The sequence below is a fragment of the Ruditapes philippinarum genome, unplaced genomic scaffold, assembly GCF_026571515.1.
Source record: "Ruditapes philippinarum isolate M1 unplaced genomic scaffold, ASM2657151v2 ctg3645_1_1_1_1, whole genome shotgun sequence".
NCBI lineage: Eukaryota > Metazoa > Mollusca > Bivalvia > Venerida > Veneridae > Ruditapes > Ruditapes philippinarum.
The window spans coordinates 29,098-101,186 of NW_026866970.1; the positions used below are offsets into that span (position 1 = coordinate 29,098).

At 34.4% G+C, this 72,089-nt stretch overlaps 3 protein-coding genes and 1 long non-coding RNA gene across 10 annotated transcripts in view; 3 read left to right on the top strand and 1 right to left on the bottom strand.

Annotated features, from left to right (window-relative positions):
- Positions 1-6,091: 6,091 nt before the first annotated feature.
- LOC132734368 (uncharacterized) lies at positions 6,092-34,191 on the top strand. Of its 3 annotated transcripts, XM_060721106.1 has the most exons (6): positions 6,092-6,417; positions 28,005-28,113; positions 28,836-29,233; positions 30,575-30,786; positions 31,544-31,703; positions 32,415-34,191. In XM_060721106.1, exons 4-6 carry the CDS (start codon positions 30,640-30,642, stop codon positions 32,558-32,560), a joined length of 453 nt encoding a protein of 150 aa, XP_060577089.1. In that variant the 5' UTR covers positions 6,092-6,417; positions 28,005-28,113; positions 28,836-29,233; positions 30,575-30,639; the 3' UTR covers positions 32,561-34,191. The 3 variants fall into 3 exon arrangements, 2 of the variants coding, with proteins under 2 accessions (XP_060577089.1, XP_060577090.1); XR_009626305.1 differs by lacking the exons at positions 6,092-6,417; positions 32,415-34,191 and adding an exon at positions 23,218-26,443 and having other exon boundaries at positions 31,544-32,408; XM_060721107.1 differs by lacking the exons at positions 6,092-6,417; positions 28,005-28,113 and having other exon boundaries at positions 28,157-29,233.
- LOC132734366 (CLK4-associating serine/arginine rich protein-like) lies at positions 6,815-22,339 on the top strand. 5 transcript variants are annotated; one of them, XM_060721103.1, is made up of 9 exons: positions 6,815-7,289; positions 14,503-14,699; positions 15,240-15,356; positions 15,930-16,007; positions 16,999-18,291; positions 18,639-18,820; positions 19,398-19,462; positions 20,304-20,398; positions 22,151-22,339. In XM_060721103.1, exons 2-9 carry the CDS (start codon positions 14,513-14,515, stop codon positions 22,309-22,311), a joined length of 2,178 nt encoding a protein of 725 aa, XP_060577086.1. In that variant the 5' UTR covers positions 6,815-7,289; positions 14,503-14,512; the 3' UTR covers positions 22,312-22,339. The 5 variants fall into 5 exon arrangements, with proteins under 5 accessions (XP_060577086.1, XP_060577088.1, XP_060577087.1 ...); XM_060721101.1 differs by lacking the exon at positions 6,815-7,289 and adding an exon at positions 8,772-8,877; XM_060721102.1 differs by lacking the exon at positions 6,815-7,289 and adding an exon at positions 14,101-14,235.
- A 5,783-nt stretch (positions 34,192-39,974) lies between the features above and the next one.
- On the bottom strand, positions 39,975-41,478 carry LOC132734374 (uncharacterized). The gene is made up of 2 exons (XR_009626309.1): positions 41,437-41,478; positions 39,975-40,104 (listed from the first exon to the last, which is right to left on the bottom strand). It is a non-coding gene; the product is annotated as an uncharacterized LOC132734374 (long non-coding RNA).
- A 28,979-nt stretch (positions 41,479-70,457) lies between these two features.
- Positions 70,458-72,089, top strand: part of LOC132734371 (uncharacterized) — a 4,565-nt gene continuing 2,933 nt past the window's right edge. The window contains exons 1-2 of the mRNA XM_060721110.1: positions 70,458-70,809; positions 70,898-72,089. The exon at positions 70,898-72,089 is cut by the window's right edge and continues 2,933 nt beyond it. Coding sequence (XP_060577093.1) covers positions 70,458-70,809; positions 70,898-71,721 — 1,176 coding nt within the window. The 3' untranslated portion in view covers positions 71,722-72,089. The remainder of the gene's footprint in view (positions 70,810-70,897) is intronic.

Consider the following 72,089-nt stretch of genomic DNA (forward strand, 5'->3'; position numbering starts at 1 on the left):
GGGAAACAAACTATGTGTATATTGATCTAGAAGTTTATATTACGGAACCTTGCAACAGTTTAACATTATCTCGGACATGAAAATCAAATTATTTGCCGAAATTGAAAAACCGTGGTAACGTTGATTACATCTCGTAGATTACATCTTTATTGTCACGAGCATGAATTTTTTTTCAAACAATTAACTTTTACAAAATATAAAGTATTGAATGTTTAACAAGTCTACTCTAATTGATAATAGTCTGTAAAGAGCACCCTATGCTACAATATTTGAGTTATAGCAGTAACGTAGATTACAGTCTTAACTTTACTTTACAAATATTAAGTTTGTGTTTCTGGTGTAAATTTTTTTTATGAAATAAGTTAATAATTGTATTGCATTTCGTTTATACTATGTTTTGTTAGTATTACCATCTGTTTAAACACCTTTTAATGTGTTTATTGCCTGTGCTTTTTTGTTCGCAAACTAAGTAACGTAGATTACATTGGGTTTGGAGACAAGAAAGTTTTGTTTAAAAATGAAAAATGCAAAGAGCTTTACTCAGAATTTATTTTAAATGTCAAACTTCAATATATCATCAAACAAAAAATTTAAAAAAATATGTTCAGTTTTAACAAATTGATGCATCAATTTTGTGTTGAATCATGTAACCCTTTACGGAGACAGCGTATTTTTCTTTTAAATTGATATTATTTGTTTGTTTCTTTTTCTAAATACCAGTTTCTTACATCTATTGTGTATATGAGTTAAAGGTAGGAACCGTGTAATGTTGAAAAAATAACAAAACTCAACTGTATAAGTGTATATGTTTTTACTTTCGTTAAGAGACACTCAAATTTCAAACTTGGGCCTATCTTGTGAGAATAGGTGATCTAATGATATGGTTTCCAGTAAAGTTTCACATCAATCTAGATTAAATACTACAAAAATCACTTCTACTGACCCATTTTTCTGGCCATATGTTACAAGAAACAGCTGGACATACTTTTTCTTTGGCCCTACTGTGCATTAAGTATAGTTTAGTGTCTAACCATATTGTAGGTAATTATTTCATAAAATGACCTTGTTTATCACTTTACCCATAAAACATAGCTTTTGTTTGTTGTTAATAGTAGTGACAAATGTGTATCTGTTAACCACTATTAAATATTTTCCTTTCTTGTTCAGTAACGGAACAAATTAATTGTTATCGCAATTGACAAATAAGATTGTAAAAAGACTGATAAAACAAGTGTTTCAACTTTTTTCCCTACAAAACATATTGCTTACACATTGGTGCAGACAGGTCTGGTAGTTGGGTTGGCGTGTGGCAGCGTGGTATAACATTTAATGTTCAAGACTTGTGGTTGCCTTATGTTTTCAACATTTACTATTCTGACTTCATGAAACTTTAAATAAGGATAGGTTTTATAAGTGTGGAAGTACAGGACACATTACTTTGCTGAATGTTTGCTATATTTCCACTTTCTTTGTTTGCACCTTGTTTAGTTATTACAATTTCATAGGCTTGATAGGAGACATTGAAAGTTTTATGTTCAAAGCTTGATGTTAAAAGTTTTGTCTGCAGCTATATTTAGCTACTACTTGAAATAAATTATTAGAATTTCATAGGCTTGATAGGAGACATTGAAAGTGCCATGTGCAAGAACCATGAGTGTTGTTATTTGCTATTTGAGCATTGCATTTTGTGTAACTAAGGTTAAGAGTTTGATGTTAAAAGTTTGCTTTTAATCATATTTTTAACATTTATTGAATTCATGCAATGATAGAAGACCTTAAAATATTGCATGATATTTTAAAAACCCTTTTTTGTACAGTTTTTTTTTAATTATTGTCCTTTTTTAACACAATATACTGCCTATGAGTTCATTTTAGATTCAGCTGATTATGGTTTATATTGAGTGGGAGTGATGATTATTTCTTGCTTATTTTTTTTTATTAAATTGCCTTGGTTTAATTGTGTATTTGCCTGATATTCTTCAATAGCTATCATCCAAAATTTAAGAAACTTCAAATAAAGATAGTAGTTTATATAAGACTCATTATTCATTCTTGTGCAACTTTTGAAATATTTCCCTTAAATTTTAAATGAATATATGTAGCGATGATAACCAGTTGTTAACATTATGTATGACCCGTTAATAACAACAGTTGTAAATATAAACTTGGTTTTCCAGTTTGTGTTAAAAATCTGTATACAACGGGTATACAATGGTAGAAGACATTGAGTAGAAATGTATTTTGTAAGACCAAAAAATAATCTATTTTGCCTTTTTTACATATGAAACTGTCACTTTAAAAGAAAACTCACATGTATTAAAATCGTCATAGCAAATAAAGTCACCAATATGTTCTCCTTGGTGTCAGTGAAGACATTTAAACTTGTGGTTTATGCAAGATTAAATAAATATGTTGATTATGTATTTCATTATTTTATTATTCTTCTGATCTATCAGTGTAGATTGAATATTTTGCCAAGAAATAAATTTACCAATATTTGACTGATATATAGGACCAACGAATACTAAATTAAACGACATCCGACTGTTATTATCCGATGAACAAAACGATAACGGCCCAAGATCGGGCCGATATAGAATGCATGTCGGATAGATATCGGACCAATATATGAATGCAAAATACCAATATCGTGCCGATATTGGACCGATCTTATACGTAAAACGATATCGGACCGTTATCATCCGATGGGCAAAACGACAACGGTCCGAGATCGTTTACGATATCGGACCGATATAAAAGGCATGTCGGATAGATATCGGATCGATATTAAAATGCTGGCTGGGATATTACTATTGATAGAGCTTCAGCTACTATCAAACTTTACTGTTACAAAAACAAGGAAATCTGACAAACCTGTCACTATCTTTCTTCAAACTAAAAAACCCCATTGTCCTGTACGAGCTCTCGCTTTGTATCTTGCATACAGAGGCCGTGCAAAAGGCCATCTATTCATCTCGTTTACAAACAAACCAATCACACTCGGACACTTTCGAACAGTGTTGAAAGATTTACCTTCTTTCTCCAACCTTTCACCTAAACTATACACACTGCACAGCTTTCAAACGGTAAATTACACTTCCAAATGTTAATATGCATCCATAAATATATCTAACTCCAAGTTACTTTCAGTATAACATTGGGGTGTGTTTTACTGAAATGTAACTGATATGCATACACCATGATACAGTAGCATCTACTTAGTGTTAAGTAATTATGCTGACATTATACCTTACATTGGTTTTCTATTACTTTTTGCACGTACAACTATGACTGTTAATTATTCTGTGCATAGGTTAAAACTTACTATTATTACGTGCCTTAGTTAACATGTCTTAGAGTAAGGGTCTCTCTTTTATGCCTTTATATATAGGAATGTATGTAATTATGCTTATACTTAAATGTTTTGTCACGAACAATTGATCTCTTTTTGTAACAAATTCAATTATCATCAGTTTGTGCTAGACATAGGGGTGTGTCTACTTTGTCTTTCTTTGTAAATTTATTGCTGTGTTTTGTACTTTCATAATATAACATAATTATATCGTCATTAGACCTTCTTAGCTTACTTTATCTTATTCATCAGACATTGGTGTGTGTCTGATTTTTTGCCATTCATTACCTTTCAGCAAACCATTATATACTTCAGTGTCTCCATTTATTCATAATTACTTGTATTGTCCAATCCAGTCAAGTATTTCCATTATCCTTAATTATCCCTACTATTAAATACATTGGAATAGGTCTACTAGTATTTGATAATATTTTTGTCAAGTTACCATATCAGCTACTTATGATAACATATTATAACATTATTATGAACCTTACATGTTGTATAGTATATTAAAAAATGCTATTATCTATTGTTTTAGTCAAATACATCCAATTAGCATAAAAGACATTGGGGTGTGTCTTGTGATTTGTGTAATTATGTGTGCATGTCATTGTCTACCTGTTTAAGGTGTCTCTCATTATTTCGCTAATATTCTCGGATGGTTATCTCTGATATCCCTTTTTACAATTTTAATTTTCTTATAAACAGTTATATTGTTCCTCTGTACAGTTTGTAACGGTTTTATTTCTTCGCTTCCCTGGCTGCTTGGTTGGACTGGTGATGAGCTCTGCTTTGTCCTACTTTATGCCACTGATTTTTATGTATATTACCTACTTGCTAATCAATAAACTTTTTGTTAATAAAACGTCAATAAATGCCAGACATTTTCAATCCACTTGCTCTTGTGTTTTCTGTGGCATAAATAAACTACTCAGCCAGGGAGCGCAATTATAAATCAATGATTAATTGAGTATAACGAGATAAAGGAGTTTATATTTACCAGGTATATAACTGTTGTATTGATGTATTTCAGTAGATAATGCGGGTGTTTTCCACTTTCCGGTACTTAATCAGCGTTGAGACGATTTTCTATCACGCACCCTCTCTTTGTTTCGGAACAGGAGCCATAAGCTTTTCAGATAAGTTTCTCGCTTTTACCTCTGTCCTCCCCTCCACCCACCTTGCCTGCTGATTTATTATCATACTTGGATTGCTGTTATATTATCACACTTATTTACTGTTATATTAACACTATTGTCCTGCTGGACGTTGCTTGATTATTATTATCATACTTGATTGCTGTTGCTGATTATTATCATATTTTGTTTCATTATTATTGTGAACTTTGCTTTGTCCTACTTTATGCCACTGATTTTTATGTATATTACCTACTTTCTAGTCAGTTAACATTTTGCTAATAAAACGTCTGGCATTGGTTAAATGCCAGACATTTTCAATCCCTTTGCTTTGTCCTACTTTATGCCACTGATTTTCATGTATATTACCTACTTTCTAGTGTTTATAAAACGTCTGGCATTGGTTAAATGCCAGACATTTTCAATCCACTTGCTCTTGTGTTTCATGTGGCATAGCCAGGGAGCGCAAATATAAATATTTTTATTTAACTGTCTTTTTTCAAACGAAACAGAAACGATGTATTAATCAAGAATAATATATTTTTAAAACAAGAATTATATTTTAATTTACAAGAATAACGATATAATTTTATTGATATTTAAACTCTCAATAAACAGGACAGTATTAATTAACACGCGTGAGATATATGTAACTTATCATGTTTACAACAGTGATTAATTTATACATTTATATGACAGACATTTATCATAATTTTTTTAATTGGATACAGTATGGATTTTATAATCACGATGAACAAATTCCATTGCAAGCAAGAGAAGAAAGAGAAAGACGCTATCCGTCAAGGGAAAGAAAATAAACAAACAGACTGACATATACCCACTAGTGGGTTTACCTTATAATGCCACATGTCATGTATGTTTAGTTTCACTAAAAAACGAAATTACAATAGGGTTCTAGTGAAAGCTTCTTCAAAATTTGGAAAGAATAAAGAAATATGTATGACCCCTTTTAATGGGAATACATGTATCCACATATCCGACGTCAAGGGTTGTTTTAACAACCCTAGCGGTAAATTGGACTTTACAAAAGCCAAATCTATTTCTTTCAACAAGGAGGAAATTGATGAACTGAAAAAGTTGCTAGGTAGAGTGGATTATTATCATGATAAATTAACCAACACGCAGGTTTGTCATTTTTTTATTTTATTTTATTATTTTATAGCATTTAGATATCACCTCGCTTGTTGTTAGAAATTATTGGTCATAGACAAAATAGCATTTACTCATTTAAAGGTATATACTTAAGATGTATGTATCTAAGTATAAGTGCTAACATTTTTAGTAAGATGCATGTATAATGTTATAGTATATTTTTTATATGTTTGATGTTATAAATTGAGATTGCATGTTTTAGACATCATCATCACTAACAACATCGCGACAACCACTACAGCAACAACCACTTCGACAGCAGCAACAGCTACCGGAACAAACACCACCACCTCAGCAACAACAAATTGTTGCTGCTGCTGAGGTCACTGGAGTATCACCCCCTTAAATAAGTTGATTAAGTCATTACTGACATGATTAAAAATTTATTAATTAATACTTTAACATTCGTATCATAAATGCTAATTCCCAGTCAGCATAGCCAAATCGGATAGATATCGGTAACTGAACGGAATATCGGCATAACGGTCCGATGTCTATCCGATATTCACCACTGATCCATATTTTTAAAATAATATAATTTAGCAGTTGTGGAAAATTGAAAAAGTGTAGATAAAACTTTGAATTTAATTACCTTTAAGAGTTTATAACTATTTTATTATTGAATATATATCCGTCGTCGGCACGATCCTGGACCGTCATCGGTTTTTTTTCTTTCCGTTCATTAGGTTCAATAATTTTCGTTGGATTGTTTCCTTAAACTGGCGCAAAAATCAGACAACGAATCAAAACGAAAACGTAAGCATTGTGTGTTAAATTTACATCAAATAAAATCTTGTAATCAACTTTTAAAACCAAACGGAAGGCATTTGTTTATTTAAGCTGCATAAAGTTACCGCTATTGCAGGCACAGCATGTGTTTTTGTTTGCATTACATCTTTGTAATTAGTTTTCGCGAATTTTGATATTAGTGAAGACTTTTTTTTGCCCTTTTTATTTATTTTGAAGTATTCTCATTCATAGAAAAATATTGAAAATGAGTTCTTATTGGTCTAAACGCAGAAGAGTTGTTTCATCAGTCAATTTGCATGTACAAGCTTTAAATAATTTAGATGAAGATGTAGGTCTGGCTAATCAAGAGGCCGATGAGCAGTCTCTTACTGAATCTAGCCCAAATTTAGAAAATCCACAGCAGACATATCCCAGCAAACACCTGACGTCGATCCAACGTTGGATATATATTGGATTTATGTCACGACGTCGGAAGCCCTAATTCCAACGTCTGTACAACGTCGGAATTGCGACGTCGGATAGAAACATAAATAGACGTCAATGCGACGTCGGATTTAGGTTAGATTAAGGTCGGTGTTTTGGAATAGTTTCGCTGCAGTAATCGCCCTTTGTTCTAAATTATGACCGCGCCAGGTGTCGTTTGAAATATTATTTTTAGTTGCATTTCAAAATTAATTCCTACTTTACTTTTTATTTGAGTCAATTACAAGTGCAATTGTTTTTTGAAAAAAATACATTTAAGGGTGTAATCGATAATATACAAACTTAAAAAAAAAAAAATACAGATATTATCCGAGATTCAAAACGAGGCTACCAAAACCGCGTGTACGAATTTAAAAGAGAAAGAATTGGTTCACGAAAATAAATATTAAAAGCAAGTGAGTTCCCATTTAACTGTTGTTTTTTGTGAATTTATTAAGGGCCTTTGGTGCCTAGCATTACAAATTCTACAAATCTGAACATGGTATCCGTCAATATGCATATGTGTATGATACAAATTAGTAACGATTCGCCCCTTTCTCGATTCGCTCCTCTCCCTCATAGAATCTGGATTTGCCACTGTTTTAATCTCACTACACCCTTGTTGATAACGATTTCGCCATTGATTTAGATACTCGATCTATATTTAACGGTTTTGAACTATAAAACTGATAAATTTTAGGAAAAAGACTGGGAAATTATAATGATTTTGTTTCACCTTAAAAATCAAAAAGGAAATTTTAGTGAAGAAATTTAATTGATAAAAACAAAGAACTATTAAGTGTACCTGATATGTCTCTGATAAAAAAGATATCGGTCATTTTCAGTACCAGTTTTTTTCTTATTTTATTTTCAACAATGGCAATAAATATGTTTGTATACAGTGATTTTTTTACCCAAAATTTACAGCCTGTATAAGGTAGTCCTAAATATTATAAGACCTGACGTAACACTTTTCAGGTTTTTTATTCATTTATATTGATATTTACGATTTTTTATTTTCACGTAACGTCAGGTCTTAACCACGAACTGCATGCGGCCATAGTGTAAAAAAGCATTTTTCCGGGGGGAAATGATATTTTCGGCGAAAAACAAGATACTGCCTTATAAGATAAATACTTTTTATGTAAGTTAACACAAAAATATGCAAGAAAACTCACAGTCATAAGTTGCTATATCCATTTATTCCGACAGATACATAAATCCACTTCGTGTTGACCTCATTTTGTGGAAATCCCCAATATGCAATATACGGTCACGTGGGTGATTCCCCAAACACGTGGGACGAAGTTTTTATGGACGAAATTTTTCCCGATAAGAAACCCAACCAGTATTAGGAAAAATAAATCATTGTCATTGATATTATATGTTTTTTATTCATTAAAACAGACGACAGAGACTTTTTGCAAAAAAACTGTTCCCGCGTAAAATTTTTAAAAAATTGCGCGGGCGAAAATAAAATTTCGTCTACAACATGTACAAATATTTCGGCAAGTTTATCTTACACCACAGGAACCTGGTATCCTATCCATATAACACCAAAAATCGCCCTACACACTCAATGACCCGATGTACTGACCAGCATCCATATACGTTTTCCTTCTCCGACAAGCCATTGCGTGACGTCAGTCCAAAGTGAAAGTAAATTGGTGTAAACTCCGTACAACCGGTATCGGGCCGTAAGAACTCTGAATGTAAGCAGATGTCGCAACCAAATTTCTTGGCTTTAAAAGGCCATAGTTTTGTATTGACATGATCTCATGGAACAGGAAAACACATTACATTACAAAATTATGGCCTTTTAAAGCCAAGAAATTGGTTGCGCCATCTGCTTACATTCAGAGTTCTTATGGTCCGATACCGGTTGTACGGAGTTTACACCAATTTACTTTCGCTTTGGACTGACGTCACGCAATGGCTTGTCGGAGTAGGAAAACGTATGTAAAATTGCGAATAAGCGACCGTGTAGCCGATAGAAATTAAATGGTAAGCATAGACTGTGTTTGATTTTCATCCCCTTTGACTGTCTGGGCCAAAGTTTTCAGTTGTACCTTCGTTGCAGTGAAGTTTCTTGTATCGGGAAAGTGGGTGGGGTGTGGACGGCATTGCATTCCTGTCTTTTTTTATATGGATGCTGGTCAGTACATCGGGTCATTGACAGTGTGTAGGGCGATTTTTGGTGTTATATGGATAGAATACCAGGTTCCTGTGCTTACACATATGCTGTACACACAACATGAGCGGAGTGGAGGAGGAATTTGTGTAAACTTTTTAACATTGGAAATAGGTATTATTGAGCGGTAGTTTATATAATTTTAGTTGAAATAGCGACTTATTATATATTTTTTCATACTGTTCAAAGCAATTCCATGCGTTTTTATATATTTCAAATATGCGATAGTGTTATCCATATATCCGTTTAGATGTTAAAATGCACAATAGAAAATAAATGTAAAATAACAAAATGATAAATGTGAAAGGTAAAATGGGCATGTAGACGTCTAATATTTTGGACTATGTATAAGGCTGCTTCCCAATTGCAAAAACCCTCCATTTTTCCCAAAAATTGGTCAATTTTTCCCAAAACAGAGGTCATTTTTCACAATTGAAATGAGCTAGAAAAATTTAAAAGGCTACTGCAGAATTTCTGATGAAAATTGGCTGCTAATTTGCTTAATTGATGAAATCTTAATTAAATGGAATGAATTTCAACACTACATTTTGTTTTCATAAGCTAAAACTTAAAAGAATTGAAGATTTAATAAATCCTTTTAAAAGTTCATTTTTCCCAATTTAAGGTCTTATAACGCTTATTTTTCCCAATGCAAATGCCACAGGCTTTAAAAAAAGAAAGTAAAAAAATCACTGGTATACCAAACTATAGGGAAGAAATGGCTTATTAATTAACGTGTGAAGTCCTTTCAATAATACAATGTACATCATTACCAATTTACTTTATTTATAATTAGCCAGTTCTTAGAAAATAATAAATTCATACAGTAATCTATACCAATATTTTTTCTTATAAGTGGAAGAAAGCTTTAAAGATAAGAAATGCCACCTGCAAAAAAGGTGTGAAAACAATAAATAAGATAAAATTAACACATGCTCAAATCATTATCCAGTCTTGCTTATAAAAACTTCAGCGTACCCGATTTTATATACTGATAAGGCAGGTACGCTGAAGTCCCCAACATAGGGAAAGCCAGGTTTTTTTTCTACAGTAATTTGGGAACATGACCCATACCCTTGAGATTGGGAATTTTAGCTGCATTTTGCTCAAAATTTGGGGAAAAAAACGCAACATTTTCAAATTTCCTGAAGCAATATATTTCTTTTCTAAAAGGATTTAGTTCACAAAATCAATTTTTCTGTCTTTATCAGTGCATTATTGAATATAATATTTTGAATTGTGCGACATTTTGATCTACTTTCGCTTTCGAAGGTCGTCGCTACCGCTAAGGCTAAAGCGCTCGATAAACTGATACTGAGAAATCAAGCGTCTACTTAACAAGTTGCTTGTTAGATGCCAGCTATTCGCTCAATTTTACATTCCCGAAAGATCGATTTAAATTTATTTTTTTTAGATTTCGATTTGGAATTTTTGTATCAAAATTGGGGAAAAACATACTATTTTCAATTGGGAATATGACCGAATAAAGGCTATAAAATCGGCCCAAAAAACACCCTGAAAGCTAACAGATAATCATGTCGGGAATCTGCCACGCTCGCATTCAAACTTTACGGTGAATCGAGATCAAAAATTTAAATTGGGGCAAATTGTTATATTACCATTTCGTCCCACATACTATGTCCATTTTCATGACTTAAGAGCATTGTTTCTTTTCACAAGTTGAGCAGACCGGCCTGTGGAAAGTAAATATCTCGTGGGACGGGATTTCAGGGATTTTTAATTGCTGCCTCTTGTTTAGAAGTTGATACCGATATATATATAAATTAGGCTTTCGACTAGAACAAAAGCGAAACAAAAGTACGGCTAAACAAATAATGTGCGTACTTTCCTTTAAGAGTAAATATCGTTTCCAAAATCCTGTTTGAAATTCTATGTTTCTTTGTATTTATATTAGAGAATAACTACCGGTATAACACTCCTGAATTTCACGAAAAAATGTTGCATGTTTTACATGAATATTAACACTGAAATAGCGGATTATCTGTCACTCGATACATTTATAACAATTATTTCGAGCGAATGCATTCTTTAGAAATAAATTACCACAGTACAATGCGTTATTTATGTAGTAAATATTGAGTTATTTTTTTACATGTAGCATGTAAGTGCATAGTCAGGCCTTTTGCAACCAAAATTGGGAAAAACCGGGTCCTGTGACAATGGGAATTTTTTGTGTCGTGAAATCAGCCAAATTGGGAATTCCGCGTCGTATATTCAGATAATGATAGTCTAAGACTACATAAGTGATGGTTTTGGCTGTCATATCTCACATCACAGGCACTATTTCAGTTGATTTGGTTCAGAATAAATTTATCCGAAATACTCTTCCTATCCGAAATATGCATTATTTTTATTGGACAAATTTGTTATTGGATATATGTCTTAAAGCAATAACTGCTTACATTCATCTTAAAACACAGCAAGTTTCATCATGGCATTTAACCTCGGAAATGGAATCATCAACTTTTGACAATTTTTCATACTGATTCAATTTTTGACTTGGACATCAACAGTCCGAAAAACGGTAAAATTAAACATTGCAGCTGTTTACATTTTTCGTTTTTTTTCTGCCAACAAGATAGGATGGTCTCTTGTCCGTCACTTTTGCTTCATTTTGTAAACTTTTTTGTAAGTTTTCGGCGCCAGTGCGACATCTTGGTTAATGGGCGCTTGGTCAGCAAGCTTCTGGATGTTGATAAATTCCATATCAAAAACGGCTTTTGGACACGGCGGCTTAATAAAACAGAAAAGAAAATGCGATAGCCGTTGTTTTTCAGGTATTTCTCGATTAAATTTGTACAAAATATTAATAATACTACAACGCATGGAACTTTTCACAGCTATTTATTTTTATTTCAGAATTATTTCAATAGGGAAAAAATTGACCCAATTGGGAAAAAAATCGCTAGAATTGGGAAAAAATCTGGGTCCGATGAACGGACCCAAAATCGGTGTTGCAAAAGGCCTGATAGTTTTATTGGTTAGACAAACTTCAGTTTTTCTTTTCTTTTAGTTCTTAGTTGACTAGTGATCATAATTAATTGGCCTACGAATTATTTTGATTTCCTTTGGCCCTTTGATTTATTTCCCGGTGGGGGTGGGGGGCGGGGGGCTGTCACTTTACAATGACAGCTCTTGCTTTTAGTGGAATGAATTCTAGCATGTTCCCTTTCAATTTCTTTCCAGAACTTCAGTGCATGTGTGCATGCATAAACAATGTCATATCTAAGAAGGTGGCGCAAATTTCATGCTGAAGCAACAGCTATAGCACTTGAAAGCAGTAGCAGCGAAGATGAAATATCTGCACTAGATGAAAGAAACAGTAGTTGGAATGAGTCTGAAAATGCATCAGGATCATCCGTAGAGGAATCCGACAACTCGGTTGATTCTGTAAATGACTATGGGTTTGTACAAAACATAGAGTCTTCAGATACAGAGACATGTCAGTCTGACCCCGATTTCTCTGAAAATGAAGAACTTCCATCCTTCCGTGAGAAACTGTCTGCTTGGGCATCTACAAATAAACTTACTAAAGGTACAGTTGATGAGCTGTTGCAAATACTTAAAAAGGAAGGCCATGCAGAGTTGCCAAAAGATAGTAGAACTTTGCTTCAGACACCAAGGACTGTTGACTGCGAAGACAAATGCGGTGGAAAATATATATACTATGGGCTACGAAATGGGTTCCTTAAAATCTTAACCCATTCCGCTTTCACAGGAAATTCTGATCATACTGATCATATCAATTTTAATGTGAATATTGATGGTATACCATTATTCAAGTCTTCAGGGTCTCAGTTTTGGCCAATTTTATGCAGCATACAAGGGTTTGGTCCATTTTTAGTAGCACTGTATTTTGGAAATGCAAAACCAAACTCTTTGAATGACTATTTGTCAGATTTTTTACAAGAACTTGAAGATATCCAGCAGAACGGAATTACACATAACTCCCAACATTATCAGATGAAACTTAGAGCTTTTGTATGTGATGCTCCAGCAAGGGCTTTTTTAAAGGGAATCAAAGGCCATACAGGCTACTACGCATGTGAAAGATGCACTGTTAAAGGATTTTGGAAAGGAAATCGTATTGTTTTTATTTCAACAAATGATCATCCTTCCAGAACTGACACAGAATTTGAAAATCGTAGTTACCCTGATCACCAAACTTCTGAAACCCCACTTGTACAATTTGGAATTAGATGTGTTACATCTTTTTGTTTAGATTATATGCATCTTGTCTGCTTAGGTGTAGTAAAAAGAATTCTTTGGTTTTTAAAGCAAGGTCCAAATGAATGTAAACTCTCACAGAGGCAGTTATATGAAATATCTGACAAATTGCTATCATTTTCTGGGAAAATGCCTTCTGAATTTGCAAGACAGCCAAGAACTTTGACCGAATTAGAAAGATGGAAAGCAACAGAATTCAGACAGTTTTTACTTTATACAGGGCCTGTTGTTTTGCGGAAAATTATTTCAAAACAAATGTACGAACACTTTCTCAGCTTGACTGTAGCCATTTCAATTCTACTCAATTCAGAAGATGAAAAAAGAGCAGCGTATTTAAATTATGCTGATAATTTGTTAAAGTACTTTGTTGACAAAAGTAAGGACATTTACAGTGAAAACTTTGTTGTATATAACATTCATGGTCTAAAGCATTTGTGTGATGATGCACGGAATTTGAACTGTTCTTTAAATGAGATATCTGCATTTCCATATGAAAACTACTTACAGTCGATCAAACACATGGTCAAAAATTCAAAAAATCCAATTGTGCAAGTAACAAAACGTATTGCAGAAAGAGAGTTTTCGAAATGTGAAGACCTAAAAGTAGCATCAACATACACAACAGTATCAACCAAACCAAGAAATAGATGCTTCATGTTACTTAATGAAACATTTGTATTTATAAGGGAGAAAAGGGACAATGGCAGATTCGTGTGTGATTTACTTCGACAGAGAGATTGTGAGAATTTTTTTACCACTCCCTGTGAATCGAAATTGATCAATGTAGTATTTGTGAAAAAGAGAACAAGAATGACAAGACGACTTGTAGAGAAGGAAGAATTAGGTAGAAAAGCTGTGTGCCTGCCTTTTGATGATGGGTATGTTCTTGTGCCCATGTTACATGGTGTGGAGAAGTAGTACAGGTAAAGAAATTTGAATGCATTAGAAAGAATTATTAACACTGCATGCATATATAAAAACTAATACCAAAGTTATTTATAGGTCACTTTCAGGTTCTAAAAAATTCAAAATTTAATGGGATGGGAAAACCTCCATATTGATTGGTTTTTGTTTTGTTTTGTTTATTTTGTTATTTTATCATGGTTTTTGTTTTGTTTTGTTTATTTTTTTATTGATAAAATATTTTGCCTACTTTCTTCCCGTTACTAATATTTTATTTTACCTTTTAGGTTTAACAGAATGTGGATCCGAGCCGTCTGGATAGAAAAGGGGGAAGAAGTCGAGGGTGTTATTCCAGACGTGTGGGCAACAAAAGACCATGTGTATTGGCCCCCTGTTGCCAATGCCGAAAAAATGATGAAGTCAAAGCAAACACCGACACAGAGTTGGAGAAAGTTCAGCTTGGTTAAGGTCAAGTGTAAATCCGGTAAGTGTGATAAAGTAATAAGTGCTTTTTGAATAATTTAACTTTGCTGTCATCAAACAGCCTGTTAATTCATTACAGTAATTTTATCACCTCGTACCAGATATAAGAATGATTTTATGATTTTTGTTTTATGTACTTTGTATATAAAAATGCCATATTGTAAACCAAAAGTAATAGTAAGCAGCTAAGGTATTAACACAACTGTCTTCCAACCAGTTGACCTCCTCAGTTGGAAGTTCCTGTCGAGACAGGAACAGATTAGTTTAATAATCAGTAAGAAATTGTACACTGGTGCCACCTGGCTGAAAATAGGGTAGGGCATCTGGGAGTCTTCCTGTATCCTTTATATTGTAAATAGTGTTGGTTAAAGAACAATTTGATTTCCCCTGAAATATGTTCTTTAATTCTTAAGAGTTGCTTTGACAATAGTCTAAATAATTCGACGTTGAGATGGCCCATTTTTGAATTTTGACTTATGCGGTCTTTCACGTACAATAAATTGGACTACTTTGACAATATTTGATGTATATATTTATTTAGAATCACGCAAAGATTGTGAAGACTACGACAACACTACCACAATAGAGAGTTCAGAAGATGAATCCGAGGAATTGAAAAGAAGGCCAAAGAAAAAGAAGTACACTGATTTTGTAACAGGTAAATAAGAGATACTAACTTTTTAGTGACTTAGGGATGTTTTAGGTTGATTGGTAAAGTGTTTGATAAATCTATCTAAGGTGCCTCTTCATTAACGCATTCCTCGGTCAATGTGAAAGAACTCCAGTCCAAGCAGGATGCGAAGACAAGCTTCTACTGTTCCTATGTGTTTTGCAATATTTTTTTGTGTCACCTGCTTCAAAGTAGCTGCAACATACAGGGATCAATTCTCTGTCTTTACTGTTTGTATTGAGCTATTCTTGTCCAGAACATTTAATACTCAAAAGTAAGGAAGTCATCAATATGAAACTTCATACATCAATAGAGTGTATCAAGACGAAGTGCACTGACAGGGAACAAAAACTCTGTGAATTGGTTCCTGGCAGGAGATGTTTGACCACTGATCACTCTTGTACCACACACACTTGCCATTATCATAGAAAAATTCATAGTATTAAATAGATATGTAAGTGGTAGCATAATTCAGCATGTAGCACTTCTCTTATGGTTTACCTGTCAGTTATGAGGCTAAAAGAAAGAAAGTTTAGCTTTCATTAAAGTAATATATTACAGCTGATACAAGTGATGTGACCACAGATGTCAATCAGGATGTGCCGACAGTCACAGAATCTCAAGAAACAACACAGTCCAGTATGCATTGCTTTCTCAATTTATTGTTATTTTTGATAGATATTAAGACAAGTGATTTCTGTTCTGTCCAGAATTCGAAACGTGTTCTATATGTATCATTTTCAATCGAAAGTTGTATTTTTTTCATATAAAAAGTGCGTAACTGAAAAACAGAAAACAAATTTATCTTTCTGTGCAGAGATATTTAGTACTTTTTTGACTGAAATAAAATTTTGTGGAAAACCAGAATATAAAATTATTGAAAGAGCTCTGAATATTTATATGCAAAATCACCAGAAATATTAGACAATACATGATATATATTATGATATGAAATTTTGAATACTGTATTCCTAGAAAAGATTTTGCGTGTTTTAAGTCAGCGGCTTTCGCGGTAAGCATGTCTCCATTAACTTAATAGCTGCGAAAAGCTCACAAGTAACAAATCCACGAACATTTCTGTAATCCATATTTACATCGAGGTACAAAAGGGCACAACGATACAAATTAGAGATGATTGACAGTTGAGCTGTAGGTGATATCACAGTTTTGGGTTACACAGGGGTATACATATGCAATGAAACTAACAACTACGAATAATGCTGAGAACGTGTCGTTTTTTTTACACATATTTACAAGTATGTATCCATGGCCAACATTATCATTTAGTTGCTTAATCTACTATTTGGAAAGTATCCTAGAACGGTACTAGCCACATTTAATCACGTCTTTTTTCTGTTTGATTTTTTCGAAAGCATTAATCAATGAAATAAATGTGGGATTCACAGTTAAGGATGCGCGAGTTTGTCTCTGCCAAAATGCAGGTGTTCTGAAAAGTGCAAAATATTGTATTCGCAAAATACTGTGAAAGTTTCTAGGAATACAGTAATACTGATAAGACAACCATTCGGATTATTTGAATATTTTGGTGGAAAGCCATTATTGCATATGAAGATTTTATAACTTGAAGGTTATAATGCAATAGAAGCTTAGCTGCTTATTTAACTTGCAGATGAAGCAACTCAGCCTGGAATAGCATTGCCAATACCTCCAGTGAAATTAACTGTACAAGAAAGTCAAAGTAAAAGAGGAGCAGACTGTTCTAGAAGGGAAGAACCTTTGCCTGTGGACTTAGATAGACAAAAGTCAAGATCCCCATTGTCCCGACCAGGGCCTACCTTACAGTCATCTGTGGAAGAGCATGGAAGTAAATCTGGGTCAAAAGGACATGGTCAAAGGTCTTCCACAGGGCATAAACAGAAATCAGGGTCTGAACTGTCTTGGGACATTCAGTCAAGTAGATCACTTACAAAAGGGCCCAGGGATAGTCGAAGAGTTCAGTCTGCCTCACAGGTTAATTCTTGTAGGGAAGAACCTTTGCCTGTGGACTTAGATAGACAAAGGTCAAGATCCCCATTGTCCCGACCAGGGCCTACCTTACAGTCAACTGTGGAAGAGCATGGAAGTAAATCTGGGTCAAAAGGACAGAGTCAAAGGTTTTCCACAGGGCATAAACAGAAATCAGGGTCTGAACTGTCTCGGGACATTCAGTCAAGTAAATCACTTACAAAAGGGCCCAGGGATAGTCACAGAGTTCAGTCTGCCTCACAGGTTAATTCTTGTAGGTCAGAATCTAAGCGTCCTAGTCCATATAGTAAGGCAAGGTCAGAGGGGTCAAAAGGTTACCCTGGAACTCCAACAGGGTCCAACAGAGATACTGATAGGTCATTAGATGATTCTAGTTATATACCAAGGTCACGTTCTCTCAGTGTTGGGTCTGAGGTTTCGAGCGGTAGTTCCTCCCAGAGATCTAGGTCAAATCATTCTAGATCTCCATCAGATTCACTCAGTGATAGATCTCGGTCAGGTGATAGAACTTCTTACCGGTCAGGCTGGCAACAGTCTAGAGATAATTGTAGGTCAGAGTCCTATAGGTCACATGATAGGCGCTCTGGGTCACAAAAGTCTAGGAGCAGTCAAATGTCAGAATCCCATAAATCATATGATAGCCATACTGGGTCAAAAAGGTCTAGGGACAGTCAAAAGTCGGGGACCCATAAATCATATAACAAACATAGGTCACTTCTGACTTCAGAAAATCCTGGAGTGTCATTGGATAGGGCCTATAATAGAGTAGATTTTGTGGTAAACAGTTCATCTGGCAGCTCAGCATTAGGGTCCCACAGGCAAAGATCACTGCAGCCTAGAGACAAGCAGCCTAGTAGCACAAACAAATCAAGCAGGCCAGCTGAATCTTCTACATCTTCAAGGGAGAGAAAAGATGCTTTTCCAATGTCAGAAGCAAGTATGTGTTAAAATATCAGTGATTGTTTCAAGGAAAAACAAATGTAAATTTTATTCACAAGTCTTTGCTTATTGCTTATGCTCTTCAGATTCACATATATTTTGGCCTTTTATTTTTATTTGTAAAATTACAAAAAAGTGGTTTAAGATGTAATACCAAGATTAAAGATTTTGGTTGTTTCATTTAAAACATGTATTTAGTTTTTCTATGGGGAAAACTGTTACTTTTGCACTTTTAAAAGGTTGTTTCAGAACAAATGACTGATATAAAAAGGAACAGGAAAATATTGTGGTCTTGAGATGATTAATTTGAAACTTATTATGATGGTTTCATATTTTCAATTTCAGAATTCCAAAAAAAAGTTATGTATATGTTGGTAGAAATTAGAAATGAGGTGGTAGCATTAAAAGGCCGTCGTCAGGCACCACCGGATGAAGAGACTGACAGCGGTATTGGACAGGCCAAGACCTTGGATGACTTCTATGAAACTGAAGAGTTGATAAAAAATGCAGAGGAAAGAAGGCGTTTAGTAAGTGTGTTTTCAAGTTAGTTGTTATTTTTCGTGAAAATCACATATTTTTTGGAAAAAAAGATAGTCCTGTTGCTTTGACAAGTATAGGAACACTAAAATTTAACAGATTTCCATGAAAATTAGTGTTATGAGTAAGAATTAAATGCAACATGCAAAACCAAAGAGAAAAAATTATTCTTATGATATAGTGTTGAATTATCTGCCCTTGAAATTGTCCAAAATAGGCATATTAATCATATTCAAGGGCAGATAACTCAAAAACAAGCACGGTGACCCCCAAATTTTTTCCCCTCAAAATGTTTGTAATATTATCTTACATCATGCAAAGTTTAAAGAACTTCTGGGCATAATTTTTCCCTATATGTCTATATGAAAATATTTTTTATACAGTTGTTCTACCTTAACAAGTGTATTATATGACTGAAAATGGAGCTTATGTTTAGATGCATCTTAAAATTGTTGATTTGATGTACTGGTTTAGTTTCAACTTAAAAGGAATATGATCTTCACGAACCATTTTTCTAAGATTTATGGTAAAGATATTTGTTATTTTTATAATTAACTTTGTTTGCAGGTGCAGAAACTTTCATTGGTTGGAGGTGTGAATGTGAAAGATAATGTTAAACGGATTATGGAAAAGTAAATTTTAATTTTCTTTTTAAGGTTGTTTCATGCACAGAAAACCAGATGTTGAATGAATAAGTTGTAAAGCAAATGACATACATATATTACTCGTACTTGTAGCTTTAAATCTGTTAATCAACTCAGATACAAAACAATTTCAGGTGTTTACTTTACAGTTAAAAGTTTATATGATAAAATGTTTGTATTCATGATAGTACTTTCGTGTACTGTATAAGTGGAAATATTGGCGGGGATTTTATTTTGGCTATATTGGCGGTTTTTGAAAATCAGCCAATTCTAAATCCCGTCAATTTATATGACCGCCAAAAGCAATTTTACATTTAAATATCAAATACTTCGTAATAATGTGTTCGTAGGAAACTGTTGTCGAATGTTTTACTAACGACAATAAAATGTGATTTTATTAATAAAACTAGTCAGGAAAAGCACTTTTAAGAAACAGCTTCAACGAATGGAATAAGGTTTTTCTAAAAAAATAATTGATATTTCAAATATCATAAAATCATGTCATTGTACTGTGCTATTGTACTGTTGAATTATCAGCGGCAAGCTTTCACAACTAACGATATCTGTTAGATATTCTATTGTTTTACATGCTATCTTGATACTTCTATTGACACGCTAGTGGGTAGATAAAAGTTAAACAGGTTTTATATTTGGCGGCGGGAAACAGAAAAGTATTTTAATTTGGCGGTTACCTTTAAGAGCACCAATAATAAATCACGCCAAATCAAAAGTCCTCAAAAAATGCCAATTATTAGGACCGCCAACTGGCTGTACAGTATTGTAATAAAACGCTTTAATTCAGTTGAAATGCATTTTTTTCTGTTTATAGGGTGATGTCAAATGATGTTATGTCAAAATTTAATATGAAAGGAAATCGGCAAAAGATGTCTTTTGAGAAAACTGCTCTGGTTAAAGTTATTCAAGGTAAGTAATTTGATAAAAAAATCATTAATTTTTCTCTTATGCTGGTGTCGTTGGGACTGAACTTATTTGTAACCTGCATTTTACATGTTTTATGCTTGCAGTCTGCTCAAAATTTGATTAGATGTTGTGGTGCATGGAGACTGAGAAAAGTAGACTTTGTCACGTTAAAAGAAATGTCTACAAATTGGAATTATACATATCTTAACCAACTATATAATATATCAAAAACAGCACTGTTTAGGTTCAAAATAAAAAGATATTTTTGGAAAGGGTATTGGTTACAAAAGTGATGTTATTTACTAAGTGTATTTTCCTTTTTAGCTCGACTATTCGAAGAATATGAGAGCTATTGTAGTCGCCCCGGCGTCGGCGTCGGCGTCTGCGTTGGTTAAAGTTTTTTGTAAAGTCAAATATCTCAATTATTACTCGAGATAATCAATTGAAACTTACAATACTTATTTATAGTAACAAGGTACATCAGATAGACAAGTTGGATAACTCTGCCTACAATATTGACAGAATTATGCCCCTTTTTAACTTAGAAATTTTGGTTAAAGTTTTTTGTAAAGTCAAATATCTCAATTATTGCTTGAGATATTCAATGAAACTTACAATACTTATTTATAGTAACAAGGTACATCAGATTGACAAGTTGGATAACTCTGCCTACAATATTGACAGAATTATGCCCCTTTTTAACTTAGAAATTTTGGTTAAAGTTTTTTGTAAAGTCAAATATCTCAATTATTGCTTGAAATATTCAATTCAAACTTACAATACTTATTTATAGTAACAAGGTACATCAGATTGACAAGTTGGATAACTCTGCCTACAATATTGACAGAATTATGCCCCTTTGGAACTTAGAAATTTTGGTTAAAGTTTTTTTGTAAAGTCAAATATCTCAATTATTGCTCGAGATATTCAATTGAAATTTAAAACACTCTTTTATAGTAACAATGTACATCAGTTTGCAAAATTGCATAACTCTGCCTGCAATATTTGCAGAATTGTTTGCCCCTTTGAAACTTAGAAATTTTGGTTAAAGGTTAAAGGTCTTCAAAGATATTTACTACTTTACACATGCACTTGGGGTCATAATTGGAGGGTCATAATTGTATGTCACTGACCAAGTTCCATAACTCTATCTTGCATTAAGGCTGATTCATATCCCCTTTTCTACTTAGTCTCTTGATAAATGTTTACATGCAAGTTTTACATATCTCAATAACTATTAAAGATATTTATTTAAAACTTCACATATGCATTTAGGGTCATAATTGTAGGTCACTGACAAAGATCCATAATTCTATCTTGCATTTAGGCTGATTTTTCTCCCCTTTTTCAACTTAGAAATTCATGGTAAAGTTTTGCTTGTAAGCTGTTATCTCAATAACTACTGAAGGGTTTGTGCCTTTTTTGGGACAATTTTATGCATTCATAATAATAAAGCAGTGATTTACTTGATAAAACATCTTAATAACAAGCCTTTGTACCTTTTCTGTCAAATTTATGTATTCATAGGTAATTAGTATTATTATACTCAATAAAACACCCTTGTGACATTACCTTCTGAATAGTCAAGCCAATACTGTATAATTAGACTCTCTCTAAGGCCTATAACATGAATTTATAAAAAAAAATTAGCCCTTTTGTGAACTTAAAAAATTTAACATTATCTAGGCTCTTTTACTATCAAGCACTTAGAATAGTCGAGCATGCTGTCCTACAGACAGCTCTTGTTTGTTTCAGCATGTGCAATGAAAACTTTACCATGTACAGAGCAGGATGTTGATGTGGCAATAGGTTATTGTCTTAAGTATGCCCCAGACAGACGTGGAGGAGGTGGGCGAAAAACAGGCAACACTGGCCCTGAACATGAACCAGAAGATGAAGAACCTTTCAGACTTTAAAATTTGTTAGCCAGACATACTTATGTATTTTTGATATAGTTCACCTAACAGGGTATGATTTTGCCATGTTTTCATGTGTTTTTAAGCACGAATGGTATACCTTACTTAAAATCGGGATACAGCAACAAATGTATAACATCGGTACAAGATGATTTGACTAAATTTGTCATATACACTTGTATCGGTTTAACATTCGTGCTTAAAAACACACGAAAACATGCACTGTTAGGTAAACTATGAGGAAAGCACAAAAATAACTTGATATAACGACAAAAAGGTGCCAAATTGTATGTCACAGACTACGTGCATCAGCGAGAAATGCCGAAAAGATTTTCCTGTGACCTCTAAGTTTGACCTTTGACCTAGGGACCTGGTACACGTGCGCAGCACTAGATTTTACAGTGGTAAACATTTATGTGAAGTATATGTGAATATATTTTTGTATTTGTACACTGCTGAAGTAACATTTTAAATTGAATAAAATTATTTGATTGACTAATTTTTATATTTTATTTATTCTCTTTGTCCTTGGTTTATCCAACTTCTCTCAATGAGCTGGCTGTTAACACACATGTATGTTCTGCATACACGGATGTTGGAAATTGGTTGGATATAGGTTTGAAACTGGTCTGATTTCCGTTGGGAACTGGTTGGATTCACGTCCGAAATTGGTCTGATTCACGTTGGAAATTGGTCGGATTCACGTTGGAAATTGGTCGGATCTAAGTTGGATATTGGTTAGATTCCGACGTTGGATTGACGTCGGTATCCGACGTCTAACCAACTTTCATATCCAACCAAAATCCGACGTCTATCCAACGTCGGGGTCCGACGTCTACACAACGTCTACCCAACGTCATTTGTTTGCTGGGATGACAATGAACAATTCACAGCTTCTGTAGATGACTCTGTAGATTTAAATAATGAGAATATATCAAATATGCCCATGTTTGAAGCACACTCACCTGTCGGGTCTGAAAATGAATCCTCTGACAGTTCTGAATCTGATTGTGATTCGGATGACCAAGAGGCTAATCTGTCTACACTTTTGGTATCTTGGGTTGCTAAACATAATATTAGCCATGTTGCAGTTAATGAGTTATTAGTTATTTTACGGCATTATCATCCTTACCTGCCAAAAGATGTTAGAACGTTAATGAAAACTCCAAAAAGTTATGAAGTTTTAAATGTTGCTGGTGGTAGCTATTATCACTTCGGAATAGAAAATTGGGTTATGTTAATAGTCACGGGCATAAAAATGTTAATGAAGTTTCTCTTCAAGTAAATATTGATGGGCTGCCCTTGTTTAAAAGTTCTGGTGCTCAGCTGTGGCCCATATTAGGACGACTTGTAAAACCCAAAATTTCTAAGCCATTTCTAATTGGACTCTATTCTGGAGATCAAAAACCTACCAGTGTGGCGGAATATCTTAATCACTTTGTTCGTGACTTGAATGATTTATTTCAGAATGGAGTTAGGGTTTCAGATGAATCTGAAGAGAGAGAGTTGAATGTTCACTGTCATGCATTATTTGTGATGCACCTGCAAAAGCATTTGTCAAACAAATTAAAGGCTATAGTGGCTATCATGGTTGTGATAAATGTAGGCAACGTGGAGTATGGCGATAAATGTAGGCAACGTGGAGTATGGCATGGAAAGATGACATTTCCTTCAACAAACTCTCCTCTCAGAACTGATGCTTTGTTTGATGAAATGCAAGATGCAGAGCATCACATTGGTCAATCTCCATTTCATAATTTGCCAGTCGGCATGGTTTCTCAGTTTCCAATAGATGCTATGCACTTAGTATACCTTGGAGTAGTTAAACGCATGATAATGCTTTGGATCAAGGGGCCACTGGAAAATGGGTGTCGTATTGGTATGAATGCTGTCAAGAGAATATCAAGTAGCTTGGCTTATTTAAAGGGGTTCTTACCAAAAGAGTTCAGTCGCAAAGCACGGACTCTTATGTCGAAAGATGGAAAGCAACAGAATTTCGTCAATTCTTGCTGTATACTGGTCCAGTTGTTCTAAAGAAACAGCTGCCTCCCAATTTGTACAAGCATTTTATCTTGTTGTTTGTTAGTATGTTTTGCTTGTCTTGCAGTTTTTTTTGTGAAACTTATAGGGATTATGTCCAGGAATTACTTTATAGATTTGCAAATCAGTTTGGTGAGATATATGGCAGAGATATGGTTGTTTTTAATGTTCATGGTTTGGTGCACTTGCCTACATATGTTCACAAGTTTGGTCCATTGGAAAATTTATCTGCCTTTGTGTTTGAAAGCTTTCTCGGAAAAATGAAGTGTCTTGTAAGAAGACCCACATTGCCTCTGCAACAAGTTATTCGTAGAATATCTGAAAGTAAAGGAAACCTTTTTGCTGATGCTAAAGTTTCTGAAAAAGAAGGCATATTGAAAAAAGCCCATGCTAATGGACCACTGCTGAGAAGGTTTAACCATATGACAGTTTCCCAGTTCAAAGAAATCCATTTTCCTGACATCTTTTTCTCTACATCACAAGGCAACAACTGCTTTCTTGTAAATGATAATGTTGGAATTATAAGAAATATTGTTTTGAACGATGCTGCCCAAAAATTGATTATTTATGAGCAATTTACTCGTGTAACAAATTTTTTCAATCTCCCATTGCCATCTTCAGACCTAAGAGTAAAACGTGTTGCCCAATTAAGTGGCATACTGTCTGTTGCTGATTTTAAAGACATCATTTGTAAATGTGTTCTCCTTCAAATTGATGATGACTTTGTTTGTATACCACTTATACATGATTTGACTGATTGAGATACACTTCAAGCAGTTCATTACACCACTTTTTTGTTTTTTTTTATCTGATTTTATAACTTGGTCATATTCCTATTAAATTAATACAGAAAATGTAAACTAAATCGATTCAGTTTGAACGTTTTAAAATTACTATAGCTTGATTCATAGTTATATTATAGCTAAACATTTATGTCACATCAGAGAACATAGTTATTAGCTCACCTGCCACTCTGTGGCAAGGTGAGCCTTTGTGATCGTCTTTCATCCGTCCGTGCGTCTGTGCGTCCGTTAACTTTTTCTTTAAACAACATCCCCTAAACCACTGGGCCAATTTCATTGAAACTTCACAGGATATTGCTTGGGTGAAGGTCTACCAAAATTATTCAAATGGTTGCGGTCCCTTGCACATTGTGGCCATGAGGCCCCAAAAGGGGGGTTTCAGAATGCAACTTTTAAAAAATCTTCTTCTCAAGAACCACAAGGCCCAGTGCTTAGATTAAGTTAGATAGTTGGCGTGAAGCATCATCTAGTGGACCTCTACCAAGATTGTTCAAATCATGACCCACAGGGTCAAAATGGCCCTGCCCCAGGGCAAACCTAGTTTCACATAAAGGATATATATGGAAAACTTTCAAAAATCTTCTCTAGAACCACAAGGCCCAGAGCTTAGATATTGGGCATGATGCATTAACTAGTGGACCTTTACAAAGATTGTTCAAATCATGACCCATGGGGTCAAAATAACCCCGCCACAGATTGAACTTAGTTTAACATACGGATATATTTGGAAATCTAAATCAGTTTCAGCTATTGCATACTCTGCATTTCTCATCATCCCAGCCGTTTACTCCACATACCATGAATAGGCAAGTGAGCGAAATCAAGGCCTTTCTGGCCCACTTGTTTTATCTAAAATGTAGTTTTACCTTTAAATGTTTACTATAATACATTTTTATACATCTGTAGTGGTTTTAAGACTGCATAAAATTATCATTTCAAATATAGTTACTTTTTATATTTTAATCTCAGTAATTACTTCAAAAATGTGCATGCTGTGCCAGCATTTGTCTTGTGATTGTTGTCTTATTATAAATGATTGTAGCAGCAACAATGCTTAAGTTTTGATTTCGTTTTGCCAGGAAATGTCCAAGTATCTAGTAGTTGAGTTTGCCTCTCATGAGGTAGCAATCATATTAGAAAAATGCCTGAAAAAAGCAGTGACGGGACATCAAAAGCATTTTGGCCACCCCTTAAATCCATTTCACAGCTGACGGCGGCTGTGAAACAACATGCTGAGCCAGACAGTAACTGGATGCTGTGTGATGTTTTAAGAATTATGTACACAACAGGTAAATAATTTCCATTTCTGGTGTTATCAATTGCATACATTTTGTAGAACTAGATTTCATTTTACGGTAGACTTACCAACATACAATTATGAAATTGTATGAAATAGTATCAGTTAGAATCAGTAACATAACCACAGTGGTGATTTGTGGAATGTAAACATAGTTGGTAATATATACGTTAAAAAAGCATTCTGGGTTCGAGCCCCGTATTGGGTCGGATTCTTTATGTGAGGAATTAAGCTATCTAGCTAGCTTTTGGAGGATAGGTGGTTCTACATGGATACCCGCTTGTGTCTGAAATAATACACAGAGGAGCACCTGGGGTCTTCCTCTACTACGATAGCTTGAGCATTGCCATATGATCTCCAATATGTATCGGTACAATGTTAAACCCAACACAAAAAAAAAATAAGAAAATAAAAAACAAGCAATTATCATAGTATTGCAAGCAATCCATAAGTCCCCTACCGGTAAGAGCCCAAGCAACATTCTGAAGGGCCATTGGCCATTCACTTAGGTTCCTATTTTAAGTAAATTTGTTGAAAAAGTTCTTTAAAAGTGATTACAGGAAACAGTTTTTATGTACAGACAGACGGACTGAAAGACACTCTAAAGTTATTTTTTTAAACATCCCTGTTATCAAAATATAACATTTTTAAAATCCTATCATGATTGAAGAAGTTGGAGTAAAAATTACCAATTTCTCAAAAAAAAAATCTAAGTTCAAAAGGGGCATAATTCTGGAAATAGTCTTGCTAGAGTATTGAACACTCACAAAATTTAATGTTGAGTGCTAATAAGAAACATTTTATGAAGTTTGAAGTAGATACATTCAGAAAAAGAAGTTATTAAAAAAAAAAAACAATGTTTTTTTCATGAAAATTTTAAGTTCAAGGGAGGTAATTCTGATAAATTTTGTGCTAGAGTTGTAAACCTTGTCACATATGATGTGGTTGATGACAAGCAACTTATATTTAAAGTTTGAAGAAAATACCTTAAGAAATAAAGAACTTATAGTGAAAAAACTTAAAAACTAGAATCAGAAATCTTGAAATTCAGTCTATTTGTTGCCATAGCAACCAGAATTTTCAACATAGGAAGATAAGAAAAGGATGTGCATAATTTCCATACTGCCATCTACCCATATGTCAAGTTTCATAAACATATTTTCAGTACTTTTTGTGTTATCACTGGATCCAGGTTATGTGTAAAATTTGCCATATTTTCAGTCTATTTGTTGCCATAGCAACCAGAATTTTCAACATTAGAAGAAAAGAAAAAGACGTGCATAATCTCCATACTGCCATCTATCCATATATTAAATTTCATAAAAATATTTTCAGTACTTTTTGCGTTATCGCGGGATCCAGTTTTGTGGACGGACAGACTGACGGACGGACGGACGGACAGACAGACAGACGGACGGAGGGTAAACCTAAAGTCCCCTCCGGTAAACCGATAGGGGACCAATAAGCATTCTGACAGGATTTTAACAATTCCTCAAGAATACATGATAAAGGTGTTTTAGTTTTCAAGTTTTAACTGTATATATAATTTTCAGACTTATTTCAAAAAGCCCAGAAAAAGGAGAAGGAGGCAGAAGAGGAGTCAGATTTGCTGACCGATGTTGATTTAACTTCTACAAAGGTGGCTGGTAAACGTAAACATCGGTAATTGAATTTAAATATTTTCATTTACCACTTGACGCCACTTGTTATCCATGTAAAATACCCATTACATATTTCTTTGCATTTAAGTAACGTGATGTCATTCTCACCTATACATGATTCCATAAGATGAAAGCGGCATTTATGTTTTTTAGTAATGTGATAAAAAGAATCTTGCATTTTTTGTCATAAAAAATAAGAATTTATTAAACTTGTTCCAAAATTTTTTTATAAAGCTTGTCAAAGGGTCGCTTCATAACTTTTTTGAACTCTGTTTATAAAATTGTGTAAGAAAACTGGCGAGATCCTGTATTTTTCATATAGAAACAAGCTTTAAAATATTTTGTCACGAAATGTTGTAAGAAGTTCAGTTTTTGTTGTTTTTTGCCAAGCCCGCTTACGATGGGCTCAACTTAGTCGCCACTTTTGGCGGTGTGGTCTGTGTATGTGAGTCTGTGCGTCAAAGCTGTATCTTGCTCATTCTTTGAAGCATTACAAAATAATGTGACATACCCTACATACTATACATGGAGGTATTTAAATATTATTTGGCACAAATGTTATCCATAGGTGGAATGTAATGCGCGAAAAAGTAGGTTTCTAAGGCAAAGATAAGGTCATACTTAGTGGTCAAATTCTTTGAGTGGGCTCGACATTCTGACCGTGGGCAGGGCAGGATTTAATATAAAGTCTGTAAGTTAATTAAAGTTACCATATTTTTTCAGGCCGAATCCACGATTTATAGATTCGGATTCAGAGTCTGACACGGAGGTGGTGAAAAAATGCCCGAAGCCAGTCTCACAAGATAAACCAAAACAAGACAACATTTAGAGACAGGTGCCTCAACTTCAAGATACATATTCAGACTCAGAAGCTGCTTATGATTATCCAGCACCTCCAGTAAAATTAAACCTTTTAACTACAACTACTACAAACCAACACCAACCTCGTACACCAACATCATCTAAACGTACCCCAGAACCTATAACACCAGCATCATCTAAACGTACCCCAGAACCTGATACACCAACATCGTCTAGACCTACACCAGAATCCTCACAGGTACCATGATCTCCACGTGCCTCGACATCCGACACTGAGCGGACAAAGAATGTGCTGTCAAGTAAGAAATTTATCCTACCTAAAGCTGCAGTTTATTGTCTTTTTGATATATTTTCGTTTAGACAAAGCAAAAACGGTTTTGTTCAAATACTATTCATATACAGTATAAGCATGATAAGTGGGTCTAAATTTATTACTGCCAAGGGAAATGTTACATTCTTTTTTCTCCAGTGTACCATCTATCATTTGAAATTATATTGCTTATCTGCTTCTGTTGAACTTTTAATTTCTTTTTAAAACGCCCGTCAAAAGACTGGGTGTATTATGGGAACACCCATGGCGATTGGGCAGGCGATGTCCACAACGGTGTCCGCTCTCTTATTCAGATAGTTTTCATCGGATCTTAACCAAACATGGTCACAGTCTTTATGGGTAAAATATCTAGATCAAGTTCGATAACCTGCAAAATCGCCCATGCACTTTGGAGTTGTGGCCCTTTGTTAGTCTACAATTGAACATTTCAGTGATGTCTGTTCTCTAGCTTGAATAGTTTTCATCTGATCTGAACCGAACTTGGTCACAGTATTTATGGTAGGGATGGGTATCGCCACCAATTTCCGTATCGCAATATACCGCGGTACGCAGGACTGTATTACAATACGTATCCCGATATTTTGGGTAAACTATTTCTCAGTAAAACAACGGTAGTCTAACGCCTTTCAAATGACTTGAAATATTAAACATAGTTGGAATAAACACAATACAACTTAAACAAGCCAAAAAGTGAAAACTATAACAAATGTGCAACAACTTCATGTAGTAATGAACCTTCTTGAAGTTTGAATGATGTAGGTCGTTTCATCAGGAGGGCAGGAACAAAATTTGAACTGAACTCGGCACTGTCCACAATTGTGTATGGTCTCAAGTCTTTGATGATCAGTTTAGCAATAGTGTTTGTAATGAGTTTCGATCTGGCAAAAGTACTGCAATATTTATTTGCCATGAACATGGGTAGAGTTGCAGAACAAAATAAAATATTTTAGGACACAGACAAATGTAGAGACGAATGTAATTACGCATCGGTATGGGAGAAGTGTATCACGGTTCGTACCGTCATAGCAGCATACCGCAATAAATCGGTATATCGGTAATACCGCGCACCCTTAATTTATGGCCATAATATCTTGATCTTGTTATATTTTTAACCATGCTCTGAGAAAACCAGGACTCTATAAACAAAAAATACTGCATTTATACCTGTAGTAATTTTCTCAAATAATATGTGATGGTATATTAAGTCCGTTCATGAAACTTGCTGTGTTCATGTAGATTAACATCTTGTGAAGATGTGCTAACGGGCGTATTTTGCGACATAATGGCACTCTTGTATATTATATTTCAGATCGAGACATCTTGATTCTTCGGAGTTTAGAAGAAATAAAACATGAACAGCGTGAAATCAAGGGGATGTTAACAGGGCTTAACCAGCGCCTGAATGGAAGTGGAGATGCAACTGCTTCAGTTCCAAACGGAGTTAACCTGCCATTAAAAAGTGGAGAAGAATTGCAAGAAGTAGAAACCATTCTTCAAGAGCAGTCTTCAATGCAAATGATGGTATGAAAATCATGTACATATTGTCTTTAAAAAGATCTTTAAAATAAGCTTTTTTTTTACATTACAACTGCCTAATAACCCGGTGGTTGACTGAAAGTCAACTTTGAATGCAGTAGATTGCGGGTTCGAGACTTTGTCACGTCAGACCAATTTTCCAAAGACAACACGTAGTACTGCATGGTAGGACACATAATTATTTGTGTTACGGTTAAATAAATATTGTACATGAGTATGTACATTGTTTTTGAAAAATGGATTTGGTTTATACAGAATTTATTTTAGTTCGATTGTGTAGAAAGCTGCTATAGCTTATATCGAAACACTCTCGAATCTGCTTCCTGGAACCAACAACCAGTCCTAAGCAATGTGTGTAAGGTTTCTTGCTCAAGGAAACAACGGGTAGCCCCTGACGGGGTTTGAACCCACGCAGACAGCGGTCCAAAGATCACTGTTCCAACGCGTTAACCTCTCGGCCATGCCGCCACACAAAAATGGATTTCTCTAATATATTCTTTCAATGGATTCCATCATAGGTATTAAAAATGATTAGATTATGTTTTACTCATAAATGAAGAAGTAAATATATTTACTTAGATAGCAACATACTACATGGGTTACAGTTATAGGTTCAATTTTAAATACTGGTATATACAGCACAGACTACAAAATATATACCAGTAAATTCTGACAGGGGAAAATTACTGTTTTTCTTAATTTAAGGAATTTTCAAATGTAAACATGTCTGATTATGTTGCAGGTCAGGTATTTCTCCAACATTGGTGGGGCATCGTTGAAGAGCATGACAAAACGCATAATGAAGGACACTCTTCAAAATAGTTTAGCTGTACAGTTCAACTGGACTGGAGCCAAAACTAAAATAGCCTTTGGGTCATTGAAGTTATGTTCTGTAGTTTGTAGTAAGTTATTGCAATATTCATATTTTGTTGACTCCTAATCCAATAGACCTCTCCGGCGTGGGTTCGAATCCCAGCGGGGGACGCGATTTGTCAGTTTGGCACGGAGGAGTAGGGGTCTGGTACTGGTTATTTCCAGGAAAGATGTTTAGGAAACTGACCGCACAATAACTGAAAAATTGTTGAAAGGGCGTAAAAACAAACAACAACAACTATTCGTATTATAGTTATTAGAGATTGTATAAAAGTATTGTATATTTTGATTAACTTATGAACAATGCTGTTCACATCAATTTACTTCTGTGCGTATCTCATGATACTATTAAAGTCTGTCAACATTGAATTGTCACTCGATAACTATTCGGTAAACTTCGTAAACCTTTAACGATATTCAAACACCCTTACCATAAAAAAAAATACAGGTTGTATACAAGTTATTATAGTTATAGACAATTTTAGGGTGAATGTCATAACAAACTTACAGCAAATGGTACTGTCAATATGACCTTGGAGATGTGCCGATATGGAAAAATATCGGACCATACCAAAGCTTTGGTGTCATTTAAACTCGACAGAGTGGTTGCACATAATTGTACTTTTTAATTATGCTACATGTTGTATGAAAATGATTTTCTCAGATAAGTTATACGTTACAAATTATATTATTTCTAGCTAGTACATATGTTTATCAAATATGTGCTCTGTATTTTACAGGAGCTGTCAAAAGGAACTTCCCAGAGTCAAGTTCCCATTACACCGAATTTTTTATTAAGGACTGGCTCTGCAATGCTTCAGACAGGAATGGTGGAAGAAAGAAGCGGATGAAAGGAGCAAATAATGACTCGGAGCACGTGGAATAATTTTCTCATTAATAAACTTGACAGCAATATGACAATATTTTTCATCAGTGATTCAGCTATAGTCCGTCAAGCAGTTCCTGATCATAGGGAATTCTGGATCACATCCTTCAGGATTTAGCGTTTGAATTACATTCCATTGATAACTTGTCATTCAAATAAGAAGAAATTCATATTGTATTCATTCAAATTAAAATGATAAACAATAGTGTTATATGTATTTTTAAACAATGTTTACGTAATATTATAAAACTTGAATTTGTACACACTTGAGTTAAATATGAAAGATTTCTAACCCTTGGTTGGTATGTGTGTTAAACATGTTTTACATACATGTACAATTTTTAATTTGGTAAATTTAGTTGTTACTGTTCCCATTTGTTTCCTTTTATTGTTTTTTTGTGCCAAATTCTGTTGCATAATAGTCAAAAATGCTCATACACTAGTCGAATCAACTTGCATTGTTTTTAGTATTAAGTATATTTTTGTATTGTTACTTCTGTGTATTTATAATTTATTCTGATAGTCAATTCATATATGAATTTATACTATACAGTATACATGAATTGTTGTGCACCGTCTTTTGACAGCTCTAGTTTATAAATGACCTTTCAAAGAATAAGTGCCAGGTCAGTATTTAAGCTAGTCATTTGTTTTTGTTTTATTTTTGAACGATTCCAGTATGCCAAACTGATCAGTATTACTATTGTTACAGATGATTTACAATTTTCTTGGATGAATAAATATATGTGAAGTGTACGGATTTTATGTTTTTTTTCTGTTGGACATTAAAGCTGTAATGTCTGTAAAGGTATGGCCAGTATAAAATATGCCGATACTGGACCGATGAAGTCTTAACACCGATATCGGACCGATGAAATGCCGATGGGCAAAATGATACTGGGCCGATATCGTAAACGATAACGGACCGATATGGAGGACATATCGGATAGATATCGGACCGATTACGGTGTGCGGGCTGGGTTATAACTTAAGTTTATCTTTCATTTGAAAGATATATTAACATAAAAAAAAGAAATCTTTACCAGCATGTATCAATGCGAATATATTTTTGTTACCTCCAGATTACACTTTATCCTCAAGACAAGCTTGATGGGAATGACGAATACTTCTTAGCCACCCCAGTAAGACATTTTCATTTTTTAAAATATAAAAAAATGCAACATTTCAAATAAGACATTCACACAGGTTTGTTTTATACTTTATATTTATGATGTTAGAAATTATTGATCATACACAAAATAGCATTTACTCATTGAAAGGTATATACTTAAGATGTATGTATCTAAGTATAAGTGCTAACATTTTTAGTAAGATGCATGTATAATGTTATAGTATATTTTTATATGTATAATGTTATGATATAAATTGAGATTGCATGTTTTAGACATCATCATCACTAACAACATCACGACAACCTCTACAGCAACAACCACTTCGACAGCAGCAACAGCAACCGGAACTAACATCACCACCTCAGCAACAACAAATTGTTGCTGCTGCTAAGGTCACTGGAGTATCATCCCCTTAAATAAGTTGATTAAGCCATTACTGATATGATTCAAAATTTATATGCTAATTTATACTTGAACATACGTATCATATATTCTAATTATAACTTTAGTTTATCTTTTTCATTTTAAAGCTATATTAACATAAAAAAAGAAATCTGTACCAGAATGTATCAATGCAAATATATTTTTGTTACCTCGAGATTACCACATAATTATTTTCATATATTGACATTTAAATAATGAAGAGTGTGAAGTATTTTTACAATGTATACCCAACTCTGTGGTTATCCGAACTCGGGTCTTTCTTTCCAAAATGCGCTTGCTGGGATTTGCTAACACGTATTATAACAAGAGCTGTCTGTAGGACAGCACGCTCGACTATTCTAAGTGCTTGATATTAAAAGAGCCTTGATAATGTTAAATTTTTTAAGTTTACAAAAGGGCTAATTTTTTTATAAATTCTTGTTATAGGCCTTAGAGAGAGTCTAATTAAACAGTATTGGCTTGACTATTCGGAAGGTAATGTCACAAGGGTGTTTTATTGAGTATAATAATACTAATTACCTATGAATACATAAATTTGACAGAAAAGGTACAAAGGCTTGTTATTAAGATGTTTTATCAAGTAAATCACTGCTTAATTATTATGAATGCATAAAATTGTCCCAAAAAGGCACAAACCCTTTAGTAGTTATTGAGATAAAAGCTTACAAATGAATTTCTAAGTTGAAAAAGGGGAGAAAAATCAGCCTAAATGCAAGATAGAATTATGGATCTTTGTCAGTGACCTACAATTATGACCCTAAATGCATATGTGAAGTTTTAAATAAATATCTGTAATAGTTATTGAGATATGTAAAACTTGCATGTAAACATTAACCAAGAGACTAAGTAGAAAAGGGGATATGAATCAGCCTTAATGCAAGATAGAGTTATGGAACTTGGTCAGTGACATACAATTATGACCCTCCAATTATGACCCTAAGTGCATGTGTAATGACCTTTAACCTTTAACCAAAATTTCTAAGTTCCAAAGGGGCAAAATTCTGTCAATATTGTAGGCAGGGTTAATCAACTTGTCAATCTGATGTACCTTGTTACTATAAATAAGTATTGTAAGTTTCAATTGAATATCTCAAGCAATAATTGAGATATTTGACTTTACAAAAAACTTTAACCAAAATTTCTAAGTTAAAAAGGGGCATAATTCTGTCAATATTGTAGTCAGAGTTATCCAACTTGTCAATCTGATGTACCTTGTTACTATAAATAAGTATTGTAAGTTTCAATTGAATATCTCAAGCAATAATTGAGATATTTGACTTTACAAAAAACTTTAACCAAAATTTCTAAGTTAAAAAGGGGCATAATTCTGTCAATATTGTAGGCAGAGTTATCAAACTTGTCTATCTGATGTACCTTGTTACTATTAATAAGTATTGTAAGTTTCAATTGAATATCTGAAGCAATAATTGAGATATTTGACTTTACAAAAAACTTTAACCAAAATTTCTAAGTTAAAAAGGGGCATAATTCTGTCAATATTGTAGGCAGAGTTATCAAACTTGTCTATCTGATGTACCTTGTTACTATTAATAAGTATTGTAAGTTTCAATTGAATATCTCAAGTAATAATTGAGATATTTGACTTTACAAAAAACTTTAACCAACGCAGACGCCGACGCGGACGCTGACGCCGACGCCGGGGCGACTACAATAGCTCTCATATTCTTCGAATAGTCGAGCTAAAAAATAGGTCTTCACAATAAACAAAGGAATAATACTGTATATTCTTTATACATTACAGATGGGGACAGTAGATTAAACAAGAGCCACCGCCGGGCGGGGGCAACGCTCGACCTTTTTACTTTTTCTAAACGCAAACATAGAAAGGTTTGAACATATCTTAACATTTCCTTTTTATAAATTTAGTTGGTCTGTCACATAAGTTTTGTTTATCTATTTTGTATATATATATATATGAAGATAAACACACAATTCTATAAATAGAAACAGGCAATCTCTAAAAATAGAAACATTACGCAATTTCTAAAAATAGCAACATTACGCAATTTCTTAAAATAGCAACATTACGCAATTTCTAAAAATAGAAACATTATGCAATTTCTAAAAATAGAAACATTACGCAATTTCTAAAAATAGAAACATTACGCAATTTCTTAAAATAGAAACATCAATTTCTAACAAGAACTGTCCCAGAAGACAGCCAAGCTCGACTAATAAAATACTGGACGCAGTAAGGAGGACAAAACTATGAAAGAAAAGCCAATTATGTATAATTATGTATTAAGTTATAGTAAAAAAATACCATTTGTTAACATAAATTCCAAGATCAAGAGGAATAATTCTAAAAAAAGTCATGTTTAGGTTATGAACATTTCACACAACATGTGTGTAATGATAAGAACTAGAACTATCACTAAATGTGATTAATACCCCCACAAGACTGCTTCGGAAATGAAGATTTTACTAGTAACAGAATACCTTGTAAAAAAATTGAAATATAGAGTTATGGTTGTTGGCAATTAAAGATAGTTGTGGTTCTTGTATGTTGCATTTCCTTTCAATGTGGTTGGCCATTGATGAAGTTTAATTGAATTACTCTGTAATAAGTCCAGAAAGACAAAGAAAAGGAACAAAGGGCAAAAACTCTATAAAAACTGAAGATAGAGTTATAGTTCTTGTGCACTGCACTTCCTCTTATTGTGCTTGAACATTGTATGAAGTTGTTTTGAATTCCAACCAGTACGTTTTAAGTTATGCTCAGGACAAGGAAAAGTATCGAAGGGCAGTAACTCTGTATTTTGTCAAAATGGAGTTATGGCTCTTGTGCACTGTACTTCCTTTTAATGTCCTTGACGACTGTATGAAGTTGTAATGAATTCCAAACAGTAGTTTTCAAGTTATGCTCTGGACAAGGAAAAGTAACAAAGGGCAATAACTCTGTAATTAGTCAAGATGGAGTAATGGTTCTTTTGCACTGCACTCCCTCTCAATGTGCTTGACCATTGTCTGAAGTTATATTGAATTCCAACCATTAGTCTTCAAGTTATGCTCCGGACAAAAAAGCAATGGAAAAGTAACAAAGGGCAATAACTCTGTAATTAGTCAAGATGGAGTTATGGTTCTTGTGCACTGCACTTCCTCTCGATGTGCTTGACCATTGTATGAAGTTATATTGAATTCCAACCATTAGTCTTCAAGTTATGCTCCGGACAAAAAAGCAATGGAAAAGTAACAAAGGGTAATAACTCTGTAATTAATCAAGATGGAGTTATGGTTCTTGTGCACTGCACTTCCTCTCAATGTGCTTGACCATTGTATGTAGTTATATTGAATTCCAACAATAAGTCTTCAAGTTATGGTCCGGACAAAAAAAAAAGCAATGGAAAAGTAACAAAGGGCAATAACTATGTAATTACTTTAAATAGAGTTATGGTTTTTGTGCACTGCACTTCCCCTTATTGTGTTTGACAATTGTGTGAAATTGTTTTGAATTCCAACCAGTAGTTTTCAAGTTATGCCCCGGACAAGGAAAAGTAACAAAGGGCATTAACTCTGTAATTAGTCAAGATAGAGTTATGTTTCTTGTGCACTGCACTACCTATCAATGTGCTTGACCATTGTATGTAGTAATATTGAATTCCAACCATTAGTCTTCAAGTTATGCTCCGGACAAGGTAAATGCAACGGACAAAAAAATAAGCAATGGAAAAGCAACAAAGGGCAATAACTCTGTAATTACTTTAGATAAGTTATGGTTCTTGTGCACTGCACTTCCCCTTATTGTGTTTGACAATTGTGTGAAGTTGTTTTGAATTCCAACTAGTAGTTTTTAAGTTATGCCCCGGACAAGGAAAAGTAACAAAGGGCAATAACTCTGTAATTAATCAAGATACAGTTATGGTTATTGTGCACTGCACTTCCTCTCAATGTGCTTGACCATTGTGTGTAGTTATATTGAATTCCAAGCATTGGTCTTAAAGATATGCTCCGGACAAGGAAAATGCAACGGACGTCTGGACCGACCGACCGACCGACCATCTGGTGACTCCTATATACCCCCCCCCCAAACTTCGTTTTTGGGGGTATAAATATATATTTGAAGTTTGAAGTATATACCTTAAAAAGTAAAGAAGTTATAATATTTCTTAAAGAAAATCCTAATTTCAAAGAAAGTAGTAACGTGAGACGATGACTCAAGGTTCCAAGATGGCGGTGTAGCAGACGACGTGGTAGATGACAGGGTTTAGCGCCATTTTTTAAACTATATCGATTTAAACTAGTATAGCGGGGTTTTCTTAAATGATAACAACCAGTTTGAAATCAACGATCAATTTTGAATTCTAAAGGATCAGTATATGCTTTCAGCTTTTGGTGGAGAGCTATTGTATTGACAACGGTCTAGGGGTATTAATTAGCCATCAGTGGTGTTGGATATAGTTTAACTTTTAAGAATGGATTTGAGAAGTTATGATATAGACGGTAGCATTTTTGAATCCTTTTGGGTGAATGATTACGAGAGACACTCATGGGCTGATGACGAAGTGTTCAATGTTAATTATAATGTTGGATGGACACGGTCTTATATGATTGGTCTTCTTAGACATTATCCCTCAGAATTTAATGAAGTAGCTCAATGCTATGTAGAGGGTGAGCATTGATGGCACGAGTTATGTTATTTTACTTCAAATTTAATGAAAAATCAAACTTATGATGTAGAAGACTTTATACCTAGACAATAAATTGTTCCACTTCTAACATGACTGTCGAAACAAGTTTTTTAGTAAAACACTTAAATCTTTCAAGTACTGTTGTGATTGTTCATTGAAAACTATGCATTATCTTGTGTATAGAATCTATTTTTCATCAAGACTTTGATTGTGGCTGGATGTGTATGTATTCCAAACAGTTGGCGGTTAAATATGGCGGGAAACAACTAGCGTTTTTTTTTTAATGTAAGCAACCAGTTTGAATTGAGCGAGGGGTATAAACTACGGTTGTTGAATGCTTTACGTTAAAGATTACTTAATGATTGTCTTTTTACATCAGAATGGATTTGAGACGTTATGCTGTAAACAGTGATTCATTTTGGTTAAATGAAGATGAAAGATATCCTTGGGTAGATGCAGAAGTACAAGATGTTTTTCATAGCCTTCGTTGGTCGCATTATTATATGATTGGTTTATTACAAGCTTATCCATCAAGCTTTACTTTTGCGGCAAATAGGTATTTACAAAACGGACATTGGTGGAACGAGTTGTGTAATTTTACCCCAAATTTAATGGCAGACGAATCATTAGAAGAAGGAATGCTTCGTAATATTTAAAGACGATTGTTTATTTGTTTCTAAAAGCATGGCTCAAGCACAATTGATGTTTAGTGAGGAATCTTTATATTATTTGAAAACTTATGGCTTTCAAACTGTTAATTGGTGTCCTATAACAAAAGAGGTTCGTTGTAGCTTAGATGATAAACATTTATTAACTATTAAGAAAAAACGAAGTAAAAACGTGATTATTTTACAAAAAGGAAAATCCAAATTATCTATAGATATGAAACAGTTTGAATCTTTGTGTAATTTAAAGGAAAGCATTCAGTTGTTAGGTTCAATTTTACAAGGACAGTAATAATGGAATGTACGGGTTTAGGTATAGAGTTTAAATCACCAGAGCTTAAACTGTATGAGAATAGACTACAAACGTTCGAATCCTGGTCTCAACAAATTCAACCTAATAAATATGAACTGGCATCTGCTGGATTTTATTATACGGGGAGAGGAGATATTGTTCAATGTTTTTCCTGTACTATTAGACTCAATCAATGGAAAAAGACAGACGATCCAATGAAAGAACACGGTATTCAATCAAAAAGTTGTTTATTTCTAAAAATGGTTGGACAATCAAATCGGTCTGAAGATATTTCTCTTCTAGATGAGGATCTAAAATGGAATCCGTGGGAGAGCACCTCACTTTTTGGCGGTAGAGCAAACTGAAAATATAAATTTTGAAATAACCGTTATTTCGAAAACTTAAGCTGTCTAGACGTACGTATATATAAGTTAACCACTGTAAAACTTCAAAACATTTTTGCCCTTGCACTACTGGTATAAACATGGCAAATCTGAGATTAGAAATTGAAAACAATGAATATGTGGATAGTGACAATGAACGGAGTGACTCTATGATAACACAATTCGACGAGGAGGAGCTGGATGAAATGAAGCAAAGTCATGTTACTATTAATCATTGTACACCTCCTGCAACTAGCGTGATGTTGATGAACTCATATTTTGACTTTGTATATGCAAAAGCATTGATTAACGTAAAAAGTATGATAGTGAAGAAACATTGCTATGGATGTTTTAAAGATCACCCTTCACAGACACAACATGACTGTATCATGAGCGATCTTATGTATGATGACGAGCAAGCCTATGACTTTTACTTTGAAGAAATGTTACTGGAAGTAGATGAAACCAAAGTGTTGCAAGCATGGGAAGTCTTAGTACAAGGACTTAACCTTTCACACGAAGTGATTTACTTGCACAAACAGGTACTCGCAAACAAAGATTTTCGTGAAGTGATGAAAACCAAACTGTGGAAATCAAAAATGAAGAAAACTATACAAACAATTTTACATGCTGAACATCGACTGTTCTCGGAATAAACATTTTTGATGTACTAAATAAGTAAATAATTTTATTTATTTATAGTAAACTCACCATTTTCTTCTTTTAAGTATCTGTATTTGCCATTGTAATGGAAATCTGAAAATATATGTTTTTGTATAATTATCATGTAAAATAACATATAAGCACTTGTGTTTTTATCTTAGTAAAAGGTTGTAATAAAAAGTGTCTTGTTATTTTTTAATAGTTGAAATAAAGAATGTGTTCAGTCTTGTCTTATCCGTTTCACATTTAAGCATATTTCTTCATGTACAAGTATCAAAAATGGATAAGACACAGAAGGAACACATTCTCTCGGAGTACTATTTTGATGTAAAAAATCCTGGAAGTTATTTAGGTGCTACAAAGTTGTTAAAACTATTATCTGAAAAATACCCTGGAGTATTTAGTTTGAATTTCATCAAGAAATGGTTGAATAATCAAGATGCATATGCAGTACAAAAACAAATAAGACATAGATATAATACCCCAAATGTACAAGTAGCAGGTTTAAACGATCAAGCTGATATGGATCTTATGTCAGTTGAAAATATTTCAAAATATAATGATGGAATAAAATACTTATTAGTTGTAATAGATATTTTCTCTCGTTTTCTATTAGTTCAACCACTTCTTAATAAAAAGACACACACTGTTTTATCAGCTGTCATGTCGATAGATGTCTGCACTGATTAGGTAGCAGATACAAAATATATCAAATACATGGCAGTTTTCTTTGCGTTTTCTTCCTATTACCGTTTTTTCTTCTACTGCGTTATATAACATATAAAGTTCAAGGTCAAACTTGTTATCGCTCAATTAACTCAAATAATTTAATGTAGAGGAAGATATGAAAGGTTGTAAGGTACTAAATGTTACATGTGATAGAGAAAAAAAGGTGTTGTTTCAGCTGAGCTTCATTTTTCTTGCAGCAATATTAACTACTTCATCAATTGCGGTACTTGTAGGATTAGTTCATTTACGTTTACCATTCCGTAAAATAAATATGAAAAAAAAAAAAAAAAAAAAAACGAAAACGACAATAGTACATCACCACAGGTTTGTTAAGAATATTTCTAAGTTATTGTTATCATTTGGTTAAAACCTTTTTTTACATTGATTGTGTAACAAGTTCTTACAACTTATATTAATCACGCTCAGGGTGACTTCTTCCTGGAAATTTAACCAGTATTTGCATCCGTTTTAGGGAATCGTTGATGTTTAAACTATTGGTCATAAAAAATAGCATTAAGTGGTTTGAAGACACATATTTTGAACCTGTATGTGTTAAGAATCCAAGTGCTAACATTTTATCTTAAGGATGTAAAACATATGTTCTGAAATATTCAATATTTATTCAGTTTATCCATGTTCATATTTTCTAAATAAACCTACATCTGCAGGTACAGCAGCAACAACCTCAACAAATGTAAATTTGTTTTCAGAGATGTTTATTACAGAACCAATGGAAAAGTAAATTGATGTAAAGATATAAAGTACTAACCAATGAAAATGCCCCTAATAGATGCTTTTTAATGAACCAATCACAAGGGTAATATATTTTCAGTTTAAAAAATTGACCACGAAAGAACATCAGCTGATGACTATAAAACATTTTGTTTTTTAAACAATTTCCTCAAATTATTCATTAAGTTTACTGCTTACTATTCATTGAGTTTATTGGTTACTATTCCTTGTTTAAAAATGGCTAGTTTCACCGAAAAGAGAAGTTATGATAACAGAATAGTTAAAGCATCTTCCCAATTTGGGAAAAATAAGGAGATATGTATCACCCTGTTTAACGGGAGGACATATGTGCATATATCAGACAAAAAGGCTGCTTCAATAGCCCTGGGGAAAATTCGATTTTTCAAAATCAAAATCTATAACATTTAATAAAGATGAGATTGAAGAACTTCGGAAATTACTCCTAAGAGTGGAACATTATGCGGATATATTCAACAGTACATCACCACAGGTTTGTTAAGAATATTTCTAAGTTATTGTTATCATTTGGTTAAAACCTATTTATTTTACATTGATTGTGTAACAAGTTCTTACAACTTATATTAATCACGCTCAGGGTGACTTCTTCCTGGAAATTTAACCAGTATTTGCATCCGTTTTAGGGAATCGTTGATGTTTAAACTATTGTCATAAAAAATGCATTAAGTGGTTTGAAGACACATATTTTGAACTTGTATGTGTTAGAATTCAAGTGCTAACATTTTATCTTAAGGATGTGAAACATATGTTCTGAAATATTCAATATTTATTCAGTTATCCATGTTCATATTTTCTAAATAAACCCACATCTGCAGGTACAGCAGCAACAACCTCAACAAATGTAAATTTGTTTTCAGAGATGTTTATTACAGAACCAATGGAAAAGTAAATTGATGTAAAGATATAAAGCACTAACCAATGAAAATGCCCCTAATAGATGCTTTTTAATGAACCAATCACAAGGGTAGTATATTTTCAGTTTAAAAAATTGACCACGAAAGAACATCAGCTGATGACTATAAAACATTTTGTTTTTAAACAATTTCCTCCAATTATTCATTGAGTTTACTGCTTACTATTCATTGAGTTTATTGGTTACTATTCCTTGTTTAAAAATGGCTAGTTTCACCGAAAAGAGAAGTTATGATAACAGAATAGTTAAAGCATCTTCCCAATTTGGGAAAAATAAGGAGATATGTATCACCCCGTTTAACGGGAGGACATATGTGCATATATCAGACAAAAAAGGCTGCTTCAATAGCCCTGGGGGAAAATTCGATTTTTCAAAATCACAATCTATAACATTTAATAAGATGAGATTGAAGAACTTCGGAAATTACTCCTAAGAGTGGAACATTATGCGAATATATTCAACAGTACATCACCACAGGTTTGTTAAGAATATTTCTAATTTATTGTTATCATTTGGTTAAAACCTATTTATTTTACATTGATTGTGTAAAAAGTTCTTACAACTTATATTAATCACGCTCAGGGTGACTTCTTCCTGGAAATTTAACCAGTATTTGCATCCGTTTTAGGGAATCGTTGATGTTTAAACTATTGGTCATAAAAAATAGCATTAAGTGGTTTGAAGACACATATTTTGAACTTGTATGTGTTAAGAATCCAAGTGCTAACATTTTATCTTAAGGATGTGAAACATATGTTCGGAAATATTCAATATTAATTCAGTTTATCCATATTCATATTTTCTAAATAAACCCACATCTGCAGGTACAGCAGCAACAACCTCAACAAATGTAAATTTGTTTTCAGAGATGTTTATTACAGAACCAATGGAAAAAAAATTGATGTAAAGATATAAAGCACTAACCAATGAAAATGCCCCTAATAGATGCTTTTTAATGAACCAATCACAAGGGTAGTATATTTTCAGTTTAAAAAATTGACCACGAAAGAACATCAGCTGATGACTATAAAACATTTTGTTTTTAAACAATTTCCTCCAATTATTCATTGAGTTTACTGCTTACTATTCATTGAGTTTATTGGTTACTATTCCTTGTTTAAAAATGGCTAGTTTCACCGAAAAGAGAAGTTATGATAACAGAATAGTTAAAGCATCTTCCCAATTTGGGAAAAATAAGGAGATATGTATCACCCCGTTTAACGGGAGGACATATGTGCATATATCAGACAAAAAAGGCTGCTTCAATAGCCCTGGGGGAAAATTCGATTTTTCAAAATCACAATCTATAACATTTAATAAAGATGAGATTGAAGATCTTCGGAAATTACTCCTAAGAGTGGAACATTATGCGGATATATTCAACAGTACATCACCACAGGTTTGTTAAGAATATTTCTAATTTATTGTTATCATTTGGTTAAAACCTATTTATTTTACATTGATTGTGTAAAAAGTTCTTACAACTTATATTAATCACGCTCAGGGTGCCTTCTTCCTGGAAATTTAACCAGTATTTGCATCCGTTTTAGGGAATCGTTGATGTTTAAACTATTGGTCATAAAAAATAGCATTAAGTGGTTTGAAGACACATATTTTGAACGTGTATGTGTTAAGAATCCAAGTGCTAACATTTTATCTTAAGGATGTGAAACATATGTTCTGAAATATTCAATATTTATTCAGTTTATCCATGTTCATATTTTCTAAATAAACCCACATCTGCAGGTACAGCAGCAACAACCTCAACAAATGTAAATTTGTTTTCAGAGATGTTTATTACAGAACCAATGGAAAAGTAAATTGATGTAAAGATATAAAGCACTAACCAATGAAAATGCCCCTAATAGATGCTTTTTAATGAACCAATCACAAGGGTAGTATATTTTCAGTTTAAAAAATTGACCACGAAAGAACATCAGCTGATGACTATAAAACATTTTGTTTTTAAACAATTTCCTCCAATTATTCATTGAGTTTACTGCTTACTATTCATTGAGTTTATTGGTTACTATTCCTTGTTTAAAAATGGCTAGTTTCACCGAAAAGAGAAGTTATGATAACAGAATAGTTAAAGCATCTTCCCAATTTGGGAAAAATAAGGAGATATGTATCACCCCGTTTAACGGGAGGACATATGTGCATATATCAGACAAAAAAGGCTGCTTCAATAGCCCTGGGGGAAAATTCGATTTTTCAAAATCACAATCTATTTTTTTTTTTACAAGTATGTTATATTTTCCTTCATCTAAAACACCTTTTGACCCTTCAATTCCTCTTTTACCATTTCCTCGTTATATCATTTTATAATGTTTATGTACATGCTGCTTGCTATTCTTTTTGGTTTAAATTTTAGAAAAAAATGCTCAATGTAATATCAAGATTGTATAGGTTGGAAAATCCAATAGTGATCAAGAAAACCACTTTCAGTTGTCCTTCTTTACTTTCTGCTAACAATGATAATTACATGATACCTTCTGCTAACAATGATGATTACATGATACCTTTGCAAAGCTCATGTGCATCTCTAAGAAATGAAAGTGAAATAAATTATGATTCATCTTTTGATCATTATGAACCAGAATATAGAGAAACCACTTCTCCTCTTTAATTATTGGCTGATAGTGAAATTTCAAACACCTTAAACCTTTTTAGTTAAAGCTACATTAAATAAATTTCATAAAAACAGAAATGGCGACATTTTATTAATAAATTGCGTTTCAAATCGACTCCAGATTTTATTTTGGTGAAAAGACAACCAAAATAAGATTTATAAGCATAAAAAATGGGCAACCTCATTGTGGCGAAATCGGAAGTACAATAATAATTATTTCTGTTTGCATGAGAAACTCCGCCCTCGGTTCATCCATACATCAATATTAAATCAACAAACATGACTATGTGCAGCAGTTCTAATCTAACGGTATATTTCCGCATTGTAACGGATGTTTTCATACAAATTTAATCCTTATTATGAGATGATTACTTTTTCTGAACCACAGGCCTAGTGCACCGTGAAGCTAAAACGGTTAAAGTGTGTTTGCACAAGAAAATCTCATATTTACTGTGTTCCGGATAGCAACTATAACAATGTGACCTAGCGCATACACGAGCTGATTATTGTCTTCATTTGCATGTTAAAATTCGTATACGAACTTTAGTGTTACCGTGGGGTTTTCCGTTTAAAATCCTAATTTATGAACAATATTTGATGACATTTACAACATAACTGTTAAAAAGGTTTATGAAACTGTATAATGCTTGTTTTTTTAGGGCGACGGCAAAATATTTTTACATATTTATTTAATGTAACTTTAAGCAACTGTAAATCTATTTTCTGAATTGATAATGCTAAATTTAAATTTATCATTTCAGCAAAAGGCACATCAGCTGCTGCTTTCCTGTGTATTGCAACTCTGGGCTGTCTGTTGCTAGCACATAAACTCAAAATAATTCAAATAAAAAGAATAAGAATTGGAAACAGGCTTAATGATAGCATTTAAGTGCCCGAGCAATGATGGATTCTTTTAATGTATCATTAGAACTGGCAAATCAAGAACATGTGCACCCTCAAGTACTCCCATTACAAAATAACCCTCAAGTTGTCCTCCCAGCACAGGTTAACCCTCAAGTCATCCCGGTACAGGATAACCCTCAAGAACAACAACAACTGGAGCAGGAAGCACACCCTCAAGTACTCCCATTACAAAATAACCCTAGAGTTGTCTCCTCAGCACAGGTTAACCCTCAAGTCATTCCGGTACAAGATAACCCTCAAGAACAACAACAACTGGAGCAGGAGGCATATAATAAATAGTCCTATTTCGTCAAGAACAACGAGTCAGACTTACAGTACTTTATAACTGTAAGTTTGTAAACATTGATTTACTGGTATTGCTTACAGTAAAATGTTTTAGTTATTATGTTATTTTACTTATGTTATTTTAGTAAATATGTCACATTTTGTTGAAGTCTGTAGACTCATATAAACATGATTTGTATTCAATATCTCTTGTTTTGTAATAGATTGAAAGTCAAATTGCATGAGTAGGAAGCCAGGAAAGAATCTGTTAAAGGATATTGTTTCAAATATCATTGTTCTTCTTGTTTATTAATCTAGAATTGTTGTTTTTCTCATTGTTTATAAATTTAGAATTGTTGTTTAATCTTAGATAAACACAAAGTTTATTCTTGTAATACATAGACTACAAAATATGCACATAAAACAAATTTATTTTTTTTTTGCTAAAATTGTGTTTAATAGTTCATCATTTTCATGCAGGACAAAAAAACTAACAATATCACATTATTTTATATGTATACCAGTTCAACATGGACAAGAAACTAACAAACACCAATATGTTTTTACATTTATTCTACAATTCTATATATAAATATCCATTTTAATACATATCTATCTACATCCATTTATAAAGAACACATACATGTATAGAAGATATATATATTTTTTATCACTTAATCACTTAATATGTACTAACATGTGACTTGTATATGATAATTTAGCTGCTACAAATTTGTTTCCAAGAGATTAAAACACTGTCTTACACTTGTTTTACAAATTACAGTTATATACATTTTATAACAACTGAGCATTGACACAATATTTTGCAAGTTTGCATGAAATGTCTTTGTTTTCTGGTGATGAGAGTTCTATACATTTTAGCATACTAGGTTTCACTCTATATTTTCCTGGTATGTACTGGTTTCTGATGTCATTATCCACTGTTTGTTTGTTTGTTTGTATGGATTTTTACGGCACGTCAACACACAACTGGCCATATCGTGCCGAATGCTATAATAGGCTTAAGATGTTATGTTAATCTTTGTAAATGACAATAGAAATGAACCAATTAGATCCTAGAATATAAGTTTATCTCTTTCAAATAATCAATTATGTTTTTTGATGGAATTGTATTAAAAAGTTCTTTGAGTGAATTTACAGAATAAAATCTATTACGGGCCTGTGAAAAATCATGACATTCAAGAAGAAAATGCTTGACAGTAAAATTTTCATTACAACCTACACAGAAAGGGGCATTGTCATTTGTAAGGAGATAAGAATGGGTAATTTTAGTGTGTCCAATTCGGCATCGAAGAAGAACTGTTTGATCACGGCGGTTTGACAGAGATAGAGATGGTGACACAACAAGAGATGGGTTTATATCGTGAAGTTTATTAAAAACAGCATTGTCCCAATTAGCTTTCCATTCAGATGATACGAGTTTATTTATAGCCGGTCTAAAATCACAAGCAGGTAACAATAAGACAGTTTTTTGAAAATTTAATGATTGTTTAGCTAAAGCATCTACTTTTTCATTTCCTCGTATTCCTACATGACTTGGAATCCAATATAATTTAACATATTTTGTTTTTAGTATATCATGAAATCGTAAAAGAAGTTTCTTTACCATGATATTGTCAGATTTTTTATTTTTAATGGATATTAAAACAGAAAGCGAGTCAGAAAATATCACAAATTTATCGTGGGTATGCTGTGCTATGTATGACAATGCTAAATCGATAGCTTTTGCTTCAGCAGTAAAAATTGATGCATTATCTGGTAACCTCATACCAGATGTAAAATTATTTTCAAACACAGCCGCACCTACTTTGCAACCTTCTTTTGAACCGTCCGTATAAATATGTATAAAATTTTCATGTTCTTCCTTAATTGCTAGAAACTTTTCTTTGAAATGTTCATGTGAATTTGATGACTTTTTTATATTTGAAAGGTTAATATTTATTTCAGGGGAATTATAATTCCAAGGTGGAACATCCTCATCGTCATTATCCACTGAACATTATAACTGGTTATTTAATTCCTGATCTTTTGTTCGCACATTCAATTCTTCTCCATTTGAATAGCATTCCTGTAAAACAAAATTTGTATTTTTTAAAACATATATTTAACTTTATATTTCATTTGAGTGTACTGTTGATCTGTAAGTTCAGTTGTGAATATTTTTTTAATTTTGATGATTTGTTATGATTTTTTAGTTCATATCAATAAGTTCAGTTGTGAATATTGTTGTTTTTTCATTAAAAAGGTTTTTCATCAATAAGTTTAATTGTTAATATGTTCCTTGATTTTTTTTCCAATCATATCAATATAATCAGTAGTGTCATTAAGAAACATTTCATTTTAATATTATTGTTCATTTTCTTAGATACTTATTTTTCAATAAACTCTATAAACAAATAATAAATTTAGGGAAATTCATATTCTTAGAGAATGTTATAGTATTATTATTATTATTCAAAATATATTTGTTTTCAAGATGTACCTCTAATCAAGAACTACCTCTAACCAAGAACTATCTCTTATTAAGATGATAATATATCCATCCAAGAGTATATAGTAAGTAAACAGGTGAAAGTCAAAATAAGTTTACATTTTGCTATAATTTCATTTCATTTTTTATAATTACTTTGCATGAACAATAAGTAACTCACATGATTAAAAGAATTCCTGTTAAAAGCCTTTAATATTTACTTGTGAATTTCAATTTATAAAAGACTGAGGACAGTCTTTTTTATATATAGAGAGCAGATTTATATTTAATCTGAAACATTTTCCAATGTAAACTATTTATCAATCACCATTATAACAGACTGTCTTTTTAAATATACAGCCAATTCATTTCAACTTTACAGTGAAAAATGAACAAATGAGCATAATGTCACTTAAAGAAGTACCTCTTAAAATTATTATTTTTGTACTTCTTTTGATTTGAAATTTTTACATGAACATCTGTGATATGTATATATTTGAAACTTTATATGTATATATGACAACAGAGATTAATTTTTGATTTTTGTATGAATATTTAATTTGTAAGATTTATGTTTTAGAATGTATGAAGCTTTACGGCTGATTAATTATCTTTCTATATATCTTACAAATAAAACTGTATTATGTTAAATTGTTGTCATTATTAATTATTAAAAGTTATTATTTACCTCATTTACATTGGTTTTGTCCTCTTAAATGGACCTTCTTTCCCAGTTTCCTTTTTTCTTTCGTTTGGATTGCTTTCCTGAGAACTTGATTAACCACTTTGCATGTTGGATGTATCGAAAGGCTTCTCTGCCCTTATATATATAAGTTCGTCGTTACCTCCTGGTTGTTGCTGATCCTGCTGTTCTTCATTTTCATCAATATTCCATTGCCCGCCAATGCCATTGCTTATGTCTGACAATTCGTTATCTCTCACATATCTAGTGTTTACCTTGAAATTAAGTTTACTCATTATGAGACTATTGTTCTCATCCATGAGTTTTCTTATTTCCAGTCTAGCAGAATTTAAAGAATCCTTCAACTTGATATTGGTTTTGTTCAGATCAGTTATTTCGCTAGTTTGAATATCTATAGTTGCTTGCTTATTTTCAAGCAAGTTATTTGCATTTAATAATGCATTATTTAGATCACTTACTTCACGCTGGCATCGACTATATTCATCATGCAAAACATTAATTGTTGTTGTATTGGCTGCCGATTGAGACCCGTGCATACTTACAGCAAAATCCAAAAACGTTTCCATATAATTTTGCATATTTGAACCACTATAATTTTGCAGACTATGTTCTTATAAAAAAGAAAGTAACTCGCGTTATTTTGATTCTGATTTGTATACAGCAATTGAGAGCGCGTTGTAACTTACAGGACATTATGAGGGTCTTTTATAAGGGCTTCAAGTGGGTGGGTGAAAGGAAGAATCACGCAGATATACATCATAAATTCTTAATCATTAATGTGTGGGTTAGGATCTTTTATAAGGATTTCAAATGGGTGAATGAAAGGAAGAATCACGCAGATATACGTCATGAATTCTTAATCATTAAAATGAGTGGATTAGGGTTGCGCAACATAAAAGTGACCTTTAGAAATGTATGTTTAGATCTACCCAATGTCCTACAAAAGACAAATGATTCAGAGCTCATATGAAATATGTCAAAGTCATACCTCTATAAACTAGATCAAAACTCGTAAATTGTATGGTTTCAGGTCACAACATTTGAATATTATTAAGCTTCTTTTATCAATGAATCAACCGTTCCAGTGTTTTAACAAGGATGAAAGTGCACGGTTACTATGTTAATACTATGAAAGGTGTAAGCATATTTTACATTTTTTTTCATCATATTATTATCCATGTATCATTTACTCATTGAATAGTAAGTGACGTGGGGGAGTCCTTTCAAAAGATGTTTTAAAGTCAAACCATATATGGAAAAAAAGATAGTAAAAAGATATGTTTTACTGATTTCACCTCTTTAAGTCGTGTCACGATTGACTATTACCAAGTTCTGATGTTATCAATGAGGAGGGGTTTAGATCATACGTCAATGACAATATGATGATTATTGCTTCATTTCGAAATTAACAATCAGACAACCTCCGTCATGAAACTTTTGTTCTTTAGGATTACTAAATGTCACACCATATCAATCGGGTGTTGAAACAGGAACCTGAGGTCATGTGAAATGAGTCAAAAACATACCCTTCTCAATTCTGAAAAACTAGATAATAGCAATAAAAAGCTAGGGTAACCTGAAATGAGTCAAATACACACGTCACATCGACACAGTATAGGTCATATCGCGACGTTCCAGCTTTACCGGTGGAGGAAGACCTCCGTGCATTATTTCAGGCACGAACAGACACCTGAGTAGAACCACCGACGTTCCGTAAGCTAGCTGGATAGCTTCCTCACATGAAAGAATCCAGCCCATAACGTATACCGTTGCCCATAGCGTATGCCATTGCCCATAACGTATGACGTTGCTCATAACGTATGGCGTTGCTCATAACGTATGACGTTGCTCATAACGTATGACGTTGCGCGTATGATTACTCCTCTTATTATAACACTACTGAAGTAATATCCCTGCAAGGAAATTGGTTATAAAAGAAGCAGTATCGAATTATCGATAAGTCGTTATACCACTCAACTCCTCCGACTTCTTAGGTATACCGACTTCTAAGGTATCGGAATTGACGAGCAACCTAGTTTACTACTCAATATATATTTTGGCTCTGTTTTCTTAAGAATGCTTCCTAAAGAATGGTTGTATTCGTTGAACGTGGCAAAGGTAAATTATTATCAATAATTTAAAAGAAGCAAAGAATACAAAATGTATTTTATTTTAAATAATTTCCAGTTCAATTCATTAGCGCCTTGTATCTTATCCATGTAGATATCTGAATTCCATTATGTACCATATTGTGGAATTTAAAGTAGATTATGGACATGAGGTGGCCATTGTGCTACATAACTGGCTCATAGATAATTTTTTTTGTGTATTGTCCCCATACAAAGCATCCTTACGGGTAAATAATGCTGCTAGAAAGGAGTCTTCATCCAGCGAGACATGGACACTGGAAAAAATCACGAGAGTTCTGTATAGCAATGGTAAGAAGTTAACGGAATTAAATATTGGAAACTGCAGGTTTTGAATTCTTTAATTCACAACACTATTTAAAAAACGACACTTATTAAAAAAATGTGCTATTAAGAGAGAAAAATATGAACATATAATTATGTCTGTTTACCTTTTCCTATTGCTAAAGCACATGTTTTTAGCAATTGTGAAAGCCTGAATTGAAACAAGAATCTTGATTTGACATTCCATGGCTTTCTTGGTCAAAATTGTAAAGGGCCGTGGGCCTGGTCATTTTGTGAAAAGTAAATTGCTGTAAAGATTCTGATCAGATTGCACAGATGTGCAGGCCATCTTGATATGCTCTGGTCGCATATGCTTTAAAATGCATGTCTGCAAGGTAAAGGGAATATTTTAACTCGCCAATTTAATATGGTCAAAACTAATGTACTATTGCTTTTATGAAGCAAGAGAGAAACAATTTATCTAAAATCAAAGTATCTCTTAGTATTATCATTATTGAAATCTGCAGAGAAATGTGAAATGTTCTCCTCTGTTTTGTGAAAAACCAATGCAAATTTGGATTATGAAGGGGCTTTAACATGCCCCTGTTATAATGTTATAACTTAAAGAAAGCAATAATGCTCTGCATTACTTAAACCTGTAGTTGGCATTTAAATTCTGTCAAATCATTTCTTAACATTTAATTTAGATATAATGAAATAGTATAAGCTTTGGGTGGGACAATACATATATTGTTTACCTTCTGAAAAATAATGTCACCCTCGTCTAGGGTGGCAGTTTCTCCTCGGGTTGACAATATGTAATGTCCCACTTGTTTATGATATCTTTTATACTAAGTTTTGACATTTTGCAAGCTTTTCTAGAACTTAATAGCCAAAATGAAAATAAGTAATGTGCTAATCATATTGTCACTTGGCGCAATAAATGTATATATCTTTTATAATCACTTATTAATGTATTTTCATATTATTGAAAATATGCCGTAAAAAGGCTGTATGAATCAGATAGTGGCACTGATGAGAATGATAGGAACACAAAGAGTAGGTCACCACAATCTGTAATTGACCAAGCAACAACGCCCGATCAGGCACAAGACATACAATCACCTCCGCGTTGCTTGTCTGCACAGGTACAGTGAGAGGCCAGCAGTGAAGTTCAAAGTGATACCACTTCTCCAATACAAGGTCCTTCTGAAACGCCCTCATGTGAGCAAATAATTGGCCCTAGTAAGTACACTTAAGACCTGTAAATATATTCATTACAGTATATACTTACTAAATGTTCTATTCTCAAAACAAGCCAATAAACGTAATGAGTGACATAGTCTTTAAGGGCAACATAAGGCAAAATACTTCCGTCACACCATGCTTTTGACAGAGATGTGGGCATTATAGATAATACTTAATGCTTTAAAGTTAAAGCACTGCTCATGTTAGTACTCCTTCAAGGAAAACAAGAGCCCAGGTTTTTTCGTTGAAAAAGAAGAGATAAAAGATGGTGAATTCATATATGAATTGATCACAATCTTTAAGAAGTATAAAAATAATGTTCGGTAAAAATGGAAACTGTCGTGTTTTCTTACTATTTGACTATTGTATTATAAGATCTTTTTAACTGTATTTTCAGTTTAAACCGTACACACTTGGATCGAATAACTGATTAGAAACATTTGTCTATTCGCGTGTAAGTTTGCTTTCGCCAAATAGGGCAATAAACGTAACACATAAAACGGCAAAATTGAAAATATTGCTTGGCTAGATTGATATTAAAAGACTTGTTAACCTACAGCAACACAGTGGAATAGAAACCCTGAAAAATTACATTGAAACAATAAGGGAAAACATACAACCTTTGTATATAGAGGACAGAAGAACATCAGCAGATCTATTAAATTATATACATAGAGCGTTCATAAAAAACAGAAGTCACATAATAATGAAAACAAAAGAAGCTATCAATCCTTCACTGGTCATGCAAGTATTTGAAGCAGGAATCAGTTATGGGAATTTGGCCCCCTCATTTTCAACCACTTTGACAAGAATACAGAGTTAAAAACCAAAGAAAATAAAACATTGTTGAAAAAGAGATATTTGGAATCCCAAGATCAGCGTTTAAATGACAGCTTCATCAGTTATCGTTTTCTTGCTTGTTGGTACAGCGACTGGGGAAACAGTTGACTTAAAACATGTTTGTGATGAAAGTCTAGGTATTCGGACCTGTGTTAATGTTAGGGTTCACAATTTTATACTTTCATCTTCAAATGAGCAGATCACAAGGGTCACTATTTAACAGTTCTAGGATTTCATAATATTTACGTACAGTCTGTAAATTTTTGGACGATCCATAATTTTACAAATTTTCTTATCTGTAAATTTACATACATTAAGTAAGAAAATAGAAAAAGTTGCATTATAATTTAAAACTTGGACTATTACTGGACAAGGAAATGAAAATATACGAGGAAGCAAATTAATTCTTTATTTTTAAATAGACAACATAACATGTGATGCATTTTTTATTTATAGCTCATCTCATCATCACAGCATTACTTGCTAGCATTATCCTGCTCATTTTTATGATTTATATATACAGAAAAAAGTAAATGTTGCAAAACAACAACATCATCCGAAAACATAGAATTAGCTACATTTCCCAGAGAATTGACTCACTCCACTACCATCCACTTACATGCTATTATCCATTGACAGACCAGCAACACTTCTTTTATTGGAGTCGAACGAATCATTAGATTCCATTCTCAAACTTTTTTCTTTTTCCCCAGTTTTACATTCTGGGTTTTTTTGTGTGTGCAAAAACAGTGGTATTCTGGGATGCATCCCAGATAAAAGTTACAGCCAGGATGGCTGTATGAAACTTTTGTGACAAGAAACAGCACAAAGAGGATAAGATACAAGAATATACGAGTTCAAAATGATATGGGAAACTTATCAGATACGGAAGTGAATCTGTCAACATATAATACAGAAGTAATTTCAAAATTTGCAATGCAAAATGCAGAAGAATGTAATCTTCAAACATACTTAAAATCTATTGGCGTGTTTACATCACAGTACCATTTTGAGAAGACCCTAATAGCGAAAGATCGGAAGGTAGAGAGTTCCCAACCTGACAGCTCATAACAGCTTTTCTGTTTTGTTTATATCCTTAACTTATATAGAAACGACAAAGCACCTGGGGAAATATATGTACAGTACATGAAACTGTGTTAGTCATCATACACGGCAAAACGTTAAAAAATATGTCATACAATTAGTTATTGCCTTCTTGACAAAAATTGTACACAATGCTGACACAGAGAGAAACAATTGTAATCCATTGGAAAATAACTTCAAAGTGACAGGCTTAAAAGCCAACCAGAAAACTATTTAAGCAGAGCAAGATCTAGTTCTAATGACTTTTAATACCCAACAGCCGCATCAAATTCAAAAGGAATTATTCATAAATCTGATCAGATAGTGGGTTTTCAGAAGTCAGAAAACAAGGAACTCAATACTTTTAATACTTTAAATAAATAATATGTAATGAACATAATTCTAACTTGCATATTTTCAGTGGTTTAGAAAAAAGGAAGTTTTTGTAAATGGGCTTTACCTGTTGTGTAACCCCTTTAACTAATCCTAGTGAATGAATTCTGCATTAGGGTATCAGATAGAGATACTTTCTATGAATGTTCAACTGTAAAGATGAAGTTTCACTGAAGACAGTGAAGCAGATCAGATACAACCAGCTACTGTAACGAATCCACTCTTAAAGTTACGAATAACGAAACACAGAAATCACTTGTCAGAAACTGTTGATTTCTTGCCAAATCTTAACCAAACAAATGTTACTTTTTGATGATCATGAGCGACAATTCATGGCGGCACTTGAAAAGTCTGAGTCTTTCACAATCAGCAACCAGTGTGGGAAAGAAATAATGTATGCATTGTAATGGAATATGGAAACAACAGTGATGAGGGTAAATATTTTGTTGATGACTGCAGAGTTTGGGAATCTTGAACCACTGTAAATCAATATTTTATGGTTTCTGGTATAGATTTAACAAATGTGTTACTTAAAAACAGTTTTTATTGTAAATGGGAAGTCACTCACAAAAAGTTAGAATATCAACCTGTACAGTCACAACTGCATAATGTCATTAAAGTGCATCCGTACTATGCCCAATTAATAGAAAACAAGAACTATAAAAGGCTTGTAAGTTTAATCAGCGAATCAATCAAGCGATGAACACTTTTTAAGGGAAAAGGTGTTGTAGAATATATCGGTCAAAGATCATCTTGTTGTAATTCGAAATCTGGTAAAACCTACAACAGGACCCAGCCTAGTACAATCTGAAAAGCTGCAGAATAGGTAGGAAGATGAAAGTGCATCCCATACAGTGGAAAAATATATACGGAAAAAGCGCTACAGCCCCAAAAAGTGCAAAACAAGTGCAGGTTAGACTATACTGTGAAAGAAAAAAACAATCCTACAAAGAATAGTAACCTGTCTTAGGAAAAAAATTAACGGATTTTTTCCCACCATTTTAAGCCTACTGAATGAGAATGATTTTGTTCATGAAGTGATACGACCACCACAGATAATCCTATACACCGATAACCAAATACAAAATAGGAAATCCAACTGTGTCTGTTAAAACTGCAGTGTTATTGGTGTAGATCGGACATTTAATATGGGCAATTCCTTGTCACAACCGTGTCATATGAAATCATATATTATCAACAGAAAAACAATTAAGATTAATAATTATGGTCAAATTTAAACACACTGTCATTCTTGATTTGTTATTTTTCAGTGCATGTCCAAAAGGTGTAAATCTTTGTGCAAAGTAAAATGCTATTTAAAAATAGAGAGAATATCTACATATAATTTGATACTGTTTAAAATTTGATACAGCACTATCAGCATTATGTATACCAGTCTAATGATGAAAACAAGACTGTCTGCTAAGCATTGAAGCAAGTGAGTGCTAAAACAGATCAAACCATGCAAAATCAACTTACAAGTAGATACATGCCTTTCGGATCCCCCAAACATTATACATTTATAAAAAATTTCAGTGGAAATGTAAAATAATGTTCCTTGTCAAATCTGTAGTAAGGTATGAAGTATCATTAGCTTTTTGCACTTGTCCAGATGGTTCGACTTGGTTCTGAGGATATGTTGTTGGAACCCTGTACCAGCTGGCAAATAAATAATGGGGGCTATAAGACATTTCAAGAAGATATTTCCAGGTCAAACCAATCCAAGACATTCCACATGCCTAGAGGACTGAAAAATTAGGACAAAGCTGTGCAGGACCTTGAAGTTAGAGGGTATTCAGAAAATGCAGCCGCAAGTTGCAGCATTCCTTTCAATATTCCAAGAAATATTCAGTCAACATTATATAATTCAAGTGCCCACCATGGGGTATTCTTGAATTGTATATTCCTTTGAGGTAAGTATTTGCTTTGTTAAAGAAACATATTTAAGATTTTGATGGCTGCGGGATAAGGGTTGGTAAGGGCATTCATGCCTTTTCATCAATTCTGATTGCTTTATTTCCATTCATCGTCTTACATTTAAGGCCTCCTATTAACTTTGGATGAAACAAGTATGTTTCAGCTTCCTTCCATTTACTTTTCAGGAAATAACAGTGTATTTTAACTAAAATTGGTCAGTTCACATGTCACTTCAAATAATTCCTTTTTAAATCCAAAATCCAAAGTTGACAAATGAATAATCAAATGTGAAATATGTGGTATGAAGTACATAAAATTACAACTTTAAATGAAGTCCACAAAGTTTTTCCTTAAAAAAAGCCAACTATAATAGCTGGAGCAATTACCATTCAGAAAGAATGCCATATTATATGTAAAATTAGAACAAGGTCACTTAATTAAAACAAACATCAATCCTCAATACAGTAACCATGGATTGAATAAAGGACAGGCAGTTGCATGTAAAGCTATTCTGTTGTATCAAGAATAACAGTGGGTGCAAATACAAGGCAATTGTAACCTGACATATATTTGTTTTTTCAAAAGTAATACAAAACTAATTCTAGAAGTGCCATAGGTATGACAAATATCCCCCACCAACTTTAAGACAGAGGAATTTATGTAGATGCATGTATCTTTTTTAAGTGAACATTTGAGCTGAATTTAAAGAGAGTCCTTCAGTTTAGAATATATAGTGTGAGCAATAGATTGACATTGATCTTTTAAGGGTGACCTTGAACCAGCACAACTGTTCACAGTGAAATAGATTCTGAACATCACAATGGTAAAATGAACATTTGTGGCAAAAAACATCCTTAAAGGTGTAGAAGATTTATAGATTTATAGGGTGGACTCAACACTGTTGGACATTTTTCCTTGCAAGTGTGACTTTGACCTTGAGCCTGCACATCAGAAGTGTCAGGGGCTCTGCTCATCACCATGTTAATAGAATATGCAAGCCATATTTGAAGAAAATCCTTACATCAAAATGATAAAGAATGTTTAGGGTGGACACAAATTGTCTGACATTTGACCATCAACGATGACCTTGATCTTGAGCAGGAACTGTGCCGGCGAGGGTTTACCACATCAACTTGTTGACGTCTTTTTTAGCCAAGTTTAAAAATTTGACTATTAGCCTGCACAATGTTGACATAGTTCAGCGTGTGGTTTTGCATTGGTGGACAATTAACTTATTAAGCCAAGTTTGAAGAAAATCGATGTATATGATTTATAGTTAAGATTAAAGTATGCATAAATATGTAAACAATTGTATGTCTTTTTTTTTCTTTGCACAAATTAGACATATATTGTAAGAAATTTCATTCATTAATGGTATATCTCCCATGTTTGAGATAACAAATCAATATACATGATAACATAATAATGGGATCTAAAGTTATGCATGTAAAACTTATGGCATACAGCTGTACATTAAAAAAGAATAAAAGCGTCCATGGAATAATTGTAGGTAACGTTTTAATATTCATCAATTATGTTGATTACAACTGAACTTACCAGATAGTTAAAGTTCAAATGTCTCTTTTAAGTATAAGAAATAAAAACCAAATGGATGGATACAAAGTTCCTCGTAATTAAAATTTTGCATCATATTTGGTAAAAACCTGACATAAGAATACACAGTAATGATATGAACTTGCAATCAAGGCAGACTCATAGTTTAAATCATTGATTTTTGACCTACGAAAGTCAATTAAACCGTTTCTTTCTCTTGCATTATCAAGATTTGGCACTGTTGAGACAAAATAACAAAACTTAGGGCCTCAATCTCCCAAGGAGTTTGCATTTCTCTACTCAACCTTTGCTGGAAAGTGCCTGCCATCAGTTTGAATAAACTTTCTTGACTCAACATCCAGGAGAACCTGAAACATTATTAAAATTGTTGTGTAAGGGAACCATTAAGGTTTCTTTTTTTACTATTTCAGGTATGTTATATCACATATACATTGTACAATGTGTTTTAGTTACTTTTTGTTAACTAACTACCTTTGTATTCCAAGTTACTTCCATTTTAGTGCATTCTTTAGTCGAATAAAAGTGAAAATTTACGTTCATGTAAACTTAATATCTGAAGCTAATGTAAAGCATTGTAAACTGGTGAATATCACAAGGCAATCTCCGGGACTGACTACAACATTTTGGAGCCAAACTGATGAATTATTAATTATCTACACCATTTTCAAAGAATACTAATACAGCCAAAATGAAATCTTTGTATCCATCTTTACTGAGATTATTCCAAAATCATAGACAAGTTGGTTGAACATTACTTGTAAGCAAACACTAAAATTAAACAGAGAATTGAATTTTAAATCAACAAAAGATTAATGTAAAGCTGATATGCCACAAGCATGTCCTTAAAATTGTAGTCAAGCCAGTGAAAAGTCACGTATTTAGCAAGTTTGCTTAAATGAGACACAAAAAAACCTTACTTTATCAATTAACTGTAGTATATGTATATGCTCTTACAATCATGTGTCAGATTATATGAAATTTGATCTCAAAGATGTAATATTCAAAACCCTTTTGCCCATAAAAAGGTTGTTTTTTGTAGAGTATAGATATTATGCAAAGGGTATGTATAATTATAATAAGGGTATGTATAATTATAATGATGAGAAAATATGTTGAACACATGAGTAGAGTTTAAAGAAAATCCTACAAGGAATGTAAGATTTATAGAATGAAAATGGAACTGTCGGCCATTTTACATAAAAGGGTATCTTTGACCTTGAGCCGGCACAGCGTCAACACCTTATTGAGGGGAACATGTGATTTCGAACTCATCCAAGCAATAACCTAGACAAGCATCCTGACCAAGTTTGATGAAAATTGAGTCAAAAATGTGACCACTATAATGTTAACAAGGTTTTTCCATATTTGGGCGGTGTGACCTAGTTTTTCATCTGAGATGACCAATGTTCGATCTTGACTTAGAAATCATCAAAACAAACTTTCAGACCAATTAACAGAATATTTGGATCACAACAGTAGCCACTAGAGTGCTAACAAGATTTTTCTATTTTTAGCTCCTGTGACCTAGTTTTTCATCCGAGATGTCCCATGTTGATTTATTCCCAGCAATGACCTAGACAAGTTTCCTGACCAAGTTTGATGACAATTGACTCAAAATTGTGACCACTAGAGTGTTAACAAGATTTTTCTATTTTTAGCTCCTGTGACCTAGTTTTTCATCCAAGATGTCCCATGTTCTATTTATTCCCAGTAATGACCTGGACAAGTTTCCTGACCAAGTTTGATGACAATTGAGTCAAAATTGTGACCACTAGAGTGTTAACAAGGTTTTTCTATCTTTACCTCCTGTGACCTAGTTTTTCATCCGAGATGACCCATGTTCGAACTCATCCCAGCTATCACCTAGACAAGCATCTTGATCAAGTTTGATCATGATTGATGCAAATATGTGACCGCTAGAGTGTTAACACGGTTTTTCTATTTTTAGCTCTGGTGACCTACTTTTTCATCCGAGGTGACCCATGTTCGAACTCATCCGAGCTATCAACTAGATAAGCATCCTGACCAAGTTTGATGATGATTGATGCAAAAATGTGGAGAGCGCATGAGGAGAACACCTGTGTGCTTTGCTGGGGAGGAGGAGGTCCACCTCGACAAAATGCTTAAAGCAGGGGTCATCCAAGAGTCAATTTCTGATTGGGCATCCGCTCCAGTACTTATAAGGAAGCAGGATGGCACTGTGCGTTGGTGTATCGACTATAGGGCATTGAATGAGAAAACTGTCAAAGATGTTTTTCCATTGCCATTGGTCGATGACGGTCTTGATACTCTATCAGGGAGTGAATGGTTTTCTAAGCTTGATGCTAATTCTGCCTACTGGCAGAATCCCATCAGGGAGGAAGACCGGAAGAAGACAGCATTTATAACCAAATATGCTTGTTTGAGCATGTAAGAATGGGCTTTGGCCTCTTTGGGGCTCCAGCCACATATGCACGAATTATGAATTTGGTTATAAGGGGGTCTAACATGGAAAACTGTGTTAGCCTTCCTGGATGATATTGTTGTAATAGGTACAAGTTTTCAAGAACATATGGAAAACTTGAGAGAGGCCTTGCAACGATTTCGTGCCTATGGTCTTAAGCTGAAACCTAAGAAATGTATCTTTTTTTCAAAAGGAAATTGAATTCTTAGGTAGAAAAGTTAGTGGCAATAGTTTGGCAATGTCGGAGGCTGACATTGATGTAGTCCAGAAGTGGCCGGTACCAACATGTGCAAAACATGTTGAACGGTTTATGGGGCTGGCTAATTACCATAGAGAGTTCATAAAGAACTTTTCAAAGTTAGCTGAACCTCTTTATGCGGTGACTGGAAAAAAGGATTTTGTGTGGCATGATGAGCAAGTTAAAGCTTTTGAAGCTTTAAAGGATGCTCTGGTTAAACCACCAATTCTGGCTTTACCAACTCTGAAAGATGAGTTTGTGTTAGATGTTGATGCATCTAATAATTCGATTGGGGCAGATTGCTCCAGGTTCATGAGGGCCAGGAAAAGGTCATTGTGTATGGTAGTTATGCTCTGACAAAGGAGCAGAGAAACTATTGTGTTACAAGGAAGGAACTGCTTGCTGTAGTTAGATTCACAAGACAGTTCAGGCATTATTTGTTGGGAAGACCGATTGTGGCACGGACTGACCATTCAAGTTTAAGGTGGCTTATGGGGTTCCGGGAGCCACAAGGGCAATTGGCGAGATGGTTGGAGGAGCTGTCTCAGTATAATATGGTGCTGCAACACCGTCCAGGTCGTGAGCATGGGAATGCTGATGCAATGTCCAGAATTCCGGATGAGGATCATTGTATCGAGTACCATGAGTGAACACGTCTGGATGAATTGCCTTGTGGTGGGTGTAAATATTGTAAAAAAGCCCAGGATAACTGGGGGTCCTTTTTTGAGGAGGTAGTCGATACGGTGCATCTAGTCAAAAATATACCAGAAGCTGATGTAAAATCATCTTCTGGGGGGACAAGGCGAAGCACAACTGTCTACGGGTCTAAATGTAGAACGCCATCTGACACTAAGGATGAGAATGGCAAGCCAGTTCTTGCAACAATGGTCTCTGATAGAGAGAATGATAGAGAGAATTTACTTGAGAGTGAAACAGTCACTGAGGGTAAATTTGAAAGCTTGCCAGTTGTTGATATGTTCAGAAAAGCACTAGAACTTATTCCGTGGAGCTTGTCTAGCAGTCCTGGTTCTGAAGTTACTAGTGTGAACATGGTCACCACTAGGCGAGGCACTCAAGCTAAGGCTGAGGCAAGCAAGTGCCTCAGTAATCAAAGTGCTGTGGGACAGAGTGGTTTACTACCGCAGAAACAAACTTCTGCAAAGACTTCCGTTCAAGTCCCTAAGGCGGATGACAAACCATTGGGGGTGCCAGTTGTGCCGTCTGATCAGGTTTTTCCAAGGCCTAACGGTAAAGATGGATTGCCTGATCGGGGGATTCACCACAATTGCGCAATAATGGTGGATCCTTGTGCAGGAATGGCAAAGCCAATGTGAACGCCAAGGATAGCCCATCGGACTCTTTTCCCAATAGAGTGCCATGGGAAACTGTGAAATATGATAAACAAGATCAACAAGGAAAGGCAGTGAAGTTATGCAGTTGGGGGTTCTCAGTGGTAGAACTGAGAGAAGCCCAGAAACAAGATGTGGAATTGCTGTTTGTTTTGGACTGGGTGCGTAGAAAGGCAGATCCGAAGAATTCGGTACAGTTTCGTGCCAGTCCAGCTGCTAAGTCATATTGGTTAAACAAAGAACAATTTCACTTGTTAGATTATGTATTGTATCAAAATGACCCACAGCATGAAGATGTTCGGTTAGTTATGCCAAAGAGCTTGAAATGGGAGGCTATTTCTCTTAACCATGGCCTACCATCTTCAGGGCATCAGGGCGTAAAACGTACCAAGGAAAAGGTAAAAGAGAAATATGCCTGGTACGAGTTAGGCCAAGATGTGAAACAGTTTATTTCACAGTGTGAGGCCTGTAACCAAAATAAAAAGGGTGTCAGGCAAGGGAAGTGCCCAATTACAGAATACCAGGCAGGGTCCCCCATTGAAAGAGTGCATTAAGACTTCTTGGGTCCTTTACCAAAGACCCCCGAGAGGTAATGAACATGTACTCATGATGGTGGACCAATTCACCAAATGGGTGGAGTGTATTCCCCTTCCTAGCCAGTTGGCTGAAGTGACTGCAAAAGCAGCCGTGGATTGCTTTTTCTCAAGATTTGGTTTGCCATTTTAGATATTCTCAGATCAGGGCAGGAATTTTGACAAATTTTTTAACGCAAAATAGGAGCTTCAGCATTCATTATGGAATCAATAGAGATGGAGAATGTAGATGAGAATACCCCCTCATTAGGTGACACCGATCAAGTCAAGGATGGTTTGAAGAGTGGAAGAGTCAAAAAAAGGAGATGTAAGATCGCATGCTGCATAGTATTTATAATTTTTCTCATTTTGGCAGCCGTGGTCTTAACCATCGTTTTCATGATTCGCAACCATTGGCGAGATGATCAAGAGCCTGATGTTGAGCGGAACACAACTATCAAACCGGTTCCAATATGCCGCTACTCAAATGAAGGCAAAAGATTCACGAACGACTTGGATGTATCCTCAAGTTGCATGTTCAGTAAAAAGTATGTTAGGAGAGAGACACTTAATTGTGTACAAGTAGTCGTCAACAAGAGTCGGATAGTTGTTAGTACCCAGGAAGATGTTCAAATTTTGGAGCAGAAAGCATTTTATATGGAACTTGAAGGCGAGGTCACCGTTACATTGGTGGGTAAAGCGGAATGTGTCAATCTAGGCAGCTCATCTTTCTTTGCACAAGTCTCTGATGGGGCAGAGTGTTCATACGTGAAAAGGTCCATTCTCAGGCGAGTACGGCGGTGGTACTCACGCCGGAAAGGAGGCAAATCAGAGAGTATGTTTCGAAAATTCACTGCATGGACTGCCCCTCCCACTACCACCTCAACGCAGACCCCGTCAACACTCATAATGGTAACGCTTAAGGAGAAAAGGACCAGGACCCCACTAGTAACATCCTTCGAAGTCACAACGACAGGGATTAGAGCTGAAGAATCAACAACTCCAGGGCCGACAATTGTCGAGCATTCTTCTAGCATGTCAACAACATCTAGTACTACAACTATCAGGTCCATCCCCACCTTGCCGACAGCAACTACCTTCAGCAATAAGACCATATAAATGTCCGATGTGTACAAAAACATATATATATCGGGGATGGTGGAGAAGACATCTGCGGCTAAAACATGATATGGTAATCAAAATAGTATTCGGATAAACCATATATATATAGCATTTCTTTAACATTTGATACCCAGTTTTTTTTTACCTAATTATAACAATCAGATAAACTTAATTCATATGTTTTCCGTAAAATTATATTGTCAGTATTTATCAATTTGCACCAAAACTTAATTATTCTTACGTATCGATTGATATACAATGGGTGACGGCCGAGTTTGCCGTATATACGAACATTGCTTGTATTGGCTCTAACATTTAAAATTCTTTTACAATATTTCAAGTGAATATGCTCAATTATCTTTTGATTTGCTATAACACCATACTCTCAGATGCATATAATATGATTGAGCCTACAACAGAATCAATAATTGGCATAATAATTTGGGTTTTAAATCCATGTCTTCTGTTTAGAAGTAAAAGCAATGTATATAGTTCCAGTAACAACTTCCTCATTAAAAGGTAATAGTTTTAGCTTGATTACACCCTATTGGATACGCTGTCTATTTTTCATATAACATGCTGGAATATTAAAATTTTGCTTAGAAATACATTATGTATTACAAAATACGTTTGTTTACATCAAGTTAACATATTATTTGATTTAATTATGATTTCCACAATTCATAAAACATGCCAACTCTTTGAAATAAGTCAAATCTAACATTTTAAAAATATCCCTAGATTTTCGTGATTTTGGTCACAACACGCTTCCGTAGCAAAGAAAAATTTACATAACTTGTGCATATACATTTTTTTAAATACCCAGTAAGATGTGTGGTTAATTCAGTGTCATTTTAGATAATTGTACAAAAGAAAACAATGTAGAACAGTGAGTAAAAGATAAACTCTCTTTTAATGATTACTTTATGCAAAATTGTGTTTAAAATCGCGAAATTATATGACACATTTTGTCATCTGCATAATCGATTGATTGGTGGTCAATTATATCTATCTACTGACTTATTTTTCCCTAAAATTTATACAGAAGAATATAAAAATGACTAAAATTACTCACCTTTGCACTAGGAATGCTGATATTGAAGTAACTTAAGATCTTTCAACGAAAATATAATAAGCATGACGTCACCGAACGTGCAAAACATTAAAGTATGGTGTAATTTAAGAGACACATTTAAATATCGATTTTTACTAAATCTTTATGATCGATTTTTCAGGATTCTGCAAGGAGATTTTTTTAAGGACTTTTTTCTTAAAATGTAGATAATGTTTATCTTTATTTAATCGTGAAAACATTTGTGAAGGAATTAGTTTTACCATAATTTCTATTATGACTGGCCTTCTATGAAATTGTAACATTGCAGATTTTATTGAACAGAAATATCTTGTGGTAGTACTTCATGCCAAGCACCAGTATATTGTAAACCAAGCTTCCTTTTCCTCTAAGAATCACCTAGAACCACACATAATAGGCCTACTTCGACAATCAAGACAACTTTGAAAACCACAGAAGGACCTAGTACGACACATTATAGGCCTACTTCGACGTTGAAGACAACTTTGAAAACTACAGAAGCACCCAGTACGACACCTCTCAGGCATACTTCGACGTTGAAGACAATTTTGGAAGCACAGAAGCGCATAGTACAACAATGTCCAGGCCTACTTCGACGTCGAAGACAACTTTGGAAACCACAAAAGCACCTAGTACAACAACGTCCAGGCCTACTTCGACGATGACGACTACTTTGGAAACCACAGAAGCACCTAGTACAACAACGTCCAGGCCTCCTTCGACGTTGAAGACAACTTTGGAAACCACAGAAGCACCTAGTACAACAACGTCCAGGCCTACTTCGACGACGACGACAACTTTGGAAACCACAGAAGCACCTAGTACAACACCCCCAGGCCTCCTTCGACGTTGAAGACAACTTTGGAAACCACAGAAGCACCTAGTACAACAACGTGCAGGCTTACTTCAACAGTGAAGACAACATCTACAATTACAGGAATGCTCATCTCTCAAACAACTGCTGTCACCTGGCCGAGAGTCCCTTCCTACTACCATCGTTTCAGCCGACACCAGGGGAATAGCAGCGGCATCACTTTGTACATAAAATGTGGAAATTGAAAATTAAAGCAACTTGGTCAACATTAGGTTATAATCCAATTATGATGTTGTTTTTATGTAAAAGTATGTATTGTTATTCTGTAAAATTAAATATGTTTTTTTCTTTATATGTTTCAGTTCTTACGATAGATGAGATAAAGCTAATTCTTGTTGTCGTTATCATTCCACCAGCTAAGGGCGGAAAAGTTGAAAGATATAACCGCATACTAATGGATGCGGTTAGGTGTTTTATTGGTAAGTCCCAAAACCAGTGGGATTTACACATACAACAAATAGCGGGAGCATTAAGGGCCTCCTTAAATCGTATGACAGGTTTCACGGCCAACATGCTTATGTTGGGGCGTGAAGTACATATTCCAGCCTATCTCATGTTTCCTCAGAAATTAAATGAGGCTCAGTTGCCTCAGGATTATTCTGAGGAGCTGGGAAGGAAAATGAAAGAGGCCCATGAGTTAGCTCACCTGAAAACGAAAAGTTCTTCTAATAGAATGAAGCGTAATTACGATTTACGTCTATTAGAAAGAAATTATGAAGTAGGTGATAAAGTTTATCTACTTGAAACTGCAGTTTTGAAGGGCAAATGCAAAAAGCTTTGTCCGCCATGGAAGGGTCCGGGAATTATTGTGTCCAAGTTGTTCGCATATATTTTCCGTGTAAAACTGCGTAATGCTATTATGGTGGTAAATCATGATAGACTCAACAAGGGTGCCATAGTCACAAAATACGCCCGTTTACGAAAAAGCTTTAGATGGAGATGGGGGCATTATGGATAAGTATTATCTAGCAAGCAAGTTTTTATTCTTGGCACTGTGTTGTTAAATGAACCTTAAAACAAATCAATAGGGAAGATATGCACAGAATGTGTGACCTTAACCTTGGTTGCAGGGACCTGAATTTTATGCACGGCACTCAGCCTCACAATGATGAACATTTGTGCCAAATTATATTGAAATCCCTCTATGCATGTAGAAGTTTTGCTCCAGACAAGTGTTTTTCTATGAGCTCTAACTGTGACCTTCACCTTTGACCTAGAGACTTGGTTTATGTGCAGGGCACTACGTCTCATGGTGGTGAACAAATCTATAAAAGTAACATTAAAATTCCTCCATGCATGAATGAATGTAGAAGTTTTGCTCCGGACAAGCGTTTTTCAATGAGCTCTAAGTGTGACCTTGACCTTTGACCTGGATCATGCATGGAGCAATACATATCATGGTGGTGAACATTTCCATAAAGTATTATAAAAATTCTTCCATACATGTAGGAGATATGCTCCAGACAAAATCTGGATATTTCACCATCTTTAGTGACCTTGACCTTGCATATAATGATATATTGACCTAAAGTACATGTCACAGCCGTAGTCATTATAAAGACCATTTGTGTTACAATCCCTCAATAAATGATGATTAAATCGTCCCTATACACATCTTCATATTTTTATCTTTTTTTAAACGGGCGTATAAAAAGTACATGTAATTTAATAACTAAAAAATTCTGATTTTAGATTTTATTCTAGGGAAATACATTTCATTACAATTCTTAATCTTTGAATGAGCTGAACTGATATTTACTTGAAAATTAAAATATAATTAAATTTCTATGAGAAAGTATTTACATTTGATAAGGTAATTACTGTATGATCTTTATGAACAAATACCAAGTCTACAGAACACCATAGTTATCACAGTTAAGAATCTTGACCAATGAATGAAACATGTGTAAATAAATGTTACATTCTTTAGAACATACTCAAGTCCAAGAAAGAGGATTATTTCATGCCCTTTGATTAAATTCTATTTTTAGAATTGAAAGTGAAAATAGATCAAGGGGAGTAATTGTGTAAGTCATTTATGAACAAAGTAATAACTTTGTTGTCTCCCTTTGATTAAATTCTATTTACAAAATCTGGATATTTCATCATCTTTAGTGACCTTGACCTTGTATATATTGACCTAAATTATATGTATCACAGCCATAGTCTTGATAATGACCATTTGTGTTACAATCCCTCAATAAATGATGACTAAATGGTCCATATACACATCTTCATATTTTTATCTGAACTTTGACCTCTATGTGTGACCTTGACCTTGGCCGCAAGGACCTGAATCTTGCACGCGACACTCCGCCTCACAATGGTGAACATTTGTGCCAAGTAATATTGAAATCCCTCTATACATGTGGAAGTTTTGCTCCGGACAAGCATTTTTCAATGAGCTCTAAGTGTGACCTTGACCTTTGACCTAGAGACTTGGTTCATGAGCGCATCACTGCTCCTCATAGTGGTGAACATTTATATGAAGTTTCATTAAAATCCCTCCATACATGTAGGAGATATGCTCCGGACAAAATTGGACGCCGCCCGCCCACCCGCCCGCCAGGGGCGTTCCCATAATACGTCCCGTTTTTCAAACGGGCGTATAAAAATTGTAATGATGGGAAAGTGCCCCAATGGATTAAGCACTGGGAGAAAAATCTACTGCCCGAGGAAGCGATAGGGTATATTGCCTTTGTAGAAAGCCATGGCAGGGCAGGTTTATGATACAATGTGATTTCTGTAATGACTGGTTCCATGGCTCATGTGTGGACGTTAGTGCTACAGATGCATTAGATATAGACAAATATCAAATATAAATGCCCAGATTGCTATAAAAGAGCAAAGTAATCATGACTTTAACACTTTGCCAGAAGCCCATCAAGTTTGATGCCTTAAAGGATCAGGTAGAACTTGCCAGAAGTAGGGACAAGAAAAATTGGTTGAGGGATCAAGCCAAGGAACTAGACAGCCTCCAGTTTCATTCTAAGGAGTGGATTTCTAAGAATGTTTACTACTTGAGCACCTACTAGCGGCCAGAGTCCAAAGTACATGCAAGTGGTAGAAGTAGGGATATTAAAATGAAGACCGATCCTAATATTCAACGTACGGGGGAGCATTTAGAAGAAGATAAATTGCTAGGTGTGGGGGAGGCCGACATGGAGATAGAGTCCGTTTCATCTGAAGGTGCAGAGAAACTCTTGGGAGCTAGCCCATCGGAATCTGCCATGTTGGGGAAGCCAATAAGCCCCGTGCGTCCTCGTGTTCGAGAGAAAGCTGAGCACAGAAGTGGTGAAAGGGTAGTGGAAAGGGTATCGAGGCCCGTAGCCACAGTATCAAGTCACCAACCTGTCGAAGCCCATGGCTTGAGGGTTCAAGTTCATGGGACCGGGTCTCATGGGAGACGCCAAAGAGCTGCGGATAGTTCAAGAAGTAGGGACAGCACCGCGAAAAAGCCTAAGTTGATTTTGGTTCGGCCCATGCGATGTCCAGTTAGACGGTGTGATGCAGAAGTAAGCAGGACACGCCCTTAAGTTTCATGTTCCGGGGATATTTAGCCCTATATTGTCTGGGGATTCTGTTTCACAAAGAAGATTGAGTGCTCTAAAGCTGTGTACCAGATGGCTTCTGGGAGTTCACAAGGGTCTTGAGGACCTTGTGAAGTTACTCGAGTCCTTGTCTCCTGTGACCAGGAAAGAGGTTACTCCCGTGGTGGGTATCCATCCAAAGAAGACCATAGACGAGACGAGTTTGTCAAAATTGCAGTCTCTCCTAGAGTTGCCGGAAGTAGTGGGACTCGGAGAGATTGGACTGGATAGGAAGGTACCGGCAATCACGTGGGCAGAGCAGATGTTGAAGTTAGAGGCCGTGTTGAATTTCTTGAATAAAGAACACATTCTGGTGTTGCATAGTAGAAGCCTTACGGAATTGGGAGATAAAGCCATTCACACTCTGCTCTTGTTACTGAAATGTCATCAGTCTGTCATCAAGGAACAGCTGATCCACTTTCATTGTTTTACTGGGTCCCTGTCGATGCTTAAGAAGTGGCTAGAAGTTTTCCCCAATACATACATTGGGTTCACCGTTTTGAGTTGCCGGTCTATGGATCATAAGGAAACGGTAATGGGAGTAGAATCTTCTCGACTTCTCCTGGAGTCCGATGCTCCGTATTTTAGCCCTCCAAAATGTGACAATTCAACCCCAAGTATGATCGGATGGGTGGCGTCGCGTTTAGCCAAGGCAAGGGGTACAACTTGGGAGAAATTGATCGAATTGGCATCTTTCAACACGCGAAGACGGTATATTGAAAAGAAGCTGCCACTTTCGGGAAACAGCTCTGATTAAGCCAAAGGTGCTTAATTATTGATCAAAGGTTATAGGCAAGTTAAATGTTTCATGGGTATAGGACCTAGGATCGTCAATATTTGGTTACTGGTAATTTAGACCATTTTATCACAGACACAAAGGATCGTAACTTATAGTGCTTTTTGAAGAGGCAAGGAGTTGCAATACCAGTACTGGTTGGAACCAGGAAAGTCGTCTCAGAAATAAGAGCCTCATTGGCTAAGTCGTCAGTGTGGGCCAACACCTTCAAATAGGACGGGGAGGAGTGTGGTACTCGCGGACCTTGGTACGAGATAGGTCGGGTACGAAAGAATATGTTCCATAGCCCCTGATTGGTCGTTACTGTGGGCGGCGAAGGGCCGCAAGGT

What these genes read in the sequence shown, in the direction of transcription:
- LOC132734366 (XM_060721103.1), top strand. Translation starts at nt 14,513, where the DNA reads ATGTGGATCCGAGCCGTCTGGATAGAAAAGGGGGAAGAAGTCGAGGGT. An exon ending in TAAGGTCAAGTGTAAATCCG is followed by an intron (nt 14,700 to 15,239) that starts GTAAGTGTGATA and finishes ATATTTATTTAG; the next exon opens with AATCACGCAAAGATTGTGAA. An exon ending in TCTGGTTAAAGTTATTCAAG is followed by an intron (nt 20,399 to 22,150) that starts GTAAGTAATTTG and finishes TGTTTGTTTCAG; the next exon opens with CATGTGCAATGAAAACTTTA.
- LOC132734368 (XM_060721106.1), top strand. Translation starts at nt 30,640, where the DNA reads ATGTTAACAGGGCTTAACCAGCGCCTGAATGGAAGTGGAGATGCAACT. An exon ending in AGTCTTCAATGCAAATGATG is followed by an intron (nt 30,787 to 31,543) that starts GTATGAAAATCA and finishes ATTATGTTGCAG; the next exon opens with GTCAGGTATTTCTCCAACAT. An exon ending in GTTATGTTCTGTAGTTTGTA is followed by an intron (nt 31,704 to 32,414) that starts GTAAGTTATTGC and finishes TGTATTTTACAG; the next exon opens with GAGCTGTCAAAAGGAACTTC.